The 72089-nt window shown below is 36.0% G+C and overlaps 3 protein-coding genes and 1 pseudogene across 4 annotated transcripts in view; all 4 read left to right on the forward strand.

Annotated features, from left to right (window-relative positions):
• Positions 1–1954: 1954 nt before the first annotated feature.
• On the forward strand, positions 1955–4671 carry LOC115956511 (G-type lectin S-receptor-like serine/threonine-protein kinase B120). The gene is made up of 7 exons (XM_031074864.1): positions 1955–2354; positions 2511–2684; positions 2774–2973; positions 3194–3411; positions 3455–3754; positions 3878–4025; positions 4363–4671. Exons 1-7 carry the CDS (start codon positions 1955–1957, stop codon positions 4669–4671), a joined length of 1749 nt encoding a protein of 582 aa, XP_030930724.1.
• Positions 4672–32051: 27380 nt separating this feature from the next.
• LOC115958581 lies at positions 32052–38364 on the forward strand (annotated as a pseudogene).
• A 10349-nt stretch (positions 38365–48713) lies between these two features.
• LOC115957526 (calcium-binding protein KRP1-like) lies at positions 48714–49577 on the forward strand. The gene has a single exon (XM_031075792.1). The coding sequence runs from the start codon at positions 49052–49054 to the stop codon at positions 49397–49399; it is 348 nt and encodes a 115-aa protein (XP_030931652.1). The 5' UTR covers positions 48714–49051; the 3' UTR covers positions 49400–49577.
• Positions 49578–70783: 21206 nt separating this feature from the next.
• The window catches only part of LOC115954467 (zinc finger protein CONSTANS-LIKE 3), a 1430-nt gene continuing 124 nt past the window's right edge, over positions 70784–72089 (forward strand). The window contains exons 1-2 of one of the 2 annotated variants that reach the window (XM_031072323.1): positions 70784–71526; positions 71686–71877. In XM_031072323.1, coding sequence (XP_030928183.1) covers positions 70957–71526; positions 71686–71793 — 678 coding nt within the window. In that variant the 5' untranslated portion in view covers positions 70784–70956 and the 3' untranslated portion in view covers positions 71794–71877. Of the gene's footprint in view, positions 71527–71685 lie in introns of both variants that reach the window. The other variant, XM_031072322.1, reaches the window with a different exon arrangement.

Below are 72089 nucleotides of genomic sequence, written 5' to 3' on the forward strand. Positions count from 1 at the left end.
GCAAATACAAAGACAACACGCAATGTGTTATCGAAGAGGAAACCGAAGCCCTCGGCGTAAAACCTCTCCGCCGCCCTCCAAGCGGTAAACAATCCACTAGAAAATACAGTTGGGATACATGGACAGCAATAGACCCTCCAAGCCTAATCTACCCAGTGCACCTAAGCCCTCCAAGCTTCTTGCTCCAACGAGGTTGCGCTGAACCTTTTTCTTTTCTAACTTCCCGGATTCCGCTACTAGACCGTAGCATCAGCCAATGAAGATTGGTTCCTTCCTAAATGCTTCCCAAATATCCAACCAGCTCTCTCACAGTATTGATAATGGTGAGAACCAGGTTTGGTATAATGCTTCTCAAGGATTTGACAATGGAGAGGAAGAGAGTTGAGGAATTTGAAGAGATTCTAAGGTATATATTGTGGGTGAATCAATTTTGTTTTTCTTTAGGGTTTCTCTCTCAAAATTCTCTCTGGAAGCTCTCTCACAATCGTGGGTAAAAGGGGTATTTATACTGGAGTGGGAGAGGAATGTGAAACGTCAGGTTTTACAAAATAGGGGTGGCTCGCGGCTTGACCTCGCGGCTTGACTAAGTCGCGAGATCCAGTCGTGAGATAACCGTATAGCCAGTTGTCCTGTTTTGTCCTGTAGTGCTCCAGCTTGCATGACTATTCATCTTCCAGCATGCTTGGCACATGTGCTGCGTCTAGCGGCTTGCAGCCGCGAGTCACCCGCGAGTCCCAGCCGCAAGTCTCTGTTTTCTAGCACACTCTTGAGCAATCTTCACTCTATCTCACTCACTACCCTTACATCAAACCCACCTAAATACAGGGTTACTAAATGCTGAATTACAAGCAAATTTGGCACGGAATAAAGCCAATTAGATGGTTGAATAAATTCAACCTTACAAAAAGAAAATATTTTCCTAACCAAATAATCTTGTGTAGGATAACTTATTTAATTTTTTGCTGAAAAGTTTTAGTGAAACTGCATTATTGGCCTCTAAAATTCACTCTTTCAATGCAATTAATCTCTCAAGTTTCAAATGAGCACTATTGATCACTCAAGTTTTAAAAGTGAGTGGTACTAGTCCATTTATTAACTATAGTTAGTAATGTTACTTATGTGACCAACAAATTAATGACTTGACATATTTTTAATGAAAAAATTTTAAAAATTATTTACACATCACGATTTGAGTTGTCAAACAATTAAACTTCTTCTAATCCCAAAACAACCCGAGTCCCCCCAACCACTATCTTCAGCCGACCTCCATACCAAAACCAAATACCACATTGCTGCAAATACTATCACAAAATCCAAATCTTCTTGAACCGTTTGATTTGTCAAAATTTGTGGAGTCAGAGCCATTGAACTCAAAATTGGAGACCATGATAGGGCAATTGTTCTTGCAAGCCAAGTTGCCTTCATAAGAAATGAGAGAGTCCTAGTCAGACTTGGAAGCCTTTGGAGTCTTAGGGACCATGAGCCTTTGATCTTAACAGGCACACAAGAATTGCCCAAGATGGTGGCCAACACTTTAGGGAGCAATTGTACTTACAAGACAAACTTCAAGGACCAATAGTTTAGTTTTGTCAAAGAAGAATTTAGTAAAATGATTTCTCAATCTAATAATTATCAGAAGAGAAGCTTATATACAACTCGAGTACAACACACAGAAGCAAAAGTTGTGCAACTAACTTAACAAACAAAACAGAAAATCTTACTAACTCAAGCACGTGAGGCACGTGTAAACACTAAAGGAAAATTACAATGAACTAAACTGTAAGTCGTTTTCTGTGCAAAGTAAGGAGAACTGAATTAAACTACTGTCGTTTTTGTACTTCCTTTATTCTATTGATTCTGCAGCTAGAACATCAACTACTGAAGCTTGTTCTGATTGTTCTTGTTCAATGACTGCTTGTTCAAACTGCTTTTTACTTAATTTCTGTTTATCATGATGACCTTGATAAGTTTCAAACCTGTTTCTGCTGATGCTTGGAGCAATGGGAACTCATCCAGTACTGGTTGTTTGAGGGAAACTGCTCTGCAGTGCACTAAGAATATTGATGTTCAGAAAGATGGGTTTTTTAGCATGTCAATAATTGATTGGCCTGATAATCGGCAACATCGGGAGACAGACAATCCTACTGACTGCCAATCGGCTTGCTTGAACAACTGTTCTTGTGTTGCTTATGCTTATTATTACATAAAGCGAGATCCCAAAAATCCCAAAGATCCCAAGCTTCAATGCTTTGTATGGCATGGTGCTCTATTGAACCTGAAACAACGCTCAACCGATGATATAAATGGAATTGATTTCTATCTGAAACTTGCTTCTTCGGATTTGGTCAAGCTAGGTAAGAAATTTGAAGACTTGTTAGTAATTAGTTATTAGTATCGCGGTAGTGTTTTCTTCTTAGCAATTATTTTATCTTCTGTTTTTTAAAGAACTTTGAGGAGATACCTATAGTAATGATGCATACATTATTTATTTCTCTGATTTCCTTTTTCAGATGCAAACTCAAGGAATGAAACCTCAATAGACACAGTAAATAACAATTCAATCTCTAGTACAAATTTCAAATTCGGAGTGTTGCAAATTTTGGTACTGACCTTGTCTACTCCCTTTGCAATGCTTACATTGGGCCTTTTGTTTTATTATGTGAGGAGAAAGCTCAGAAAGAAGGGTGAGTAAAGAATTGCTCGAATAGCTATTTAAGCAATAAAAATTTACATCCTTAATTAACACCGTATAAATTTGTTGTTCACTATTCAGGCGAGGATTTGTTACAGTTAGATGTGGGCATGACCCAAACAACAGAAAATTCTGAGCTTTCTGAAGTAAGTAAGCCTGGAGATGGTAAGAAAAAGGAAGTCAAAATGCCATTGTTCAGTTTAAAAAGTGTTTCTGCTGCAACTGATAATTTCTCAGATGCAAACAAGCTAGGAGAGGGTGGTTTTGGGCCCGTTTATAAGGTATGATTCAATATCCTTAAACGCAATGCTTAGGGGACTGTAAATAAAAAGACTAAACTTTGCCATCTTAGTAAGTGTTAACAAGCACAAAGAGGCCCATGCCAGTTTTGTTTCTGACTATGATATTAAAGCCTACAAAGTATATCTCTTCAGATTTAAGTGAGCTAACGTTCTCCCTAGTAGTAATGGAACTAATTAAGTTTAAGCACAAGCATTTCAGGGAATTTTACAGAAAGGGGATGAGGTGGCTGTGAAAAGGCTTTCAAAAAGATCTGGGCAAGGTTGTGAGGAACTAAAAAATGAGGCAATGCTCATCGCCAAGCTCCAACACAAGAATCTTGTCAGACTTTTGGGCTGCTGTATTGAACGGGATGAAAAGATACTTGTTTATGAGTATATGTCCAACAAAAGCTTGGATTTCTTCCTTTTTGGTTTGTAGTTTCTCCTATTTTGAAGTTTTCATAAAATTGTGTTTTGTGCTTTTGTCCTTTGAACGTGTGCTACTAATTGTGCATTGCAATTTACTCATTTTATGTAAATCAGATCCAGAAAAGAGCAAGATTTTAGATTGGGGAACACGACTCCGAGTCATTGAAGGAGTTTCTCAAGGACTTCTTTATCTTCATCAATATTCCTGGTTCAAGATTATTCATAGAGACCTTAAGGCCAGTAATATTTTGTTGGATAGTGACATGAATCCAAAAATATCAGATTTTGGAATGGCAAGAATATTTGGAGGAAACGACTCTCAAGCAAATACCAATAGGATTGTTGGCACTTAGTAAGTAAAATAAACAAAAAATTCTGAATCATAATAACAAACATGAATGTATTCATGTGCCCATACATTTAAAAAAAAAAAATTTGAAACTACTAATTCTTTTTACTTGATAATGGTTTCTAGTGGCTATATGTCTCCTGAATATGCTCTAGAAGGCCTCTTCTCTATCAAATCAGATGTTTTTAGCTTTGGCATCTTATTGTTAGAGATTGTGAGTGGTCAAAAGAACACTGGTTTTTATCCAACTGACTCTTGCCATCTTCTTGGATATGTAAGTATCCTATTTGCACTTTCACTTGTAAAAACTTCCAATCACTTTTAAATTCTGATTTTTTTGTTGGGATTTGCTGGAAAAAATATTTAATCACTATTAATGGAATGAAAACTATTTCGTAATCCTTAGGGGGGGGGGTATATATGAAGTCCCTTGCTTTCGAGAGGGTATTATACGATTATGTGTAATGGTTACATATGAAAGAGGTTACTTACACGTATCGTTTACATAAATTATAAATTCCTTGTTCTAAACACCTTAGAACCCTGACCAAATAACCTCTGACTTTCGATTGATTATTCTTCTTTCTTTCTCTTTTCCTCCTGATTTTAAGGCATGGGAATTATGGACAAATGAGAGGGGATCGGACTTGGTGGATCCTCTACTTGATGATGTATGTTCTATGCATGTGGCACTCAGATGCATTAACATAGCTCTCCTCTGTGTTCAAGAAAGTGCAGCAGATAGACCTGCCATGTCTGAAGTTGTCACAATGCTAAGCAATGAAAGTGTAGCTCTACCTTGTCCCAAGCAACCAGGTTTCTTGAATGTGGGAACTGTCGTGAAGGAAAACCAAATTAATAGCATGACTGGAATTTGTTCTGTTAATCATGCATCGATTTCAATTGTGCAAGGCCGGTAACATTTCAAACTCCATAACTTTTAAGTTTAAAACACTCAAATTCTTTGCTTATGGAATGATCCATAACTTTTATTTAGAAGTTATGTTTTTCATTTTATGTTCATTTCAAAATCTACTTAATAAAGTTTGTTGTGCTTTGGATCATGCACGCTTTATAAAAGTTCACAATTTGAAGACAATATTAGAATTGGTGCAAGCTGTGATCTTTGACAATGGTGATGAAGAATTGAGAGAAACAATGTGAATGAGAAAATTGTGTATCTTGTATATTGCCAATAGATTACAAGCTGTGTCTTTATATACATCGATCAGAGTAGTAACTAACAGAATTATCCAAACTATAAGCCACCAATACAAAGAGAACACGTGTAAAACAACCTGTAACTGATTAACCAATAAATACTGATATGCGACTTGTAGCTTTGTAACACTAATGCAAAAACGACATGTAGCATTACTGGTCTTCTTCCTGTTCTTCTTAATACCAACTGTTGCAGTCTTAATATCTTCTAATAGACAAGAAGAAAAGCAAAAGTCAAAGAGAAGTAAAATTATTAGTTTACATTATACTGTCAATATAACATTTACATTGTAAACTAAACAAATATGCACAGAGCTCTAATCCAATTTCATAATTAATGTCCAATACTAAATTACTTTCACAAATTCTTTATGCTTCTTTAGCTCCACTGGTAATTGATATTCAAAAGAATAAGATCCACTTGACACATTAGTCAGACGAGACAAAGAAAACGTACCTGAAATGAAATTTGAAGCCTATATCCTAAAAGCTGACTGCATGAACTGTGATGTATACCATACCATGTCATCTTGGGACCATGACTGCTGTTTAAGCTTCCCCGAAATGTCCAACACCATTCTTGAAATTTCAAAAGTTCAGTTTGCAACCCCAACTCTGATTGGCCTAGTTGGATACTCTATTATAGGCTGGTAGCATTGGTGGACTGCAAGCCCTCGCAGAAAAGAATGAGGCAGCTATATATTCTGCAAAGATTACACTTCGCACAAGTATGGAGTTCTCGGATTTAGGAAGGAGATTTATATTAGAAACTGGGCCATTCAAAAGAGCCACAGTTTTTGGCCCATTCAATGCACGTCTTTGAAAAAGCTAGACCAATGGGCAAAAAGATCCACATATCCTGGGCCTTTGACCCTAAACCAATTTCCTGAGGCCCATGAAAGTGCTCTAGGACTAGGAGTAGATAAACTAGATATACCTCTTTTCAAGCAAAGAAAGATCCACGTCTCTGATAAAACAGTGGAACTTCTCACGAAAAGTCTGAAACTAGTACATAGTGTTTTTGATGAGGTGCAACTCGTCAGTCTCAGAAGGCAGATGGAACTCCCCGTTAGCGTCTGGTTCTCTTCAAGAAGGATGGTCACCGGTGTGGTGCCTACCACAACGTCTTCGATGCCAAAGTTAGAGCAATCAAGATGTTTATAGAACTAGCAGTAAGGAGTATCTTTTCAGAATTGTAGTATCGTACCTTATGCTGCGAAATGTGAGAGTTTTATACCTGTGAGCCTGACTGCTAGCCGTTGGAGTGTAAATGCTCTTCTTTCATAACGCCTCAAGCCCAATTATGGGGCTTTTATTAGTCCCCAACAGTCTGCTCTTCTGGTTTCGTAACCGCCCAGGTTATTTACTGGCACCATTGAATGACTTTCCTTTCTTCGTCATTGACGGTTTGTTCGTCATCAGGGGATATCCTCGTCATTACTATGGCCTCGTCACTATAACGTGTTCTCGTCGATCCCATCAGTTTTTGACTAATTTAGTCCAAAACATGAGCTCAAAAAAAAATTTTAATCCAAAAGGACCAAAAAGCACTGAAATACCTTCTTTTTATTCTATTTTTTTTTTTTCTAAGATAGGAACAAATTTTAATTCATGATATTCACTCCATGATTATTGTTATTTATTATTAGGCAAAAATATCATTCGAGTTTTTGGTATTGACAATGTTTGAATTCTAGATCTCTTATTTGAAAATAAGAGGTTTTTCAGTTGAATTAACTTGAATCTACCAACATAAAAGTCTTGAAGCGATCTCTAGCATCTGATAAACAAAACATAATATGATAGTTGGTAGAGTCAATATTTTCTTTGGAGAGAGCCAAACCATTTACTTCTGATTATCTCTCCTCAAATAAAGTACATACTTTGTCCCTTCTATATCATAAAAAGGACATTTATAGATTATAAATCATTGTTAAAAAAATCATAGTTGTTGAACCCAAAGTGAAATTTGACCTAATGTAAGCTTTGAGTCAATAGTTGAATTAGTTACTCGTTGAATAGTGCAAAATATACAAGTTGAATCTCAAAATATTGTAGTAGTTGCATACCATGTTAAAATATTCATATAAAATATTGTAGTAGTTGCATCCCATGTTAGCTTTCCGTCAAGACGTGTAGGATTAAAACTAATTGATATAGACAAAAAGGACATAAAGTCAAGACGTGTAGGAAACTAATTGATATAGACAAAAGGACATAGAGTAAAACATTTGCAGAAGTTTATAGATAAAAAACACAAACTTTTTAAAGTTTAGTGATTAAAAATTAACTTTTAAAAAATTTTGGTACGAAAACAATATTTTTAGTATAATTTTTTTTTTTTTTGAGATAATAGTCTAAAATATATTTAATTGTTGGTCAAAACTCATAACCCATTTTCCAATTGGTCTATCTGCAGACGAAAAGTCTAGGATCCTTCAAAACCCTATACCATGTCAAGCATCCGAATTTGCTTTCTCATGCACAATCAATTGTAAGAGAAATTCGTTCTAGACTACCCTCCACACTCCTCTATTTCCTCAACAGCCAAAAAATGCTTCGTATATAGTTACTTAACAATTGTTACCTTTCACTAGAACTCCCTTGCCCACACACCAATAGTTTTATGTTTGCTCATTACTCAGGCACTTTCTACACAATTTGCATACGTTATTTGTAGACATGGCAAAACATGTCAGAATTTTCTGACCCGGTCCAACCCGAACTCAATTTTTTTTACCCGAAGCAAAAACGGATTGACCCGTGACCGGACCTGACTCGTTAAAAAAAATTCTCTAAAAAAATATTTAAACTACGTCCTGATACTAGGTGCATAAAGCACAAAGCACTAGAACCAAACCAGACCAAACCAGCAGTCAATAAATTACAAGACAAGACAATAGCTTCCGCCTTCACATGCAATTTGACTATTTAAGGGCTTCACAACCAATAAAGCTTCAGCTCCACTGCCTCCACAGACATGACATGAAAGAATGAGACAAGACTTAGACAACACAACACAACCATTAAAAAAAAGGAAAAAAAAAAATCTAATTCAATTGACTAGCTTAGTTGTAGTCCAAAGCCAAAGGCACGATTCACAAACATTGAAGAGTGAAACACTGAAATGTGACCAAAATGAATGAATTGTACAGCAGTATATCAAAATGAATGAATGGAGGATCTAGAGACTAAGCGCACGAATTGTGCTTTTGATGAGTTCACATCAGCACCGTAATGTCCTTTGGCTTTGGTGAGGAGCAAGGGAAATCCCAATTCTTTAATATTAGTATACAATGCATGTGCATGTTATACGTGTTGGTAAATTACTAAATTAGATGTATACATCAGCTAATTGTACTCTATTATAGTTTGTCATTCTTTACTTGTCACCTTCATTTTCTCTTCCTACTTTAAACAAATTGAAGATTATACCAAGATTAGTTTCTAGAAAGCTGGAACAAGAATTGCATCAAATTTGGGTATCAAGTGTTTAGTGGTAATTGGTAACAGTATCACCAATGAGAATCTATCAATCTAATCACAGTTGAGGAACTCATAAACAATTGACAGACTGCATCTATTTAAAAAAAATAAAATAAAATAAAAATTGTTTGAAAAATACGAGTCAACCCGACCCGACCCAACCCAACCCAACCCAAATTGACCCCCAACCCGATTGACCCATTTAAAAATAACTCGTTTTGACCCACAACCGAATTTACCTGACCCGCCTGTTTTTCCATGTCTAGTTATTTGATCAAATGCTAATTGTAACAACATTGAAGCCATAAACAAAATTATAAAATGGTTATTTCCCGTACTCCTTTGGATCAAGGGAGTCAATTCCATAACGTACCAACTGATACCACCGGAATATACCATACCGGCAAGAAAACCGATACATATAACCCCCCCTATTTCGTACCGGAAAAAATACCGACCATACCGGCCAATTCCGGACAATACCGATTGGTACATAATTTTTTTTTTTTTTTTTTTAGTTTTGTAATTTTTGAATTTTTGTTAGAGCAGAATGGTAATTTATTTGCATTAACTTATTAGTATTATTTGTTTTCTTAGTATGCAATGGTAATTTTTAAGCTTTCTATTTTCTATATTGTGTTTTTTTTTTTCCTTTTAATTGATACTAAAGTCTAAAACCATGAATAATTAGTTCTGAATTGAGGAAATGTTTTATGGTAAACTTTTATATTTATTATAATACACACACACACACACACACACACACACACAGATATATATAAATATAAAAAATAGCGGTAAACCCAAAACAGGACACCAGTATTGACCGGTATCTGAAATATATCGTACCGCTGGCCAAACCGGTACAACCTCCGGTACAATATTGACTCCCTTGCTTTGGATTGCTAATTACCGCATATCATTGTTCGAATAACTTGCCAGTAGCCATAGCCAAGAGAGAATTCCTTAAACGCAGGCCCATTTTTCTCTCTTACATGATTCAAGCAATTGTTTTTGGTTGGTATTTTAAAAAAATAAAATAAATTAATAAATAAATAAACTTCATATTGACCTGGTAGGAAGAACCATCTTCGCTACAATACATTTTAACTTGCACTTGGAGCTTGGATTCCATTTTTGCTCTTAAATGATGCAAGAAAAATGTTTGATAACCCATTTACCCAAAGGTGAAATGTTTTCCTAATGGATCTTTAACTGGATTTGCACATTGGGGAGACAGGACAGTATTTTGATACCGTCCTTGTCAAAAATCTAAAGTTCAATTGCGCAGTTTTGCACGTTAAGGAAACTCAGTTTTAAAAGTTAAAAACTTGCATCCAAGTTAGATCAATAAATGAATGAATAATAGTATATTATATAGGGATAGCAATGGGGCGGGACGGGTCTAAAAGATGGGGTCTTCGCCCCCGCCCCGCATAAATTTTCTTACCTCATCCCTGCGAAGCCTTGCCTCACCCTGTCAAATTCTACTTCTTGGTAATTTGCCCACAACTATTACAATTATTTTTAATAAAACATGTTTCGTTAATAAAAATATACTTGAAATTACAAATAAATTTATTCCATCAAATCAAACTAATTTTTAGCAAAAATTGAATAATATTATTAAAGTGTTTAACAAGACAATATTACAAAAAAAAAAAAAAAAAAAAAAAAAAAAAAAAAAAAAACAAAACAAAACAAAACAAAAAAAAAACTCATAATACAAAATCAATGATTCAATAGTATATAAATTTGTTAATAATAAAGACAAAAGAAAATGTTAAAATTGGTACCTCATTTCCAATCTTGTTAGAGAAAATAATAATAATAATAATAATAATAATAATAATAATAATAAATGATAATGCTGAAAAAGTCACCAGTAAGCCACACAGTCCTCGCACACTCGAAACAGCACATGCACAATAAAAAGAGAAGACCTCACAGAGAGCACCGGTGTAGCGCCGGCCAAATACCCTCTGAAAGTCAAGTTAGAACTATTCTCACAACTCTAGAGTGCTAGAGAGGGTAAATTATATATACCTTGGTTTGTGAGGGTATTTGGATTTTTATAGTAATAGAGGGTTAACCTCTTTTCCTTAGAGTAGAAGTCTTTTCCTTATAAGAGTCTTCTTGGGCGTATTTTGCGGGATCCTTTCCATATAGGAATCCCTCTTAGGTATCACAAAACATGGAGAGCAAGACATTTCTTTATATACGCAATCGTGATTGGCAAGCAATCCTTTGCTAAGGTCGTCAGCTTACCCAACGCCTTCAGTCTTAATCCTATCAGCTTCATGATCCCTTCAGTTTCATAATCTCGTTAGCTTTATTATCCTATCAGCCTTAGGGTATGCCTTGCCGGTGCTTCTCCCTACATATCCCTTTTGTCGACAGTCTTCAAATGAATGTTGACGGGTTCAATTGTATCCGTCCACCTATAACTGTCAGCTTATCTTATTGTGAGTAATCTCTATTTTTATCCTTATCAGTTGCCCCCTACTCCATATCCTCGTCACTTTTTATACTGACGGGTTATGGAGTAACGCTTTTGTTGACTGATTATTATTACATTCTTTATGGCAGTGGGAAAATCATTTACGAGGAACTCCTCGAGCCGCCGTGCATTTAATGCTCTGGACAAATGGTGCGTTCTCATTGACTCCGCTTCTGACGAGGGCGTTGCTTCGTCTTCCACGCACTTCTATTCTATATATAAGTGGCGCCACCTCCTCATTTTCTCTATTTCATCCTTGCTGATCTTTGAGAGAGAGAGACCGTCACCCTTAATTTCGTCAACTCATTCTTTACTTCTATCAGCTTGTCCATTGCTACCCTTGAAGCCGTTCTTCTTCAGAACGTCAACTTACCAGTAAGTTCCTGTTTCCTTTTCTTCTTCTTTTTTGCATTTTTGCTTACGGCTGAATAATTCCTTAGTGAGGACGTCAGCTTAGGTACTTAGATTGGATCCGTTACTTGTAGGTAGTCAAATGTCAAGTGACGCGTAGTGTGAGGAGTCGTCAGTCCGCGAAGGAGCGGGCTACGACGAGGCCTTTGGTTCGAGTGATGAGTCAAAGGACTTCTCACCTTCGTCAGAGAGAGAGACGTCGGCCCAATCTCCCGACGGTGATGTCGAGATAGGGATGATGATGACGGTGATGAGGAATCCAGTGGAGGGACCTCAGAGGGTCCCGGGGATAACCGTCCTTTCATCCTTCTTGAGGATTGGGCCATCAACAAGTTTTTACCTATGATGAGTGATAAGGTTTTTAGGGAGTTGCGTGCCCGTTATCAAATTCCAGACCATATCCCGATCCGTCTTCCTAGAGAGAACGAGAGATGTTACTCGGGGAGAACCGCTGACGTTGGCATGTACAATGCCATGTTTGTTGCGGGTCTTAGATTGCCACTGACGGCCTTGCACCGTCAGCTGGCTGATTTTCTGGGCCTGTCCGTCACTCAAATTGCTCCGAATGCCTGGAGAATTTTTATAAGTGGTGAAATACTATAGGGTCGTCTTAGTGGAGGAAACTGTCAGCTTACCTTGGATGAATTCTTTTATTGCTACAGACCCCATCACATTGCATCTTCTAAGGGGACAGACCATTTTAATGCCCAGGAGAAAGGTTTGAGACTTGTATCGAATATGCCAGATTCCAATAGGAACTGGAAAAGTAGGTACTTCTTTGTTGAGGGGACGGATTGGGTATGCCGTCAAGAGGAATGGGCGACGATGCCTCATGGCTACTTTGACAATACTTAGGCTTTTGTCAGGGATTCAGGTTAATCCCGTCAACCATTTTTCTTTTGTTTTGAGGTGACACTTCTAACATTCTTTCCCCTCTCTTTTTTTTTTTTTTTTCCAGCTAATACCCGTCCCCACATAACTGACGAACAGGAGGAGTTCATCCGTTGGGTTCTTGAAACTCCCTTGGAGGAATGAAAGTGTAGGGACTTGATTACCCTTGATACTATTCATTTATACTGCAGGGGTCCAGAGCCGTCGGCTGAAGCCCGCAAATTGGACAATTTCTCTTGCCGACGTGAGTAAATTCTTTATTGCCTCCATCAGTTTACCCCTCCCGTCTGTTATTCTAATTGTTAATTACTTTATGTAGAGATGGAATCTGATAAACAGAGGGTGAGAGCTGTTGCAACCTGTAAAAAGGAGGAAAAGAAGGCAAAGGAGGCAGGGGAGGAAACTTCGTCAACCCCTAAGACCGTCATCAAGGCTGCAAAAAGGAAGCCCGACAGGAGTGACGACCGTCCGTCTAAGAAGGCTGCCGTTACTCCTAGGGACAATGCTCCAAAGGAAAAGTCTCCCCTTAAGCCAAGCCACGGTGCGGGCAAGGGGGTAATGACTTCCTCAGGTCCCATCATCGAGGGCCCTTGTTGCCTCTTGACCCACAAGGACTATGCTGTCAGGGAGGTTGGGTCCTTCATAAAACCAACGGACATAAGGCCTTGCGACTTATTGGGGACGGAGGACTTAGGGGCATCGGCCCTTTTTTATCTCACCAAGGTATGCTTGCTGCCTTTTGGTCAAGTTGGTTTTATTTCGTTTTGATTAACTTTGATTGACGCCCGTGTTCTTTTCTCAAGCCTTGGCACGCGTTAAGGCCCTTCAGGATCGTTGTATTGCCAAGGAGGGGGTCGTCACCCGAGTCCGAAAACATAATACAAATTTGATGAATGAACCGGGGCAATACAAGGATGCTGTCCGCACGCTAAATAGTGAGCTGAAGGAAGTCAGGGAGAAGCTGGAGGAGGCTGACCATCAGAAAGAAAAGCTTCAGCAGAAGGTGACGGTTCTGAGCAAAAGGTTGGAGACGGCTAGGACTAACGCTGTCCGAGATTTTAAAGCGTTGCAATCATTCATTGACTCTTGTGCTGAGTATTATGACAATGGGTTTGATGATTTCCTTAAACAAGTTGCATCAGCATTCCCAGAGCTAGACTTATCTGGAATTACAATGGACGATGAAGGTGACGGCTCCCCTGAGTCCAATCTTCCTCCAAAGGATGACAATGTCGTTGTTCTTACCCAGCTTGCTGCAAATCCTCCTCCTACTCCTACTTCCAACTCTCCAGCTGTGATTGTAGATGTTGAAAATCAAAAAGATGACGAGAACCCCGCTGACGCTCCTGCTACTTAGTTTCTTTATTTGTATTATTTTGCAAACAATCATTTAATGTGTATTTCAATTACTTTTCAAACAATTGTTTAAGTACCTCTTTGGTTTTTTGGGCTTTTATTTGTATACAGTTGCATTTGTTGCGTGGCATGTTATTCCCGTCGTCTTTATATATTTTTTAATTAGTAATTGTGCTAGGCGAAGTCCTGGTAAGTATTCCCGTCTGTTTTGGGAATCTCGTTAGTTTTTTGAACTTGTTTGAAAACTCCGTTGGTATAGACTTCGTGCGACTTATGAGCCCGTCCATCTTATCCTTTTGAGTTTGATAATCTTGTCAGTTTTACGAGCTTTGCCCTTGGTATTTGATTATGTTGCTAACTTTATGACCTTGCTCGTCTTGTAAGGAACGTCATTTTCTCTAGGCCCGTCGGCTTTGTAGTTTTTTCCATGTTGTGTTTAATGGTTCCGTCACTTTTGGTAGCCCGTCAGCTTTACAGCCTCGTCCATCAATTGACTAATTTCACTTACTTTAATGTGACTGTCGGCTTTTTAATTTTTATGGACTTAATGTAAGCCTATTAGTTTTACGATGGTCTCATCCATTTGGTGGACCGTTAGCTTTTTGGCTTCCGTCCATACTGTGGACTTAATGTCCTTCCATTTTTGTATGCCTGTTGGTTTTACGATGGTCTCATCCATCTAGTGAGACCGTCAGCTTTATGCTATGGACTTAATGACCTTTCATTTTTGTAGGTCCGTTGGTTTTATGATGGTCTCATCCATCTAATGAGACCGTCAGCTTTTAGCTTCCATGCTATGGACTTAATGACCTTTCATTTTTGTAGGTCCGTTGGTTTTATGATGGTCTCATCCATTTGGTGAGACCGTCAGCTTTATAGTTTTGTTCACTATAAGGACTTGACGAACTTGTCACTTTTATATTTTCCTCTTTTTGAGGGACCTTAACAGTGTTTTATCCTGGGTGGGTTCGTCCATCTTATGGACTTAGAATTGTCCACTTTTTGTGAACTTTAGGTCGTCCGTTTTATGGACATAGAACCGTCCACTTCGTGTGAACTTAAGGTCGTTCACTCTATGGACTTGGAATCGTCCATTTTGTGTGAACTTAAGGTCGTCCACTTTATAGGCTTAGGACCGTCCGTTTTGTGTGAACTTAAATGTCGCCCACTTCATGGACTTAGAACCGTTCACTTTATGGACTTAAGGTCGTCCACTTTGCGCAAACTATTATCTTGTAGAAAGAAACTTCAGTTAATTCTGAATAAACTCCTCTTATTCATTCATAGAAAAAGCAGCTCTTAAAAAAGAAAGAAGGTCCTGCCCTTTAGGCTTTAAAAAGATATTGTAGCAAAAATTAAAGTAAATGATAGAGTTGAGGAGTATAAAAATTAACTACGGTGACCTGTAAAAAGAAAGGGTTGGTCTTCATGTCGCCATCTCTATTGGTAATACTTCCGCAAGTGCGCGGTGTTCCATGGATGCGGCAGCTTCTGTCCATCTAAAGTCTCCAAATGGTAAGTGCCTTTCCTTTGCCATGACGTGATCTAGTAAGGTCCTTCCCAGTTGGGGCCGAGCTTCCCTTGGGTGGGGTCTTTAGCAGCGTCCATGACTCTTCTTAGGACAAGATCTCCAACTTGGAAGTCTCTGCGTCGAACCCGTAAGTTGTAGTGCTTAGCCATGCGGTCCTGGTACCATGCTAGCTTTTATTCTACCACCGCCCTGACTTCATCTACTAGGTCAAGCTGTAGACGCATGGCCTCATCGTTTTTGCTGTCATCATGGTTATGCACCCTGTAGCTTGTAAGTCCGACCTCGGCTGGTATGACTGCTTCATTCTCGTACGTTAGCCGAAATGGTGTCTCTCCTATGGGCGTCCTCGTCGTCGTCCTGTATGCCCATAGTATGCTTGGCAACTCTTCAGGCCATATACCCTTTGCCCTCTCGAGCCGAGTCTTGATAATATTGAGCAAGGATCAGTTCGTGATTTCAACCTGGCCATTAGCCTGAGGGTGGGCAGGGAGGAGTAATGGTTCTTTATCCCTAACTGTGAACAAAAATCCCGAAAGGAGTTGTTGTCGAATTGCCTCCCGTTATCCGAGACAAAGACTCTACGAATGCCAAACCTGCATATGATGCATCTCCAGAAAAAACTTCGTACGTTCTTCTCTGTAATGGTGGCCAAAGCTTCAGCTTCCACCCACTTTGTAAAGTAGTCAATGCCCAATACCAGGAACTTCAACTGTCATACTACTGTAGGAAATGGTCCCATAATATCTAATCCCCACTAAGCGAACGGCCATAGGGCCATCATCGGGGTCAGCTCTTCGGTTGGTTGTCTAATAATATTGCTGAATCTTTGGCATTTGTCACAGGTCTTAACATAAGCCTCGGCATCCTTTTACATGGTGGGCCAATAGTACCCTGCTCGCACAAGCTTGTGCACTAATGACCTTGACCCCGAATGGTTTCCGCAAATCCCCTCATGTACCTCCCTCATGACGTAGTCTGTCTCTTCCATACCCAAGCGTCTCAGATATGGATGGGAGAAACCTCCTTTGTATAAGACGTCTCTTATCAAGATGAATCTCGCCGCCTGGACCTTCAGCTTTCTTGCAGCCTCCTTTTCGTCTAGCAAGACCCTGTTCTTTAAGTATGAAACTAACGGTGCAGTCCAGTTACTTTCAGAGCCTATCTTCTGTACGTTCCTAGAATCTATTAGTAGAGAAAGCTGAACAAAAAAGAGTACATTACCGGAGATGATCATATGTTCTGTTGAAGCGGCCTTGGCAAGGCAATCGGCTCGCTCATTTTCTCCTCTAGGGATTTGGACGATTTTGGCCTCTAGGTCGTTTACTCTTGCCCTTACTTGATCAAGGTACTTCTTCATCCTCTTGCCCTTGCGCTCATAGTCTTCATTTACTTGGTTAGCAATGACCTGAGAGTCGCAATAAACGACTACACTCGCGGCTCCTGCTGCTTTGGCGAGGTCGAGGCCTGCTACTAACGCTTCGTACTCTGATTCATTATTGGTAGTGTGGAAGTCAAGACGGACCATACATTCAACTGTATCTCCTTCGGGCGACAGTAGTATGATGCCGACCCCTCCAGCTTGTCTATTGGATGATCCATCCGTATATATGCTCAAATGAGGGGACTCTTCTACCCCCTTGTCTTCGTCGTGAGTGAACTCTGCTATGAAGTCTGCGAAGACCTGTCCTTTGATGGCAGTCCATGGGCGATATTGGATATCGAACTCGCTCAACTCTATAGCCCATAGTGCTAGCCGACCCGCAGTTTCAGGATTGCTCATCGCAAGGGTTTGTTGATCAGAACGTTGACTGTATGGGCTTGAAAGTATGGCTTGAGCTTGCGAGCTGCCATTACTAATGCAAAATCGAGTTTCTCCATAGGTGGGTATCTTTCTTCGACACCGCGAAGCGCTCGGCTCGCGTAGTACACAGGCTTTTGCACTCTTTCTTCTTCTCTGACTAAGGCAACGCTGACGGCTGTGGGGGAAACGGCCAAATATAGGAAAAGCTCTTCCCCTGGCTGCGATGGACTTAGCAACAGCGAGGAGGAGAGATAGGCCTTCAACTCCTCGAATGCCTACTGACATTCGGCCGTCCACTCAAATGATCTCTTCAGCGTGCGGAAGAAAGGCAAACATTTATCCGTTGCCCTCAATAAGAACCTATTCAGTGCTGCTATTTTTCCGTTGAGGCTTTGTACTTCCTTCACATTTCTCGGCGGTGCCATCTCTATAATGTCCCGGATCTTGTCCAGGTTGGCCTCGATCCCCCTTTGAGACACCATAAATCCTAGGAATTTTCCTACTGTTACTCCGAAGGCACATTTTCCTAGATTGAGCTTCATGTTGTAAAAACGAAGGGTGTCGAATGTCTCCTTGAGGTCATCCAGGTGATCCTCCTCCCTTCGACTTTTTACTAACATGTCGTCAATGTAGACTTGGACATTCCTCCCAATTTGGTGCGCGAACATTTTCTTCATAAGCCGCTGGTATGCTGCACCCGCATTCTTTAGGCTGAAGGGCATTACTTTATAACAAAAGAGGCCTTGACTGGTTACAAATGAGGTTTTTTTCTGATCGACGTCGTGCATTCGGATTTGGTTGTAACTCGAAAAAGTGTCCATAAAGCTTAATAGCTAGTGCCGAGCCGTGGAGTCTACTAGAACGTCGACCCTTGGAAGGGGATAACTATCTTTGGGGCAGGCCTTGTTAAGATCGGTGAAGTCCACGCACATCCGCCACTTCCCGCTGGCTTTTTTAACCATTACTACGTTCGCTAGCCAATCGAGGTAGTAGACTTCCCTAATGAAACTTGCCTCTTGTAGTTTGCGGACTTCTTCCGCTATGGCCTAATCTCGCTCCGGTGCAAACACCCTTTTCTTCCGTCGAACAGGGGGGAAGGAAGGCGACACATTCAGCCTATGTACCATGACCGAAGGGTCTATCCCCAGCATGTCTTCATGGCTCCAGGCGAATATGTCCTGATTACTCATAAGAAAGGTTATGAGCTCTTGGCGGACTGCAGGATTAGCGAGGGTTCCAATTTTGGTTGTCCGATCAGGATTAGAATTGTCAAGGAGTATCTCTTCAAGTTTCTCTACTGGCTCCGTCACCATCCAATGCTCTTCTATATTCATGGCCTAGACATGATCCTCCATTTCCATCATGGCCAGGTAGCATTCCCGTGCGGCCACTTGACTTCCACGTAGCTCTCCCACACCGGAGTCGGTAGGGAACTTAACCATTAGGTGGTAGGTTGAAGTTACTGCCTTCCACGAATTGAGCGTAGGTCGTCCAAGAATAGCATTGTAGGCAGACGAGCAATCAACCACCAGGAATGTTACGTCCTTGATGATCTGCTGGGGGTAATTGCCTACCATTACGGGTAATGTGACCGCGCCTAAGGGGAATACCCGGCTCCTTCCGAAGCCAACGAGCGGGGTGTTCGTCAGAATTAATCGTTCCTTGTCGATCCTCATCTGCTGGAACGCCGGGTAGTATAGGATATCTGCTGAGCTGCCATTGCCGACCAACACCCGATGCATGTTGTAGTTTCCTACCCGTATGTTGATGACAAGCACATCGTCATGCGGGTGGTGAAGACGTCACGCATCTTCTTCTGAGAACCAGATAATAGGGCCTTCTCTCTGCACTATCTTTGGCACGACTCCCGTCAGTTGAACATTTTGTACCATGTAGGTTTTGTGGGCCTTTTTAGATGACCTAGCGGCAGCTGTTCCTCCCATGATCATCCTTATGTCCCCTATGGGGGGTCTCGGTTGCTCATTATCCTGCTGGGGGTGTTGGTCTTGTAAGGGCGAATCCGTTCTCTCCTTGCTAACGAACTTCTGCAGTTTTCCTTGTCTAATAAGGGCCTCAATCTACTGCTTTAGATCATAGCAATCGGCCGTGCCGTGACCATGGTCACGATGGAAGCGGCAATATTTATCCCTAGACCGTTTGTTGGGATCACCCTTTAGCTTTCCAGGGAACGTCAGAGCCCCCTCGTCCTTGATTTGCGTTAGGACTTAATCTATCGGGGCAGTCAATGGAGTGAAGCTTGTGAATCTTCCCCCCAAGGGCTTAGGGCGTCTTTCATCCCTTCGATCTCCTGTCCTTGCCTTCTTCCGGCCTTGGTCCTGCCGGGTGTCTTCTTGCCTCTCTCTTTTATTGGGTCTTTCTTCTCGAGCCAACAGCGCGTCTTCAGCGTTCATATACTTGGTGGCCCTGTAAAGCACCTCTGATATAGTCTTCGGGTCGTTTTTGTACAGGGAGAACAAAAACTTACCCCTTTTCAACCCATTCGTGAATGATGCTATAAGTATCTTGTCATCAGCTTCGTCGATCAAGAGTGCCTCATTGAAGCGGGATATGTAGGACCTCAACATCTCCTCCTCTCACAGCTTGATGATCATCAAGCAAGCCATAGACTTCCTGTACCTATGTCCTCCGATGAAGTGTGCAGTAAATTGAGTGCTTAGCTCCTTGAAGGTGCTGATGGAGTTAGGCGTCAACCAACTAAACCAAATTCTTGCTGCACCCTTCAGAGTTGTAGGAAATGCCCTACACATGATCGCATCTACTACTCTTTGAAGGTGCATCAAGGTCTTAAAGGTCTCTAGGTGATCTAGAGGGTCCTTGACCCTGTCATAACTATCTATCTGTGGCATGCGGAACTTACTCGACAGGGTGAAAGAGTTGACGGAGGCGGTGAATGGCAAGTCAATTCGGTTAACAAGGTCGTCAAGATCGCTAGACACTCGTCCCTTGAGAGCGTTCATCATAACTTTCATCTGTTCCTTCATTGCCTGCATCTCAGCAATAATAGGTGGCGGAGCCGTATCTTGAGGGAGGGGAGGCTCACGTTTTGTCGCTCCAGTCTGCTTGGGGCGTTACTGGCCTGAGGTCCCTCTTGATTTCTTCTGTCAGCGCTGGTTCCCTCTTGATCTGCTCCTTGGTTGTCTGGTACTGCGTTTTTCTGGCACAGCTGCTCCTCCAAGTCGCGATTTTGTTTGGTGAAGCGTTCCATGGTAGCGGCGAGAGTTTTAACTTGTCTCTCGAGGGCGGTCGTGGGTGCTTCTTCTTCTTGCACGTCGTTAATGGTTGCCATTGAGTGAGTGAGCACCATGCAACTTTTTTTCCGGGAAGCGGTAATATGCCTTACACTCTATTTCCCACAAACGATGCCAACTGATGATGCTGAAAAAATCACCAGTAAGCCACACAATCCTTGCACACTCGAAACAGCACCTGCTCAACAAAAAGAGAAGACCTCACAGAGAACACCAGTGTGGCGCTGGCCAAATACCCTCCGAAAGTCAAGTTAGAACTATTCTCACAACTCTAGAGGGCTAGAGAGGGTAAATTATGCGTACCTTGGTTTGTGAAGGTATTTGGGTTTTTATAGTAGTAAAGGGTTGACCTCTTTTCCTTGGAGTAGAAGCCTTTTCCATATAAAAGTCTTCTTGGATGTATTTTGCAGGATCCTTTCCATATAGGAACCCCTCTTAGGTATCACAAAACGTGGAAAACAAGACATTTCCTTATATACGCAATCATGATTGGCAAGCAATCCTTTGCTAAGGTCGTCAGCTTACCCAGCGCCTTCAGTCTTAATCCTGTCAGCTTCATGATCCCTTCAGTTTCATAATCCCGTTAGCTTTATTATCCCATCAACCTTAGGGTATGCCTTGCCGGTGCTTCTCCCTACATATCCCTTTCGTCGACAGTCTTCAAATGAATGCTGACGGGTTCAATTGTATCCGTCCACCTATAACCGTCAGCTTATCTTATTATGAGTAATCTCTATTTTTATCCTCGTCAATAAAAGAGGCAGAAAGCCTTGTTGGATAGAATAAAATAAACTAATGATATATTTGTTTAAATAGTAAGGTTTTAAGGTATGAAAAATTTACAATTTAACCCTTATTAATGCGAGGCTGGGCAGGGCGAGGATGGGCCAGGGTGGGGTGAGGCAGGTTAGGGCGAAAATGTCTAAACCCATCCCTACCCCACCACCTTTGTGTGGTGGAGAAAACCCGTATGGGGCGAAGTGGGGAGGAGCAGGCCAAAATTGTCATCCTTAATATTATACATTTTTTTCACAATGTCGGTCCCACTATCCCAATGTAATGGTCCTAATCATTCTAATTCTAGTTTTTGCATAAAATGATCACTCAATAATTGAACGAGAGCAGCTTCATGACAATACCAAACTTTTTATCAAAACATCAAGCCTTTCCTAACCAAAAGAAAAGGGGAAGGCTTCTTTCAATTTCCAATCACAATGAGGAACTAAATGCGCGTAAATACCATGCTCTATATACAATAAATAAGTGTAATGATTTGGTACTATTTCTACTGGCAGTTTGACACTAAGGATTTTATCAAGCACAAAATATATAATAACCAAAATCAAGGACGGGAGGTGGAAAATTTGTACCTGTTTTGCACAATACCAAAAACAAGTGTTGGCTTACACCTTATAAACCTAAGGTGTACCTATTTTGCTCCAAGGAAGAGTCTCAATTCAAACATTAGAGCACTAGCATTGGGGATATAAACACCCCCGGTTGCTATTTTACAACCAAGACCTCAAAAAGCATCCTCCATTCCGGTTTGGGTTTCCATAATATTTTGCAACCTATGAATAGTTGGTTCTTATACATAGAACCAACTGTTCACTTGGATGTAAACTAAATAATATTATTTTAATTGAAAAAAAAATCTGATCTTCCCTCTCCTCTCTCTCTCCATTCACGCTACACTCATCTCACTTTTCACTCTCTCCCTCTCTCCCTCTAACCTTTCTTCTCTCTATCTCGATATCTCCTCTCTTCTTTGACTGTCCCTCCCTTCTTCGATTCTCCCTTGTGGCCCTATTCATCTCGATGGGTTTGGTCATTTCTGGGTTTATATCGTATGGGTCTTGGGTTTAGATCGATGTTTCTGTGGTTTCTAGGTTTGAATTGATGCTACCGTTTCCGTTTTGGGTGGTGGTCTAGAAAGCACGGACACGGCTAGAAGGGTGTCGCACCCGAGTCCGACGCGGCGTGACGCAGGACGCGGCATCCGACACGGTTGACCTCGCGTCGGTGCCGCGTCTGAGTTTTTTTTTTTTTTTTTTTTTTTTTGGGATTCGCGCCGACTCGGCTCGATTCGCGCCAATGCGGTTCGATTCGCGCCGAACCGGGCTGATTCGGCCAGAATCGAGCCGTATCGGCCATATCGGGTCGTATCGGTCGGTGAACGATACGGCCGAAATAGGCCGGAAACGTCCAAAACAGGCCGAAATCGGCCTTGAAACTCGTCGTAGCAGCCGAAATTCTGACCTCAGATGTTTTTCTTGCCTTCTTCTTTCTTTGCTTTGTGAATCATGTATATTAATGTGTTTTTTATGAATATTTTAATAGTAAAAATATATAGAAAATCTAAATAAAAATATTTTTAATAATTTTTTAATCGCCGAGTCCCGCCGCACCCATACCCTACTTTTTCAAAAATTGTTGAGTCCCGCACCCGCACCTAAGTCCCGAAACGCACCCGTGCTTCATAGGTGGTGGTTTCTTGGACGTTCTAGGTTTTGAAGATCGGTCTTAGGTCGTGGTTTCTTGCTTGTTTCTAGATTTTAAAGATCGGTCTTGGGTTGTGGTGTTTGATTAGAAGTGATGGCTAGTGATTCGATGGTGGGTATGAATCACGGTGGGTATGGTAATGGTAGTGGGTTTGGGTTTAGGTTTAGGTTTGAATGGATGGCTTTGGTGGTGGGTGGTGTGATTAAGTTGCTCGGCAGTGGTAGAGGTGTGGGTCATATGGTGGCAACGGTGACAGCTCTGCATGAGTGGTGGAGGCGACGTGGGCTTCGACTAGGTTTTCGGGATTCTGCTTGGTTTTGGGGCTGCTTCTTTTTCTGGGTTTCTGGTGGGTTTTGGGGTGGTGCGGTGGTTATGGTGGCAGTGTGGAAGAGAGAAATAGATGGTGGCCAAGGTTTGGGTTTATGATCTGGGTTTGGGTTTAGCTAAATGATATGGGTTTGTGATCTGGATTCACTTTGTTGGTGGATGTAGCTTCAGTTGTGGGTGTTGGTTCGGTGGTGGATGGTGGTTCAATGGTGGCTAGTTTTTCAGTGGTGGGGATGGGTGGTTTAATGGTGTTTTTGGTTGCTGTGGACAGAGGAATAGAGAAGGAAGAGGGAAGAGAGAGAAAGAGTAGTTTTTTATATTATTTAATGTTATAATTTATATTATTTTAATAAGTTGTATCTAAAAATAAAAGTTGTAAAATAAAATGAAAAAATAGATAAAGTAGGTTTTGAGGATGCAAAATAGAACTTGCATTCTCGGATGCGCTCTTAGAGCATCCACAGCAGTGGATCTAAATTTAAATTTTTAGCTCTTTAACTACACAAAAAGTCACTTTATTTATTTTACTTACATACATGCTGCAGCAGTGAATCTATTTTAGCTTTCAACACAATAAAATAATATAAACATCATAATAAAATAATATAATCACTACAATAAAATAATATATCACACTACCCAAAAAAACCTCCACAACACCATCCACAACCACCTCTATCATCAGCCACACCCACCACCACCACCACCACAACCATCGGCCACCAGTCCACAACCAAAAAAAAACCCCACAAATCCACAACCACCTCTACCATTAGCCACACCCACAACCACCACCACCACCTCCACCACCACTGGCCACCAGTCCACAATAGGAAAAAAAAAAAAAAAAAAAAAAAGCCCACAGCCATAAATCATAAATTGGACCCAACCATCACAAATCGAACCCACGCCGATATGACCCACCACCACCACCATCTCCACTGTGACCCCTAAAATCCAGCAACCCAAACGCCGAAACCCACCAAATCGAAATCCAACAACCCAAATGTCGAAACCACACACCGATCTCAACCCCGATACCAACGCACACCGAAGCACAACCACGACCCAACGGCGGAGTGGAGGTGAGGGAAGCCACTTCGATCCACGAGGTCGGAGCACAACCACGACCCAGCGGCCGAAACACAACGTTGAGAGAGTGAGGTTGAGAGAGATACCGGAAGTGAGAGAGTTGAGATTGAGAGAGATGAGATGAGAGTGAATGAGAGAGAGAGCGAGAGGCACGATGAGAGTGAATGAGAGAGAGAGAGAGAGAGAGAGAGAGAGAGAGAGAGAGGCATTTTTTTAATAAAAAGCTAGAATAAAATAATGTTTTTTTTTTTAGCTCTCATGAACAGTGCACATCTATCTACAATGATTCAATTGTTTACCTTATGCTTATCAAGAAGCAATGTTTTAAATTTGTAATAAATTTCATTATATTGTTTTCTCTTCCCCTTTGTCTTTCTCTTTGTCTCTCTTTTTTTAATTGCTCCACTGCCTTTATAAAAGTGGGCAATGCATCTTTAAATCTCTCATGTTATAGATTTCTCTTATCTTAATTTGTTCATTTTTCTAAGCTAGGCTCATGACACTCTTGAGTGAGCAAACGTGTAAGCTCTAAATTGGGAGAAATGGAAAATTATAGCACTAAACCCAAAAAAAAAAAAAAAAGTCTTATTACACGTGTAAAGTGCGTGTGATAAGGTTAGTTTTCTTAATCATTTGAAAAGTTTATTTTTGAAAAGGGGTGGCTTTGGAAGCCTTCTAAGAAACTCGTTTAACCAATAAAAAAATAAAAAAAATTTAAGAACACATTTTTAGAGAGTTTGCTTAAATCAAGCCTCTCATTTTTTGGTGGGATAAGGTTTATGGTGCTAGCTAAAAAGCTAGCAACTTTAAATCTTTATACCAACCACTGCACACTCATGGCATGATGGTTACTCCAAAAGTATAAGTACTTGTGGGTTAGGGGGGCAAAGGTTTGGGTTTAATTTTTCAATAGGAAGTTTCACATACATATACACTTAGATTAGAGTAGAATAGAATTTTTATCTTGGCTAAAAAAAGAAAATATATATATATTTATATATATATATATTTATATATATATATATATATATATTTATACCCATGAGAAATCAACAAGGATAATAAATAAATAAAATTAAAGTATATGCAATAAATGAAATAAAGCATTTATTTAAATAAGGTTCTATATATATATATATATATATATATATCTGTATGTGTGTATGTGTACTTTTATATTACCTTAGATAGATGGATATTCCAACTTCAAGAACAAGGAATTTAAACTGTCACGCCCCGAACCCAAGTAAGAGCTAGGCACGTGACAACAGCCACACACTTATAAAGTTTACATCTTACAAATGTGAAAGGCCTTCATAACAACTAAAGAATTATCCTCAAAGAAAGTTTCATCAATAAATCCAAAAATATCTTCAGTAGTGCAATTCTCAAAGGATCTCCAAAATAATAATCTTCCAACATCATTAAGAAAAAAAACTAAATCTTTGAGACTAAAGTCTGAACAAAAGACAATATTAAACTATTTTATTCCAATGATTCCTAAACTTCACTCATATGCACATTCTAGTGGAAGCCCAATTACATACTACTCTTCTTGATCAGAATCTGAAAGAAGAAAGAGGCAGGTGAGTTGACAACTCAATATATAATCAAAGTTCTAAAAAGCTCTATAAGCAAATAGATCTGTAAAAAATAAGTTGTATATAGATCAAATATTTTAAATCTTACAAATATATCATAGATGAATTAGAAATTAATCAGTTTTTCATATATATCAAAGCTATAATTTATAATATATTCCAAAAGCACATAAGCAGTTTCAAGGAATTTAAACAATTTAAATATTCAACATAATTCATATTCTTAACAATCTTTATAACTATGGTCACACTATATCCCTGTGACCGAGCATCAAATTCAGATGAAACTAGTTTGGTGCTAATGAAAATCTCTCATTAGCTGAGTCCAGAAACACAATAGGCTTGTGATGCCCCAAATAGAACTAGTTTCAGTACGAATGAATAACCCCCATTGGTTGGGTATTAGAGTTAAAACATAGTCAGATTGTCTAAAATCATATATAACAAATCATAGTTCAAACAAAAATATATTTCATTCAAATACATACATATATATATATATATATATGTATATATATATAAATAATCATATATTTAGTAATCAAATATATTTGTGATAATTTTTTATTCTTTACTTAAAATCAATATAGCTAAAACAATTAAAATAAAATTGTAACAATTGTAAACAATTTTCAGTAGTTAAAATATGCAAAATAAAACCAATTAGGATAAAGTTACTTATCTCAATTAGCTCACCACCAAAGAACTTCTCCCTAACACTTCCTCTAAAATCCTTAAATATCACCTAAACAACTTTCAGGCATAATTTACTTAATAATCAAATAATTTAAGAAATACTTATTACAACACCCAACTAGAAGAAAAACTACTAAAAATATGCAATAATGTTCCACTAATATCTCATACCCAAAAATCCTCATATTCTTAATATATCTTCTTTATTTTCTGCCACCATTAATGCCCTAGAGACAAGGCTAAAACTCTTAGTACTATATCATGCTTGAAGAAAAACAAAGACTCCTCAACACTATTACGCTAACACCTTTCCTTCCTCTCTCTTCATTTTTTTTATTTTTTATTTTTTTTCTTGCCACCTGCCATCATTACTATCTCAAAATCTCATGCCACCTGCCACCATTATCAACATCTAACTCCATGTTAGGCACATGACCTTACGGAAAAACAACCATTATTTTATTTTTCTTTTTTTCGTGATGGCATGTCAGAACTCAAAGCCTAGGCGCTATCTACCCTTAACGCACAAAGGTATAGAAAAAGATTAAGGGGGTGTTTGGTTTTCCAGTTTCCATCACCCATAATTCCAAATATGTGAGTTCTATGGTTGAATGGTTTGTTTGGGGATATTTTCAGTTTTTGTTTCCATCACTCAATTCTCTGATTTTTGAGTAATGAGTTATGGAAACTGAAAACACATTTTAGGTATTTTCAAGTTATGGAAACAGAGTTATAATGGCATTTTGGTAAATACACACACATTGAGGGACCCACGGTTAGAGGTCCAGTAGTAACTTTTGACTTCTTTTTTTTTTTTCATTGGGTTCGGCGAGTTTGGGTGGCCTTCTTCCTCTTTTCTTTTTCCTTTCACACTGGTCTTCTTCTTCTTCTTTTCTTTTCCCTTTCACACTGGGTCTGGTTTGGTCTTCTTCATCATTTTTTTTTTTTTTTTTACAATGGGTTTCTAGGTTTGGTTGCATTCCTTTTTCTTTTTCTTTTTTCCATTCCTTTTCACTGGGTTTCTGGGTTCTCTTCTTTTTTCTTTTTTCTTTCTTTCTTTCTTCACTTCTCACAATCTTTTCTCTAACACACAAACACGAACCCACAAACATGTGCATCCACACACAAAAAAACTAGCCGATTTCAAAGACTCCATACTAATCCAAATCCACACAAAAATGACCAAATTATCAATTATTAAGCTATAAATACAAGTGGGTTTTTGTTGAAACTTTGATTTGGGTACCTGAATTTTGGCTGTTGTTGCGGTGAAGGAGATGGGTGTGTGGAGGCTTTGATGAAATGGGGTTTTAGAGATGGGGTTTTGGGTTTGATGGAGAAGGAGGAGGTAGATGAAGAAGAAGAACAAGAATAATCACCTCCTCACGCACGCAGTCACTAATTGGAGCTCACCTAACCTTTCGCCGCCCTGACCTTGGAAAAACCCTTCTCGCGTCGCTACACCAATCGTCGGAGGTTTGGTGAGATGGGTTCGGGTTGAAAGGGACATACTTGGCAGAGAAAAGGTGGGAGTATGTTAGGTTGTTGCGGCAAGCCTCGTCGCGGATGTTTCCGTCAAGTGGGTGGCAAGGTTTGGAGATGGAGATGGGTTTTGGTTGTTGTTGCAGTGGAGAAGGATGAGGAGGTAGATGAAGAAGAAGAACAAGAATAAACAAGGCTGAAGGGGGAAAGGGAAATGAGAAGTGAAGAAAATATGTGGGGTTCTGAGGGTTCTACGGGTAGGCTAACAGAAATCACTAAGTGAGGAGTCAGGCATGGGTCCCACAAAAAGTAGAAAAAATTGAGTGATGAGAAGCTGAAAAAATGTGCCAAATGGGTGGGTATAAGAAATTGGGGTATTTTAAGTGATGAGTGATGAGTAATGAAAATTGAGTGAGGAGTGATGAGTGATGAAAAAAAAAAAAAAAAACCAAACAGCCTTTAAGTTACTGAACATAGAAAAATCTGCAGGTATAGCGTCCAATTTACTGAAAATAATACAAACTTTCTTCGTTTGCATCATTAAAACTCTTGAATAATTAAATATTTTCACTACTAGCCAAAATACTCACATAAAAAAAAATAAAATAAAATAAAATAAAAAATAAAAAAAACTCTAATTTCAAATAAAGTTTAGATTTGACAAGAAATAGATTTTTAGGCTCTTACCTCAATTATGCAGTCAAACCTTCTCTATTTGAGTATTTTGGGTAGCCTCTTCTCTCAAAATATCTATCAGTATACGCTGACTTAAATTAACTTATATATAGCTAGGGTTTCAAACTTATTTTCTAAAAACTCACTTAGTAAAATTGACCCCCACAAACATATTTACTTAAATACCCCTCTTTTTAAATATTTTTCTCTCTTTGCTTTCGGGTATTACATAAAGGCATAGAGCAATATATATGTAAATAAAAGACAAAACAAGTATTTACTGACTGCATCTTTTTTTCTTTTCTTATGTCTTTTCTAAAAAAAGAGGATGAAATGAATGGAAGAATAAAATATAATTAAAATCCCATGACCTTTGCTTATTACTATTTAAATAATACAATTAAAAGTAAATAACACAATAGACAGTAAAAGTATTTAACAAATTTGTTTTAAGTTATCTGACGACAAATGCATAAATCTTTTATCAACATATAAAATATTATAGCTAATTATAAAAATTTTAAAATAAATAATTATACACTTTTAAATATCTTGAAATTTTTATAATTATTAAGGACACATTTTAAGTGGGTGAGAGGTTATTGAACAATGTCTACATTGAAAATATCAAGAAACAACATTTGACAAAGATGTTATTGGCAAAAAAAATTATAATTGAGTTTTAATTGGTGACATATTTTAGCTTTTTCTTAAATTTGGAAATATAGCTTCACTTAAGCTAAAATATGTAAATAATTTTAATCTACTTATTATGAGTCACATTATGAAATTATATTGTAAAACTTGTAATACTTATATTGATTTTTTTTAGGTTCTAAAAGTTTAGAATAATTGGCAAACCGTGAAGATAAACTTATCTAGATATAGATCCTAAAGTCTATAGGAATTACTAGACAATGCTCAAGTTGATATAAGTCAAGATTCAAAAATATACAAGCTACAGGAAGAAGATTTCGTAATCTGCCTGGTTTGACCAATCGAAAGATAGGCTCGACCAATCGAGAGTCGTATTTGCAAAATTTTAATTAAGCCCAAACAGCAATTCAAGCCCAAAAAGGATTAGGGTTTCAAATCTACTTCTTCTAGTATATAAAGGATACCCTAAGCACGTTTTTAATAAGGCATTTCAATGATAAAAAGTGTGCCTCCTTTGTATCTAGGGTTTTATACCCAAAAAGCTCTCTAAAGTCTTCTACTGGTGTTATTCCTTGAAGAATCTTAAGATTCGGTATTGTAGGAGTTGATGCATACAATATCAACGTCTAAGGAGATCCAAAACCTTTGAGTGGAGTCTCAAAGTCACAAGTAGGTGAGCTTGTGTTGGTGTAAAGGCCTAATAGAGAAGGAGTCCGTGGATTCGGAGCTTGCATGTGGTCGTGTCAGTAAGTTCTACAAGTGGTAGCAATAGGATGTTAGTGGTCTAAGTCTTTTTGTAAACTTCGATTCTCTATAATGGATTTGCTTTTTATCTTGAGAATAGCTAAGTTAAATCCTCCCCAGGTTTTTTACCGGTTTGGTTTTCCTGGGTCATCAAATCGTTGTGTTATTTACTTTTCTGCTGCTTTGCAGGATATGATTGTTTTATTTTAACCTGGATCTGAATAATAAACCTAAGTATTCACTTGGTTAATTAATTAGGTTAAACAATCTAGTTTACAAGGATCTAAAAACCTAACAAAGTGCACTCCACAATTTTCAATATTAAATCAGAACATAAGATAGATTATGAAAATAATATATAACTAAAAACTTCTATTCAATTCTTGAAAGCTCTTGGTAGAAGAATTTTAATTGAAGTAATTTTTTTTAGTTTATAAAATTTTGACAGTAGAATTTCTTAGAACAAACATGTTAATAAATTTAATAAACATATTTTGTATCACATAACATACTGAAGAAAAAAATAAATTAAAAAGTTTTAAAATTTTGGAGTTTAATTTGAAATCATATCAAACTATAGAGGAATTATGTAATTTATACTAGTCTTATTAAAAGGTAACCATTTGGCACAAAGATGATATCACTTAGGGATGATAATTTTACAACGCCCAGCCTTGACCCACCCCTTCTCGCTTCATTCCGTGCAGGTTTTCCCGCCTCGCAATAGATGGTGAGGCTGGGATGGGTTTAGACATTTTAGCCCCGCCCTGTCCCGCATTGATAAGATCTATAATTGTAAATTTTGAGATTTCATTTAGATTCTCTCCAAGGTGTTATCTCCCTAACAAGTCATATGATAGCCCATGATAGTGTGTGTCAAGATGACAAGGTTATCATGCTCCCTTTCAGAGATGAAGTAGGGATAGATTCCTTTCGCAATTGGAGTACAGACAAGGTGCATGTACTTGGGGTTCACACAAATGTGCATCACATTAGGCAACTCTACAAAAGCCCACACAACTAATCATTGAAAATGGCCCACAAAATAGTAATGTCAATACTGCTAGTTCAAAAAGAATAGTAGGGTATAAGGTTCCCATGGAATTATGGAAGCATTGAGTTCTCATAGATGAGTGTGTAGGATTTAAATGTGATTCTCATGGATGGCATACAAGAGGCTCATAGTGACAAGTTGTTAGATATATAAAAGCCATAGACAAGGAAGAGCAACTAGAACTTATTTATAGCCCACTAGGAGGCTCAAAGCTCACAAAGAGACAATGACTCACATGTGATGAGAAGATTGTTGGGTGTATACATGTGTGTGGGAGTACTATATTAAGGAAAAATAAATAAAGGAATTAGGGAATTACTATGACATAATTAGGTCTAAGTATTTAGCTTTAAGGTTTTCATTTAATTAGCATCCAATGTGTTATATTAATGAATCAATTAAAAATTTTCCTACGTATTATTTCCCAACTAACGCGCTTATGACAAAGCAAGTTAACATACATTAAGCTGACCCATCCAAGATGAGACATATATTGGACGAAGTCTAGAGAAATTAGAGGGTTGTTTGGCAAGGTGTTTTGAACAACAGTTTTCAGTGTTTAAACAATATTACACGTAATTTTACACATTTTTCACCCACACATATTTTTAAAAAATACAAATAACGTTACTGGAATAACATTACCATACGGGCCTAGCTGAAATATTGGGGGCTGCACTAAGCAAGGAACAATGGCAATATGGTGGCCCACAAAGTGACATGATATGCATAGAATATGGAGGATGTGAGGGCGTCGGTTGTAGTGTTGGTTTGCGTTAAATGGTGGAAAAGATTCCTCAAGACAAAACGGAGGTAAGTAGTGTTGACTACTGCAAGTTGCAGCGCTGACATCTAAAGGTCTCCTTCCTCGAAAAACTCTATTATGTTTCCGGTGTGAGGGAGAAGTAACATGCTAAGGAAACATAATATAACTTTCTTCTCCTTCCTCAATCCAGCATACATCTGCAAAGTGCAATTTGTCCTTGCATAGCTGCCTGATAAATATGAGTAGCAGAATTTCCCCTCTCGTAGTTATTGCTTTGTTCCTGATTGTTTTCTGCATTGGTTTGCAGTCCACCAACAATATTGTCACGAATACCATCCAACCTGGCCGTTCCTGAATACCTCGGAAACCCTTGTATCCACTAATGGAATCTTCGAACTTGGTTTTTTCACTCCAGGAAATTCAACAAAGTATTACTTGGGAGTACGATTCAAGAAAGTTTCTGAGCAGAATGTTGTTTGGGTTGCAAACAGAGAGTACCCATTCCCAAATTCCTCTCCAGCTCTTGCTCTTAATTCAGAAGGAAATCTTGTAATATCCGATGGCAGAATGACATACATGGTGGCCAACACTTCAGCTGGAAACGGTGCCTATGCCATGCTATTGGATACAGGTAATCTGATAGTCACAGACAAGGTCTTGGAGGTTTTTTGGCAAAGCTTTGACTATCCAACTGATACTATTTTTCCCGGAATGATGCTTGAATTAGATTTTGTGGCAACATCATGGAAGAGTACAGAAGACCCAGCTCCTGGCCTTTTCTCCCTACAGCTGAGTTCTTCGGATCAGCTAACTCTAATGGAGGGGTCTAAAGTATACTGGTCTAGTTCAATCTATACTTTTGGGGTTTTATCCCACAGTAATTGGTACGGGTACGGTATTACTTGGCCTATGAATTACACACCTGAAATTTCAAAAATGGTGTTGGATGTGTACGGGCAGCTTAAACTGCAGTCGTGGTCAGAAGATGATCAAAGGTGGCATTCGTTACAGTCATCTAGGTGTGGGGATTATGCTTTATGTGGAGCTTTTAGCATATGCAATGAAACTGCTGAAGTACCATGTGGCTGTTTGACAGGTTTTAGACCTGTTTCTGCCGATTCTTGGAGCAAAGGGAACTCGTCCAGTGGCTGTGTGAGGGAAACTGATCTGCAGTGCACTAAGAATAATGATGTTCAGAATGATGGGTTTCTTCACATGTCTAAAGTTGACTGGCCTGATAATCCGCGGTATTTGGACTTTGGCAGTGCTAACGAGTGCCAATCAGCTTGCTTGAACAACTGTTCTTGTACTGCTTATGCTTATTATTACAAGCGGCGAGATCTCAAGCCTCCATGCTTACTATGGGATGGTTCTCTATTGAATCTAAAACAACTCTCAGCCGATGACATATATGGGATGGATTTCAATCTGAAACTTGCTACTTCGGATTTGGTCAACCAAGGTAAGAAAATTTGAAAACTTGGTATTATTAAGAGTACGTAAATCCTTTTTTTTTTTTTTTGGGCGGTTGTGTTTTCTTCTTAGCACAATTATCTATTTTCTGTTTTAAATAACTTTGAGGAGCAGTAGGGGTTTTAGGATTTTTTTAGGATGATTACTAAGAAATTTGAATTACACAAAATCTAATAAAGAGATAAATTGAATATTTACTACAACTGCGAGTTGAGTCATTAAGGAGAGTAAAATTGTTACAACTACAAAGCCAAAAAAAGTATAATTGTAGTCACCATCAAATAGAACTCACAACCACAATATTTTTCTTAGTACCATTTTTTAACAAAAAATGAAATTAGAAATTATTTTTAATGAATAAGTTAAACAAGCTACAAATTTGAATAATTAGCAATTTTTATCTTTTTGTTTTATAATAGGCTTTTTGTTGAATAATTTGTTCACTTGTTGTTTGGTCTTGTCTTATTTTTCTTTGGTTTTTGTTTGTTATTATTTGGGCTAATATTTATTGTTATTATTTAAACTTTTTTAAAAATTTTATAAAAGGGATTAAGGATTATATTTGGGAGGCGGAATTAATTTTGGAGTAATGCTACTTTTACAACAAATCTTAAGCAAAAAGTTGTTATTGGTGGCTCAAAAAAATAATACCAACATTGGGCCCAAATTAGAATCAATAATAGCTTATCATATTGGATTTGTTGTAAAATTATTTTGAATATGTTGTGAATGTAGTATTACTTTTATTTTTGTTGAGCTCAAATTTTTGTATTCTCACATTAGGGTGTTTAACATTTTTATTAGAGTGGTTACAATAGGTTAGTTTAGCATATAATATTTTTTTAGTAAGTGTATATATACATTGTTGGGTTAAGATAAATTAACCCCAGTTAATTAATTCTATTACTCAAGTTGATTAATTAGGTCAAATTACATGCAAATTATGAAAGCACCAACAAATTACCAGATAAACCAAATGTAGCGGAAATTAAATTGACACGGTGATTTGTTGACAAATAGGGAAAACCTCTCGCAAACCAAAAACCCCAGCGAGTAAATTTAAAGTCACCACTCCTAAGAATTCACTAATCAATAATCAAGTGGTTACAAAAATGAAGAATCTTACCACTACCCTGGCCTATCCTAAAATACCTACTGTTAAACATTCACTTCAATACCCAATTGAACTTGATATTGTAGTAGCCTTCTCCAATCTTGTGACTAACTCTTTTGCACGGATTCCAGTACGTGACTAACTCTTTTGCACGGATTCCAATACATGACTAACTCTAGCAAATTGAATGATTGTTGTTAGTTGTAAAATTCTTCACTTCATCAACAATGAAAATCAGGAAGCACTTGGTTACAAAACCCTAAGGCGTACAAACGCAGTAGTTTCACACAAAGTATATGAGTTCTAAGTCTTTGTTTTCGTGCTTTATGACTTTTAAAATAAGTTTTATATATGACTAGAGTTGTGAAAAAAGAAATCCTAATCAAACAAGTCATCATGGGCCGAATTTTAAATCTGAAAATTTTGAAATCATAGATCTCGATAGATAGAGCTTATGTCGAGTTTCTCTGTTAAACTTCAATACTAGCATCTGTTGAGCTTCTGTCGAGATTTAATAAGATAGTTTTTCTTCACTTGCTTCTTAGATCAATTTTCATGTCTTTAACAATACCACTTGATATGTTTGAACAATATACTCCTTGATATATTAAACCCAACTTAGATTCATTCAATTACAAATAAAGTGCGTTTTGTCAAATGATTAGCTAATTACATAGAAAATACGACCCTAACATACATTTTTTTGCAAGTCAGAGTGGAGCCACTAGTGAAGGAGATATCTATAGTAATGATGCATAGATTATTTATTTCTTTTATTTCCTTTTACAGACACAAACTCAAGGAATCGAACAGCAACAGACGCAGTAAATAACAATTCAATCTCTGGAACGAATAATAAGAAATTGGGTGTATTGCAAATTTTGGTACTGACCATGTCTACTCCGTTAGCAATGCTTACATTGGGCCTTATGTTTTATTATGTGAGGAGAAAGCTTAGAAAGAAGGGTGAGTAAAGAATTGCTTGAAACGCAATTTAAGCAATAAAAATTTACATCCTTAATTAACACCGTATAAATTTGTTGTTCACTATTCAGGGGAGGATTTGTTACAGTTAGATTTGGGCATGACCCAAACAACAGAAAATTCTGAGCTTTCTGAAGTAAATAAGCCTGGAGATGGTAAGAAAAAGGAAGTCAAAATGCCATTGTTCAGTTTAAAAAGTGTTTCTGCTGCAACTGATAATTTCTCAGATGCAAATAAGCTAGGAGAGGGTGGTTTTGGGCCAGTTTATAAGGTATGATTCAATATCCTTAAACGCAATTAATGCTTAGGATAAGGAGTGAACATAAAAGACTAAACTTTACCATGTTTAGAGTGAACAAGCACAACAGGCACATGCCAGTTTTGTTGCTGCTTATGATATTAAAGCCTACTAAGTATATCTTTTCAGATTCAAAGTGGGCTAACGTTCTCCCTGGTGGTAATGGAACTAATTAAGTTTAAGCAAAAGAGTTTCAGGGAATTTTACTGAAAGGGGATGAGGTAGCTGTGAAAAAGGCTTTCAAGAAGATCTGGGCAAGGTTGGGAGGAACTAAAAAATGAGGCAATGCTCATTGCCAAGCTCCAACACAAGAATCTTGTCAGACTTTTGGGCTGTTGCATTGAACGGGATGAAAAGATATTAATTTATGAGTATATGTCCAATAAAAGCTTGGATTTCTTCCTTTTTGGTTTGTAGTTTCTCATATTTTCAAGTTTTCATAAAATTGGGTTTTTTGTTATTGTCCTTTGAATGTGTGCTGCTAATTGTGCATTGCAATTTGCTCATTTTATGTAAATCAGATCCAGAAAAGCGCAAGATTTTAAATTGGGGAACACGGCTTCAAATCATTGAAGGAGTTTCTCAAGGGCTTCTTTATCTTCATCAATATTCCCGGTTCAGGATTATTCATAGAGACCTTAAGGCCAGCAACATTTTATTGGATAGTGACATGAATCCAAAAATATCAGATTTTGGAATGGCGAGAATATTTGGAGGAAACGAGTCTCAAGCAAATACCAATAGGATTGTTGGCACTTAGTAAGTATAATAAATAGAAACTTCTTAATCATAATTACAAATATGAATGTATTCATGCGCACATACTTTTGTTTTTAAATGAAGCTAATAAGTTTTACTCGATAATGGTTTCTAGTGGCTATATGTCCCCTGAATATGCTCTGGAAGGCCTCTTCTCGATCAAATCGGATATTTTTAGTTTTGGCGTCTTACTGTTAGAGATTGTGAGTGGTCAAAAGAACACTGGTTTTTATCTAACCGACTCTCGCCATCTTCTTGCATATGTAAGTATCCTATTTACACTTTCACTTGTAAAAACTTCCAATCACTTTTAAATTCTGATTTTTTTGTTGGGATTTGTTGAAAAAATATTTAATCACTATTGAATGCTCACTAGTATAAATACTAGATCTAGATTAGACCCCTAATTTTTTAAATTATGGCTTAATTGCTTTTAATCTACTAAATTAGATGCGGAATAAGAGTAATCAAATACACAATTAACGAGGACTACTACCTCTTGACAATTAAGTATAAACACAAGGAGTAATGGGAAAAGAGAAGTAAACACAAGATAACACCACGATGTGTTATCGAAGAGGAAAACTGAAGTGCTCGGCATATAAACCTCTCTACGGCCTTCCAAGCCGAATCAATCTACCAGTAAATAAGTTGGAGTACAAGAATTACAATATAAACCCTTTAAGCTTAGACTACCCTCTATACTTAGACCCTCCAAGTCTCAACTACCAACGGGCTTCATTGAGCCTTGTCTACTAACTTTTTGAATCCCGCAATTATCACCAATTGCATCCATCATAGAATGGCATGACCCAATGCTTCCCAAAAGCTCCCAAGCAACTCACAACACTCAAAATGGGTGTGGTTTGTGTTTTGGCTGAGAATTTCTCAAAGAATATGGAACTAGAGAGGGAAGAGAGTGAAGAAAACTATGAGAAATGTGTAGAGGATTGTAGGTTTGCAATCTCTAACTCTTAAATGGATTTTTTGGGTTTTCTCTCTGAAACTTTTATAGTGTGGGTGAAGAAATGAGGAAAACACTTAGAAAACAGCATGTTAGCGTATCTAACAAGCGTTTCATGAAATGCCTCTAACACTTGAGTCTTTTGAACTTCCAACATGTGCTACTCACATGACATTTCGCAGGTTGCACCACTCACAAGCCAGTCACGAGATGCTCTGTCTTCACAGTTCTTCACCAATATTCCACACTGAACCTATTACATTTAATCTCGCAAACATACAGGAAAATTATTAAAGAAATACAATCAAATTTGACACAAAATTAATGCCAACAAAACAGAATTGAAAATTACAACTTTACAACTAACTATTAATGAAATGAAAACTATCTACTAATTCTTTGGGGGGAGAGGGGGAAATGTGCCATACATATTAAGTCCCTTATTTTTGAGAGGGTATTTATGTGTAATAGTTACATGCGAGAGGGGTTACTTACACATGTACGGGTTACATAAAAATCAAATAGAAATTCCTTGTTCTAAATATCTTAGAACCCTGATCAAATTTCCTCTGATTTTAAATTGATTATTGTTTTTTTCCGGATTTTAAGGCATGGGAATTATGGACAAGTGAGAGGGGATCGGACTTGGTGGATCCTCTACTTGATGATGTATCCTCTATGCATGTGGCACTCAGATACATTAACATAGCTCTTCTCTGTGTTCAAGAAAGTGCAGCAGATAGACCTACCATGTCTGAAGTTGTCGCAATGCTAAGCAACGAAAGTGCAGCTCTACCTTATCCCAAGGAACCAGCTTTCTTGAATGTGAGAACTGTCGTGAGAGAAAATCCAATTAATAGCATCACCGAAATATGTTCTGTGAATAATGCATCGGTTTCAATTGTGCAAGGCCGGTAACATTTCAAAGGGTTATATTTCAAATTTAGTTCTTAGTTCCATACTTTTATTCAGACCTTATATTTTTCGTTTTCTGTTCATTTCAAAATCCACCTAATAAAGTCAGTTGTGCACTAGTCTTATATAATAAAAGTTCACAAGCTGAAGACAAGAAGAAAAGGAACAGTAAAAGACCAAGACCAGAAATCAAAGAGAAGAAGAAAAAACGACTACAGTAGCTTAAAGTATTAGTCTCTTATACTACATGTCGTATTCTAATGTATTATCTGCTTGATGTATAATACTCTTGAATATCAAGTAACCAGTGGTTGTACAGATATCCTATTTTACATTGATAGTACAATATAAACCAATGATTTTCTTGAATCTAACTAATTCTGTTCTGTTATTTCCTTCCTCCCTGTTTCGTTCCTATATAAACATAGCTGTAATCCAATTTCATAATCAATGAGAAATACTCAATTGCTTTCACAAATTCTATATGCTTCTTTAGCTCCTCTCGTAATTGATATTCAGAAGATTAAGATCCAACGTACCTGATATGAAATTTGAAGTCTATCCTAAAAGCTCTCTGCATAAACTGTAACGAATACCATGGCATCTTTAGTCATCTTTGTTCGACCATGACTGCCGTTTAAGCTGTCCTGACACGTCCGACACCGTTCTGGAAATTTCAGAAGTTCCCGTTTGCAATTCATACTTCGTTCTACTCAGAAACTTTCTTGTACCTTTGAAGTTTCCATTAGGACAATTGTTGGATTATCTGGCCCAAATAGTCCGCAATGTGTGCAAGGGTTAAATATTAATTTATATGAAAAAGAACCATGCACAATGCTGTAAATTATAAATAAGATAATTATGAATAATGAGGATTACATGTTTGGCCATGACCGGTTGTGTGAGGTTTGACTTGATCAAACATGCAATTGAGACTTTTTTTAGAGATAATAAGTTGTAAATGGGGGCAATGAGGGGAATAAAAGAGCAAATTTTAATGTTCAAACAAACATTGGAGAGTTAATGTTTTGTGTCCTAATTTGTAAGAACTGAAATGAACTTTAGCAACTTTTATGGGTTTTTAAATAACTCACTTGTGCTCTCAAAACAAAAACAAATGACCACACATAAATCTTTTAGGGAAAAAAACCTACAACAACTCAAACACCATTCACTCTTGTCACTCACATTCACTTAATTATACATTCTAGATATTCATTGTTTTTATTAATAAATAGTTCTATTTTAATTTTGCTTCAACAATGGTTTATATTATCACTAATTTCTAACCAACTTTACTCTACTCCCACTTAGAAATAGTCGTGGATAGGATATGGGTAGGGTATACCGATACTCGACCCAATTAATTTGTCCATAGATACCTGATTACCTACTCAATTAATATCCATATCCAATTGTTATCCCGGTTTGTTTACCCATGGATATCCACACCTTATCCAAACCCGATTTCTATAAAATCACCAAGTATGCTAAAAAACCACTAAAATGTCAAAAATATCCAAAAAAAAAATCTCTAAACTGAGCAAAATACCCATGAAACCTCTAAAATGACCAAAATACCCCCAAAATCACCAAATATGTTCAAAAGCCACTTAAAATTACCAAAATACCCCTTAAACCTAAAAAATTACTAAAATACCACTAAAACCTTAAAAATGACCAAAGTACCCACGAAACCTAAAAAATGTCCAAAATACCCCTTGAAACCCAAAAATTACTAAAATACCTCCCTAAATCTGAAAAATAACCAGAATACTCCCGAAACCTAAAATTTCATTGAAATACCCCCGAAACATAAAATTACCAAAATACTCCCTAAACCTAAAAAATGACCGAAATACCTCCAAAACCTAAAAACTAACTGAAATACCCCCAAAACTTAAAAATTACCAAAATACCCCTAAAATTTAAAAAATACTAAAATAGCCCCGAAACCTATAAAATGATCAAAATACCCCCGAAACCTATAAAATGACAAAAATTCCCCTAAAAACTATATGATGATAAAAATACACCCAATTTTTCTTTAGACTATACTTAGAACTTTATTCGAGGGTATTTTCATCAAATTAAAGGTTCTAAGAATATTTCAGTCATTTTGTAGGTTTTGAGGAATTTCGGTAATTTTTTAGTTTTGGGGGTTATTTTGGTCATTTCTTATATTCTAAGGGTATTTTGGTCATTTTTTAGATTACGGTGGCATTTTTTTCATTTTTTAGGTTTTAGAGGTATATTAATAATTATTATATTTTGGGGCTATTTTGGCAATTTTCTAGGTTTCGGAGGTATTTTGGTAATTTTAAGGTTTCAAGGGTATTTTGGTAATTTTTTAAGTTTCAGGGTATTTTGGTCATTTTTAGTTTTGGGGGGTATTTCGATTATTTTTTAAGATTTTGAGGTATTTCAGTCATTTTTTAGGTTTCGATGTTATTTTAGTCATTTTTTAGGTTTAAGTATATTTTTATCATCTTATAGGTTTTAGAGGCATTTTTGTCACTTTATAGGTTTTCGGGGTATTTTGGTCATATTATAGGTTTTGGGGGTATTTCGGTAATTTCATAGGTTTCAGAGATATTTTTGTCATTTTATATGTTTAGGGGGTATTTTGGTAATTTTTAGGTTTTGGGGGTATTTCAGTCATTTTTTAGGTTTTTGGGGTATTTTGACTATTTTTTAGGTTTAAGGGGTATTTTGGTAATTTTAAGTTTTTAATTTGGATCATTTTTTAGGTTTTAGGGATATTTCGGTAATTTTTTAGGCTTAGGGAATATTTTAGTAATTTTTAGGTTCAGAGAGTATTTTGGTCATTTTTAGGTTTCAGTGGTCTTTTAGTCATTTTTTAGGTTTAGGGATTATTTTGAATATTTTTAGATTTAGGGGGTATTTTGGTCATTTTTTTAGGTTTAGTGGGTATTTTGGTAATTTTCAGGTTTCAGGGGTATTTTGATCATTTTTAGGATTTGGAGGTATTTTGGACATTTTTTAGGTTTAGGGTGCATTTTAGTAATTTTAGACGATTTAAGGAGTACTTTGGTCATTTTCAAGTTTTAGGGACATTTTGGTAATTTTGATTATTGGGTAATTGAGTGGGTTTAGGTTTACCCATAATAATTTGATTGAGTTAGATTTAATTAGTTAAATGGGTAATAATGGGTAAAAATTCAAACTCTACCTAAAAATTTTGGTAATATCCAAACCCTATTCAATTATCTTCCACCCATTAAGAACTAGGTATTACTTAGAATATTTAGATCGGGTAGGGCTGGATATCCATTACCCAATGGGTATGGCCATCCCTACTCCCACTCAATCCAAATTATTCATTAGTGATTAGCATGGTTGGATGGATAGATACCATTATGGGTCGTAGCAATGATGAACTGCAAACCTAGGGGGGAAAGGGAAAAAAGAGCAAGGGAAATTCTTCCACTACTCAATTCTAAATGAGGCAACAAGCAAAGATTACACTTTACACAAGTATGGAGTTATCAAATTTAGGAAGGAGAATTAGTTTATTATAGCATATTCATTAATGCTTATATAATAGAAAAAATATCACATTTTAGTCAATCAAGCCCAAAATTCATCCACATTAGTTTATGCAAAATTGTGTAAAAATACATAGTTGCTTTAGTAGCTGTATAAAATTTACACTGACACTATTCGTTTTATATTTAGTTTTTTATTTTTTCTTTACGTATCTCAATGATGAAGAAAGTGAAAAGGTTTTTCTCCAAAGTAGTTTACAAAAAAAAACTCTTTAAACTATTCCTATATCTTTTTATTGTATATGAATTTTTAAAATCTAATCATTGAACTGCATGTTTTTATTATATTTTCCATGCTTGCAAAATTTTAGGAATATCAAAAATCAATAGTTATGTCATCAATTAAAAATTTAAATTTCAAAATTTTGTAGTCTAAAATTATGCATAAAAAATAAGTTTACTAATCAATTAGTAAATAACATCCAATTTAAACGAAATTTGACATGTGTGTTAAGAATATAAAGAAAATGCAATTCAACAGTTGGATCTTCAAAATTTACATCCAATAAAAAGATATAGGAGGAGTTTAAAGTGTTTTTCTCCAAACTAGTTTAAAGAAAAACCTTGTCCCGAAGGAAGAGAGTGTATAATGATTGTTGTGTGTAAAAAAAAAAAAATAATAATAATAATAATAAATTGATATTTTAATGAAATGTAATATAAAATAAATAATCTTTTTAGAGAGAGTTTTAACCTATGACGTTCGCTCTTGATGATAGTTCTTTATAATCAGATCAAGACACCAATCAATTTTTTATGTAGGTGGGGATTGAACATCAAATCTCTTATTCAACCATCAAAGATTAAGAAACTTTATCAACTAATATATGGTATTTTAAAAAATGAGTATGTAAAAAAAGAAATTTATACCAAAATAAATAGAAATTTTTACACATGCAAGAAGCCACCTATCTGGTGTCCTGGGCCATTCAAAACAACCAAAGTTGTAGGCCCATTCAACGCACGTCTTTGGAAGAGCTAGATCATTGGGCAAAAAGATCCACGTATCCTGGGCCTTTGACCCTCTCTTTTCAACCAAAGAAAGATCCAGGTCTCGATAAATAAAAAAATAAAAAATAAAACAGTGGAACTTCTCACTAAAAGTCTAAAATTAGTTAAGTAGTGTTCTAGTCTAATTTAAACTTCAATCCTGAAATATCAAAAACAACATGGAAATAAATTTTTTTTATATAGATATGATAGAATTTTAACTTATGACATCTACTTTTTAATTATTATAATTTATTATTGGGTCAAGACATCAATTGAATTTTTAGTATAAATAAAGTTCGAATCTCAAATCTCTTATTCTAAGATAAGAAATTTTACAAGTTGAACTAATTAAAATCTATCAATATAAAAGTCTTGAAGTGATCTCTAGGATCTGATAAAACATTCTACATTTCAAAATTTTTGCATGGATCAATCATTAGCATTATATAAATTTTGCATGGATCAATCATTAGCATTATATCCTAAGATAGTGAACCAAAACAAAAAAAATCCACAAAACTAAATATGATATGATAATTGGTAGGGTAAATTTTTTCTTTGGAGGGAGGCAAACCATTAACTTCTGATTATCTATCCTCAAATAAAGTATGTGTTTCTCCATTCTACATCATAAAAGGACATTTATTGATTATAAATCATTGTTAAAAAAATCTAGTTATTAAACCCAAAGTAAAATTTGACCCATGTAAGCTTTGACTCACTAGTTCAACCAATAAATCACAATTTGAATAATGTCAAAATATACAGAGTTGAATCTCACAATTTCTTAATTTCTAAAATGAGATAATTAGATATTCATATAAAATATTGTAAGAGTTGGATACCAAGTTAGCTTTCAGCCCTCACTCTAAAAAAAAAAGTTAGCTTTCCGTCAAGATGATTAGGATTAAAACTAACAGATATAGAAAGAAAATATTTGAGTAAAACGTTTACAGAAATTTTTGGACCCAAAAAAAAAAAAACTTTTTAAAGTTTAGGAATTTAAATTGAACTTCTAATAAAGTTATGAATGAAAAAAATATTTTAGCTTAAAACATATTTAATTGATGGTCAGAACTCAGATACCATTTTCTAATTGGCCTGTCTGCGGATGGAAAGTCTAGGATCCTTCAAAACCCCATATCATGTCAAGCATCCGAACTTGCTTTCACATGCACAATCAATTGTAACTAAGAGCAATTTGTTCTAGACCTCCTTTCACACACCTCTGTTTCCTCAAAATGCTTATTATATAGTTACTTAACAATTGTTACCTTTCACTAGAACTCCCCTGCCCACACACCAATAGTTTTATATATGCTCATTAGTCAGGCACTTTCTACACAATTAACATTCGTTATTTGATCAAAGCTAATTGTAACAACGTTGAAGCCATAAACAAAATTATAAAATGTTATTTCACCTACTCCTGTGGATTGCTAACCGCATATCATTGTTTGATTAACTTGCCAGTCGCCATTTTCTCCACAAAATATATATATAGTATATACCATACGCTCTTTTCACAATGTTGGTCCCACTATCCCAATGTAATAGTCCTAATCACTCTAGTTTTTGCATAAATGTTCACTCTCAATAATTGAACCAGTGAAGCTTCATGACAATACCAAACTTTTTATCATAACATCAAGCCTTTCCTAGCCAAAAGGTTTTTCTCAGTTTCCAAATCACAATGAGGAACTAAACGTGCATAGATACCATTCTCTTTATACAAGAATCAAAGCGTGGTGATTTGGTACTATTTCTGTTGGTAGTTTGACACTGAGGATATTATCAAGCACAAAATATACAATAACCAAAATCAAGGATGGTACGTGGCAAATCTGTACCTGTTTTGCACAATACCAAAAACAAGCGTTGGCTTACACCTTATAAACCTAAAATGTACCTCTTTTGCTCCAAGGAAGAGTGCTAATTCAAACCTTAACACCACAAATATAGTACCAAACTCCAAACTATGAAGTATCAATTATTTAGGTACCGCAATGGTTCAATCGTTTACCTTGTGCTTGACAAGGAGCAATGTTTTAAATTTGTAACAAATTTCATTATATTGCTTTATCGTTTTCTTTGTCTCTCTTTTTCCAATTGCTCCACCATGTTCATAAAAGTTGGCAATGCATCTTTAAATCTCTCATATTATAGGTTAACCGCGACAGTACAACAATAAAAACTATAAAAACTTGTATACAAGTTCAGTGCAAGATTGGATCTTGTTGTTGAACAAAGGAGGAGCCAAAAAGAGAAGAAAAAAAAAAAGAAAAAAAAAAAAGAATAGTTGTACAATTTTTCAGTAGTTGATAGCAATGTACTAAACTGTCCATTTTCTCTAGTCGGTCGGTGAAAATAAAGTTCCTCTGTATAAAAAATAAAAAAAAATGTGAACAATTCCACTGTTTTAATAAGTTGTTACTAGTTTTAATTTGAATCCACTGCTAAATTACATTGTCGCCCACCAATAACAACAGCTAACAACCTGTAACTTAAAATTTTGTTGTGAAAATATTGTGACAATATTGTGTATATATATCATTTTTCATTACAAAAATACTAGAACCACAATTAAAGTCACAACTTACCTAAGAAATAAATTATGAATGATGAAATAAAAGTAGTAAATTTACAAATCCACCACTTATAACTCACCGCGTGTACAAATTATAGCAAAATTGTTATTTTAGTTGTAGTCATATTGATGCTTAAATAATATCCCGTTTGAATTGCATCGCAAGTCACAACCATTCATCCCATTAGTCACATCCGACTACGGTCCACTAACTCCAACCATGTTATAATTTTTTACAATGCGGAATTATTTGCTAATGCGCTTTCTTTTCTTTTTTTTCTTTCTTTCCAGAATCACGTGTTTGTTTATACATAATGAAAACATGTGTTTATAACCTTATTACTTTTATCATTCTGAGTTTCTGACCTAAGGTATGAGTAATCATTTAGTCACTTATTGGTTTTTTTTTTTTTTTTTTTTTGGGTAGAATTTATTCATTTACTTCTAATATTCAGCAAAGAAAAAATCTTTTATCGCTTTCCAAAACGGAATCGAAATATTTTGATGTCCACACAAGCTTAATAATATCATTGAAGAACTGACGTTTTTTTTTTTTTTTTTTTTTTTTTTTTTCTCATTAAGAAATGACGGTTAGAGGTAGGAGATTAGAAAGTACAGTACAGAGTTCTTGTAGTTCTGGATAAGAGGTATGGAACAGTTCTATGCGAATGAGAACATTTTATTTCTTTCATAGAGATGGGATTCACAAATATGAGGGGTTTTATATGTATCCAAATATATATATCACAATGAAACCCATTATAGAACTTTTTTTTTTTTTTGGAGAATAACCCGTTATCGAACTTGATATAAATACTATCAAATTTGAAAAAATAAAATAAAAAACATTAAGATTATGAAATTATTCCTAGCTATTTTGTTTCTGCTTATTATTGGACAGACTTTGTAATTCAGTCCATATCAGGGGTCTGCCTAAAGATGGAATTGCACACCCCCCCCCCCCCCCGAAATGCCATTCTATTTGTTTGGCCATACTTGTAAACAATAGACTTTATTTTAAAAATTCTAACCTTTTGCTCAAAAAAAAAAATTTATTGCTTATTAGTGTTATTTGAGTTTTTTTTTTTAAATAGAAAAAATTAAAAATTAAATTTAAAAAAAAAAAAAAAAAAAAAAAAACTACTGTCATGTATATCCTTTCTTAGCAACATTAATTAAAATTTGTTATGTAGAATTTCCTGTATAAAAATTCTTGATGGGAAACATCATGTCCACAATGTGTCGTTTAATTGGGGAAGGAAAGGGATGAAGGAAACTGCACTGAAACTTCCTTTTGTCTGAGAGATAAAACCAAGATGATTGAAAAGTGAGAACTTTACCCCCATTGTAGATCACCATCATATCCTTTAATTTAACTAACAAGACCCCATTGTCGAATCAGTCCTTTTTGAAGATGAAAATATCGATAAATTTATTTTGATTTTTGGCCACAAAAGTAATAGATTACTTAAACCTCGAAAACCTTATCAAAGTCTACGGAAAAGATAGTTGACGAATGAAAACTTATTGAGAAAACAAAGATATCATTGATTTCATCAAAGAAAATACACGAATATAATACTGAATTCAATCTAACACTGAATTCAAAATGATAGAAGAACAAAGAAAATTGGCATTTAATTCATGCCCGTATCATTGTGATTTCAGCATTTTGTAGGACTAGAACAATAAAGCATAGGAACGAAATCATTTTACATTTGGTAATACAAATTCTCTATTCCACTTTTTATGTTTCACTCTATTGCTTTACCAATTATGGTATGCTATGGTTGATTTTTTTTTTTTTTTTTTTTTTTTTTCATTTTGAACTTTGATTATTTTATATAAAAAATCAAATGAATACATAATAAATTATGATAAGTGAAGCACAAAAAGTGGATAGAAGAATTCTATGCAATAAAAAAGGAGTACTAGCTGACAATGAATATAGCATTTGGTTTATGTTACAGATTAACTGATTTAATAGCTGACAAGTTCGTCTTTCTGCTTTCATTTAGACCCATTTCAGCCTTAGTTTCAGGACCTGATTTTAAACAACCATAGGTTGATAAGATGGTATTCTTTGGTGTTCAAATTTTTTGACTTTAGGTCCCTAACTTTAGTCAGTGCGGCAATTATTGAAACAAGCTCGGCTCCATCACACAGGTACACAATTCAAATTAATGTAGAGGTGAGAAGAGACATGCACTGGAAGGACAATGAAGTACATGAAAGGACACCAAGCATACGAATCTATGGCCTAACGCCAACACACCAACAATTGCAATGGTTTTTTCCTGCTTTTGAAATTTCTTGAATCAAATAGCAAAGTTGGCCAAATTGAGGTGTAAATGTATTCATATAAAATAAAACATACTCTTGTTAGCAAGTGTCCCAAGGTCAAAGAATATTTGAATATTTGAATCACTTTTTTGTGTACATAAAATTCAAAATAACTGTGTGTATAATTTAAATTTGTACAAAGTTGGATTCTATTTTTTAAATTGGCAAAATTTAGATACAGTATTTAAGAGGTGTTCCTTAGGTTTCCTTCTCAAAATTTTGTTATGTGGCTTTTTTCTCATGAAACAAATGTATATTTTTTTAATTAAATAGTTATATGACTAAATTTTAAAATGAGGAACCTAAAAAATAGCATCTAAGATACTATATATAAGTTTTATCTTTTTTAAAATAAGTAAAGGAAGACAATCATTGATAGAATACTAAAAATAATCTTATGAATGTCCTTAGAGCACTCCTTAACAAAATCTACAAAGCACAAAATAAAATATTGTTTGGGTTATAAGTTTTAGCAATATCAAGAAGTCATATGGATTTGAGTTGGCCTAGGCAAAAATAACTTTTTTTTTTCCCACACAAACAAGTCATAAATTTGGACCAATCATTTTCTCTCCTTATTTCTTGTAAGTAATTAAATTTGGACCACAGAGGCTCATGCCACCCAAGTAAACTATTCATTTGCACAACCATGAGTGATTTTTAAGTTTCATGGCACCCAATAAGACTGGAAAAAAAAAATAGTAGCTAAGCTATCTCTTTCATAATGCAATGGTTTGTCTTCTAATTAATAACCGTATGCTCAAGGTACATAATGATCAAGAGAATAATAATCACATGTTGAAGCAGTAATTTATGTCTTAATGTCAACAAGGCTAAAAACACAAACACATGTTGCTATATATGCCATGTATATAGAAGTTAGCCACACATATATGCAACTTCCAGGAAGGAGAAGCAAAGCGCTCCATTAGAACCAAAGATAAAGAAAACAGGTTTCTTCCGATGAAGCCTGCAAGAAGCTCCCCAATACAACCATAAACATTTATCCTCCTCATATTATGTACCTTCCTTCATTGGCTTTTAGAACCCTTGCCCTTTTTCCACGAACGCCACCATCTCTTTCCTTTCTTCACTTATATAATACACCTCTCACTCCCTCACTCTCCATCACTCCTATTCACAACCTTGTTACCATTACAACCCATCACTCGAATCCTACTCCTTTTCTTCCTTTTTGTTCACGTACAAATTCACGTACAAGTTCGAGTCTAGCTAAGAATGGCACAATTGGCACTAGACAACTCGGTTGAGTTCGAGGACTACTTCCCATCCATGATTGCGAGGTTGGGTGCAGAAGGGTTTATCGGGGAACTCTGCAGTGGGTTTCGTTTGCTGATGGATTGCGAGAAGGGACTCATCACGTTTGAGAGCTTGAAGAGGAACAGTTTTCTGCTGGGGTTGAATGACATGGGAGATGAAGAGATTGTTTTAATGCTGATGGAAGGTGATCTTGATGGAGATGGAGCTCTGAGTCAAATGGAGTTTTGCATTCTCATGTTTAGGTTGAGCCCAGGTTTGATGGATGGATCTAAAAGGTGCTGGATGGATGATTTCGAAAGTATCTGAAATGTAGGCTTATTATTATTATTTAGTTGTTCTTTTTCAATAGCAATCTCATTCATCCAGGAAAAATAAAAAAACAAAAAAAAAAAAATATTTCTGGGCTTCAATTAATTTTATCAAATGCTTTGTTTTTTCTGGATGAATTCAATGTTTATTTCGAATAAAGAGATTATTTTCATTATATAATGCTGTTATTGAACTCAAATATTTATTTATTTATTGGTAGAACAACTTTTTATTTTCACAAATATCTTATCCACAATTGATCGAATCCTAAAGTACATATTCCATAAATAGAAGAATCGATGGAAGGATTCCATAATATTCTCACAAATCCCGAAATCCCTCATCCACTGTCGATCAAATCCTACCATTATTAAGCTATAAAACCATTGGTAAAAACAAAATTACATCATATCTACAGATCTCTCACCAAATATAATACAACTACTTGTAGGGGTACTTACATATGAACATACTTAAGGTTTCACCATCGTCCAAAGAGCATTGTGATCTAAAACATATTAAGCTCTATTCTTTAATTAAAGTGATATACACTTAATCAAATTATATTGCCTATATATGGATTTGAGAGACTCGTTTTCTGCGCTAGCTAGTCCAAGAGCATTTCAAAGTTAAAAACCTCTTCAATCTAATTGATTCTATCTTCATTTGGCCATTTTCTAGTCTACTTCAATCGGCACCAACCCAAGAAAATTATACATTCTCAGTGTCTTACATGTGAGGGGAAATTGTTATAATGGCAGAAGTTCTTATACTAATTTATTATGGCCGAAATAGAGTCTTCAAATAGCACTAAAAGAGTCTTCAAACAGCACTTTCACTTTAATTTTAAAAATATTATGGGCATGAAAAAAATCTCCAAAACAAATGATAGGAACGTAGAATACTAGAAAAAAAATATATCTAACTACACACAAGATGATACCAAGGATTAAAATTGCTTGGTAATAGTCTCTGTTCACGAATTCACGAATACGTAGTAAAATATGAATTCACTATATCAAAGAGATAGTACAAAGTGTTTATACACTCAAAGAACACTCACAAATAACAAAATCTTTCCAAGACTTTCTCAAATAAATTCAAAGTCTCTTCCCATATGGGAAGACCTTTCACCAAAGCCACCAAACTTTTAATAGATTGTCTATTTATAAGACTTCAAGACCTATTCTTTGATGCAAAAAAGATACATTTCTTGAGAAATAAGAAATGCTTTTCTTTATAGAAAATGAATATCGTTTTGTAGTGGATAAGAAATATAGATTTTTATTTCATACCAAGAAAATCAAAATGAAGTCAAATCTGAAATTTTAAGCAATTTCTAAACAAAGATTGTTAGTATGCACAATGAGGATTAAGCGTTTCATTTAAGTAGCATCCATACAAATTATATTTTTAAGTCTCAATTGGAGTTTCCATTTTTTCCCAACAAAACTTAATGTTATAGTTTTCAAAAGATTCAAGTTGCTACCTTTAATCAGCATTGTTTATGTCCCTCGAAATTAAGTTCAATCATATAACAATTAAAATGAAACAAATTAACAAATATCATGTTGTAAATATTCTGCATTAAGATCACACTTAATTTCTATTGTCTTGTGCTTGCATGAAGGAAAATATCAAGTTTTTGCTGAAATTCAGGTAGTTAAATATCAGAATATTTGAATAGCCAACTCTAGTTGTAACATCAATTTTTTCCCATCCCTTTTATGCCCCATTGGAGGGGGTTTTTGTCAACAAATGGCTCGTCTATGAAGATCAATGTATGTGGCTAACATCATGACCAAAAGCAACATCACTACAAATTTGGTTGCAATCACAGTAGTGTGGCTTTAATTAATTATAGATTAACCTTCCAGAGCAATTAGAAAACCTTAATAAAAGAAAATCATTACTTTTCCAAAATTTATCTAGACGCAGCAAAAAATAAATTAAACTGTCTACAGAGGTTCATTTATTCAAAAATATATATTAAGCTCACAAATATTGAACTCACAATCCTTGCCTAGATAGGTCTCCATTTTTCAAGTCATACTGCAAGAGAAATTACCTCATCCTCTCGTCGTACCTTTTCAAATTCATAATGCTTCAAACTTTGACAAATAGTGCAGGGTGTCTGACAAGCGAGGAACTCTCTAAGTCTTGATCCTTTTTCAATGATTGTTTTGTCAAGTTCTTGGAATTTTTTTTCCATTTAACTTTATTATTAGAAGAATTTTGTTATTTGACAAGTTGGGAAAGAAAGTGGAAAACTAGCATCTCGAGTTTTTAAAACTCAAGTTCCAGACTTCTGACTTGCTGATCTGGTAAAAAATTCCAGGTGGAACTCGAGTTCCAGTGCAGAAGACATCATCTGCAAATCGTCTGCAGCAAGTGTCTTAATTTTAGCACTAAAAAGGCTAGCAAGACATAATTTTCAGTTTGATCACCAAGAAACCAGCACAAAGGAAGCAAAATAAGGAAAACCAACTTCACTAATCCTTGTTCAGTTATGTGACTTAGATTCATACATCTTTTTCCTTTCTGGGGAACCAAACTAATTCTCTGGGAACTTTAATCAAACACCTGGTATACAAAAAAAAAAAAAAAAATCCAACCCCTACTTCATTTACCACCTAGAAAGCTTAAAAAAACCATAAAAGGGCAACTGGGTTTTGATCATAAGGATCATAGTACAAAGCTAGTTAAAGTGAAAAGCTCACCTAAAATGGAGAAACTTTAGCGGCAACTGAGGTTAATAGTTGCAGTTAGCGATGTTTTAAGAGTTCAAATAGTTTTTAATGATTCAAAACAAAGCAAACTTGACCGACTTCAAACTTCAAACTGCACCCATGGAGATCGTGAACTGCACCGTAGATCGACGATCGGGATGTGCTTGATGGAGACTAGGTTTGTGTGTGCTGTGGGTCTTCTTCTTTGCTGTGGATCTTCTTCTTCTTTCTTTCTTTCTGCTGGGTTTCCTTATTTCTTCTTTCTTCTTTTCTGGGTTTGTAGTTCCGTATGCAGCGTACATTGAAATCAAGTGTAAAAGACTCGAGATCTATGTGGCAAAAATTTGTCCAAATCAGCAAGTGGGAGGTGAGTTTTTAAAACTCAAATTTAATATGAAACTCAAGTTTCTAAAACTTGAGAGGCTAGTTTCCAAATACATTTCATACCCGTCCTAACTTACTATATTTTATTTCTTTACTGTGTCCGTCTGCAAATATCCCCCAAGTTCTTGGCATAGTGTAGTGGAGAATGTAGAGTCTCAAAATACGAACTCGCAGTGACATATATTCAACACTTCCAAATGCTTTAAGTCGTCCAGTATACAGATAAAAGTTTCCTTATTGAACACTATTGTGGCCCGAAGACTAAGCACCTTGTTAACAATATAAAGTGTGAGAAAGACTGAATAGTCTGTATATTGATGTATGTGAAATAATGTACAATAAAGAGCCTTATATAGGCTAGGTATGTATGCAGTACAAGTAAAATGAGTAAACTACAAGTATAGTATACTGGGCTAAGTCCAATGGGCTAAACTAGTCTAAGCTATACACTAACATCCCCCCCTCAAACTCGAGGTGGTAAGGAGGAAGTCAACTGGAGTTTGGATATAAGATCTCGAAGACAACCAGGCGGGTGAGTCTTGGTAAAGATATCAGCAGGCTGGTCAGTAGAGGAGATGGAGAACAACTTGAGATTTTCTTTTTTGAGATGCTGGTGAGTGATGTGGTAGTCGATCTTAATATGCTTACCCGAGTGGAACGACGAAGTTCAGGACCAACAGGAAACTCAGGAAAGGGTGGTGCCACAAGATCCAAGACAGGCAGGTCATATGCCGGAGACAGAACCGGAGATGAGTCGTCTGGAGAGGTAGCCGATGTTAAAGAATCCTCCACAAGTTCAGGATAGAAAGGGAGGAAAAGATCAGTAAAAATGGGAGACTCTGAGAAAGAAGATGCAGGAAACTGCTGAAGACTCGTGAAAGGACGATGTTCCCAAAACTCAACATGACGGGAGACACGAAGGCGATGAGAAATAGGATCATAGCAGCGAAACCCCTTTTGAGACACACCATAACCAAGGAAACAACAGAGACGAGTACGAGGTTGGAGCTTTGTTCGTTCATGAGGAGGAAGAGAGACAAAACAAGCACAACCAAAAACCCGAAGAGAGGAGTAGTCAAGAGTTTGACCATAGAAAAGTTCAAATGGTGATTTGTTGTGTGTAGTTGGTGAAGGAATACGATTAATGGTGTGCACAGCAGTGAGTGCGGCCTCACCCCAAAAGCGCTCAGGAAGAGAGGTAGAAATGAGAAGGGTGCGGACAACATCAAGAATGTGACGATATTTTCATTCTACACGACCATTTTGTTGAGAGGTGTAAGGACAAGACTGCTGAGGAAGAGTACCATGACTGTCTAAAAAGGATAGGAAAGATTTATCATTATATTCTTGAGCATTCTCTGATCGAAAGACTTTAACGGTGCGATTGAACTGTGTTTCAATCATTTTATAAAATGTTTGGTAAATAGACACAAGTTCAAACCTATGGTGAAGCAGATAAATCCAAGTATATCGAGAAAAAACATCTACAAATATGACAAAATATTTAGATCCCCCCTCAGTGGGAATAGGTGCAAAACCCCAAATATTAGAATGTATAAGATCAAAAGGGGCAAAAGAAAAGGAGTCACTTTTATTAAAGGGCAATTTTGTTTGTTTGCCAAAATGAAAAGAAGTACAATCAAATTTTTGAAACTGAACTGAACCTAAATGACCTTGAGAAGCTAACAACTAAAGACGAGATAAGGATGGATGACCAAGACGAGCATGCCATAGATCAGGTGAGGAGGTGGCAATAGTAACAGCTGCATAAATAACTTATGAAGGAATCTTCAAGTCATGAACTTCAAACATGCGACCAACCTTACGGCCTGTCCCAAGCACTTGACGCGTCTAGGGATCCTGCACATCCACACCATGATTAGTAAATAGAAGATCAACGCCTAATTCGCAAAGTTGACTAACAGAAAACAAATTGAGAGATAACTTTGGAATATGAAAAGTGTCACTAAGGGATAAACAAGAAGAAGAGATTGTTCCTTTATGACTAACAGGCATAGGAGTTCCATCAACAATGTAAATGGTGATTGGATGTTCTAAGGGTGCCTTATCAGAAAATTTGGATTCATCAGGAGTCATATGGTTACAACATGCAGTATCAAAAAACCAAGGTTGTTTACCTGAGGTGACAGAAAGGGCAGTGGAAGTGTGGGATAAAACCTGTTGAACAACTACTTCAATATCAACCGTAATAAGTGAGGAAGTCAAAGATGGACCTGTAGGAACCGATGGATCTGAAGGACATACAGTAGCTGCCTGAGGAAGAGAAGTTTTATTCTACTCTTGCACAAATTTCTGTAGTTTGCAACAAACAGAGATATCATGGCCTTTGGCACGGCAAAACTTGTAGTGAGTACTTCTGGAAGACTGAGAGGTGGGACGCTCGGAGTTTATTCGTGGCGGAGCGTGGCGGTACGTGGAACGCATGCTCGTGAGGCAGAAACTTCAGGCGGCGCGTGGAGGCGCGTGTGAGGTGTTTTCTGGCCGTTCTTGGTTGGGTTTTGCTCGGGATTGTCTGTTCTGTCACTCTGTGCCTTTGTTTTGACAGTTGGATGAGCAGAACAATGAGATCCGAGAGTTACTGGGACTGTGGGCATGACGGCGGTGACTCGCTTCTGACAGTGTCTACTGGATGAAGGCGAGGGCAGCAGAAGAACGCCGGAGATGTCCATAGGAACCAGAAAGTCAGAGGAATGGCTCTGATACCATGTTAACAATATAAAGTGTGAGAAAGACTAAATAGTCTGTATATTGATGTATGTGAAATTATGTACAATAGAGAGCCTTATATAGGATAGGTATGTATGTAGTACAAGTAAAAGGAGTAAACTACAACTACAATATACTGGGCTAAGCCCAATGGGCTAAACTAGTCTAAACTATACACTAACACACCTTAAGCTTTGGCACATACTTAACAATAGCATTAGCATAATCTAGGTTGAAATTGCATGTAAGTTTAAGTTCTGAGAAGTTCTTGCAATTTGTGCCAATCGCTTTCATCAGTTTCATGGGACTCTTGAAGTCAGGAACAGTTAAAGACTCAAGCCCTTTCCAATATTTGAAAGCCTTTCGCATTCCACTTACTGGTAATCGACTCCAAATTGGTAAAGCAAGTCGTTTTAGATTACGATTCCTACCAAGAAAAAGGTCTCAATGTAAGTCCACCAATTTAGCATGCAAGTAAATTAAGGAAAGAAACATGGTACGTACCTTTTAGCTGCATAGACCAAGTGCTCATCTTCTACATATTCAAAGAAGTTAAAAATCAAGCAAGTCACATTTCCCTGACTGAGATTTGAAGTTGTCTTCAAGATGTTCATTAGCCTATTGTTGTTTGATACGCTATAAGACCAAGCATCTGATTGTAGGGGAGCATGCAAGAGTCAGAAATCTGAATACATAAGTCAAGCTTCTTCCATAGAATGGGATCACAACAAGCCGAGCGCCATGAGCTGCATACTTGAGAAACAACAGAAATTAAATCCATAACATTAAGACTCATGAATATCTTAACAAGGATATCATAGTCCATGTTATTCCAGCGATGAACACTTGAGCTTTTGTTCCTCATTTGCTCAAAACAAATTTTCCCTTCAACACAAAATCAGAAAACATTGTGAGAAGCAATTCATGTTCTCAGATTTAAGCAAGAAAGCGTGAAGCAAACAAAGGGAACACATTAAAAAAAAAAAAAAAAAATGAATCTCATATTATAAATTTCTATCCCATGAAACTCAAAACTCAAGTGTTTAATTTTTTGTAAGAATGAAATAATTAAGAGTGAACTTTAATCATTTTTTTTTTTTAAATACAACATAAGTTATATTAGCAGAAACAATAGTTCAATTGGTACCTTTCACTATTTCCAACGGAAATATCTACAATTGAGATCCCTCAATGCCTAATTATTGATGTATAAAAATAAAAAGTATAAGTAAACTTCTACCCAAGATTCAAGTGCACTAATTAATTCTATGATGGTGTTGTTGGCTTAATTCTTAAATAGAAGATTAAATCTTAAAAAAAATAAAAATTAAAAAAAAAAAAACTATAGAATAGAAAATTGTAGGATTACATTATGTGAAGGTTAATACACCTATATGAATGATACCAAAAGTGACCTTTTTGCATTTAAACCATGCCCCTAAGTCTAGAAATGTTTTACTATGCTACACGCATCAAATAATTAGCAAGCTTATATTGAGTTGATTGGGAATATATCTTTTACAAAGCCTATCTCCCATCCCGAGAATTGTCAAATATAATTGTGGAGGAAATCCTTAACAATGTATCTTTGAGATCACCACACTATTTACATGTATGTAGTAAAACTATTCTACAATAAGCGTGTGGTAACTGTATTCCCAGTAAGAGATTTAAGGTCTTTCTCCCAAGTTTCTATTATCTTTTGCATAAATAAATATTTTTAATACATTATACGTCACAAAATCCAGGTATTACTTGAAGAATAAAGGATCAGTATCCTATGCTATAGTCATTACATACAAAAATATCAAATTCAATTGTAGCAAACAATTACAACAACAAATTTGGATAGTCCGCAATTGGAGGACATGAAAATGAGTGGATTTGTCTATTATTGATTCCCAAAACATATCCCATTAATTCTTTGTAGATTTTAAATTCTCTTCTTGCTCCTGATGCAACATAAAAAAATAAATAAAAACTGAGATCTATTTCATGTATTAATGGCATTTCTAAGAAAGCGGAAAAACAAGGACAATATTAATACAAATGTCACGTTTAAGCAATTTTTTTAAAACTTTTGAAAATTTAGCTTAATTAAGAACATGCGAACCTTCGTGAAGGTTCTATAAATTTATAATAAAAAAAATTATTTCAATTATGATAACTCTCTTTCATTTTGGATTACCGTACATATTAAGAAATTCGTTAAGTGCTTACGGAATTTTAGAATCCCATATTAAGAAATTCGTTAAGTGCTTACAAAAGTTTAGAATCTCCTTAACGAAAAACGAGCTACTATAAAAGCTACAGCTTGTCGTACATGTTGAAGTTGAATCATTTGAACAAAAATTGAGTCCAATGCTTCTGGTACTGGACCCATTAGGAAGTGGACATTTGACAAGATTTTAACAAATGTTGGCACTCCAAATTTCAAACAGATCCAATGCACATAAGCATTAGACCCAAACTATTTCGTAAAGTTTTTGGTTTTATAATATGTTATTGCTTCTTTTAAAGAGTCGTGCTAACATTAGCACATTAATGTATTATTCATAGAATTACAGGAAGTGTATCAAACTGCTTGAATAAATGAATTTTTGCTTCTTTCTTCTTCTTCTTTTTTTTTTTTAAAGTATGTTTTTTTTGTTTTTCCTCATGAATTTGAGTTTCTTGACTAAAACATTTTATGTTTCTAATATATATATATATATATATATATATATATCCATTCTTCAAGCTAAACGGGCAACCTAAAATTCTAGAGCTTTTTGTTTTAATTGTTTGTTTACTTGTATTTAACTTGCTTGTTGATTCACAGTGAAAAAATTCATCCAGAAATAATTACTAGAAACACATCAGGGGATTTTTTAAAAAAAATAATAACTTTAAATTAAAAATCAAGTTTCACAATGTATTATTTTCCCAAAGAACACCTTTCAGGCGCTGCAATAAACAGAAGATTTTGAACTAACATAAATGAATATATAGCACTATAAATCGATTACTCTATAAAAATGAAAGTCCAAGCCCTTTTATGCAATCTAAGAATCTAAAAATATGGTTTTTATCAGATTTTGATCATTATAAGCTTTTTTTTTTTTTCTCCTATCCAATCGCAGTAGATTTTTTACTTTTTAAGCTTATATATACTCTCCAAATCACAAAAACAAAACTACTCAAAAAAAGATATATAATTTTTTTTTTTTTGAGAATCAAATTAAGATATAAAATAAATCACTTGATAGTAGTTTTTCTTTTTTGCATGTTGACAAATGTAAGCTATTTTACATTGTTATTGACCTCCTCTTCTTCTTCTTTTTTATGATAACATGCAGGAGAATAAAATTTTTCTCTTTAGTAGAAAAATTCTAACACACATAAGAAAATGAAGGAAGCAAGATATGAAAAAAGATAGATGTACTTGTGAAGAAATAGGCTCACCTTAAGCGAAGGTATTGTTTGGATCTTTTCTTTCTCTCGTAGATTTTGAGACATGAAAGAAACAAGATAAGTTTTTTCATATATAGAGATGCATGGCTTGAAATTACTAAGTTCTCCTTTCCATTTGTAACGCATGGAAACAACTCAGATTCTCAAAGTCTAAGAAAAGACTTCAATGCAAAGCAGTGAGACCAACATAGTCACATGAAATACAACCAATAAGAATGAGACACGTGATATTAAAGGTTCCTTTTGTCATTTAAGGTAATTGGAGTAGAGTGCTCTAATGCACAAACCTGCTTTTATAAGTTAAACGAAATTAATAATTTTCTTAAGCAAAAAAAAAAAAAAAAAAAAAAAGAAATTAATAATTTTCATGTTGCAATGATGTGTCACAAAGCAATTAGTAATTGCTGATGTGTCAATTGACACCTGACTAAACTGGTTCTTGGCAGGCTACTTGATTAAAATTTAATTATTACTATTTCACCAAATATATGGTGAATGATTTAAGGGGGTGTTTGGTACGCCATTTCAAACAACAATTTTCAATTTTTAAACAATATTACACTTCTTTTCACACATTTTTTTACTCACACATATTTTCACACATGCTTTCAAATAACAAAACACATATTTATAAGTACATATACCAAACAGCCCCAAAATTTCCTCACCCACCAAACCCACGAAAATAACAAGTTCATTACTTTCTTACTTTGTCTTCTTTTTTTTCTTTACTTAGAATTATTATTTTTTGAATTTTGTTAGTAAACTTTTTTTTTCTTTTTGAACATATATATATATATATATAGTATTTGAGCTAGAACTTGTATATGCGTGTGAAATTCTCTTTTAGAAACTTGAATCTCTACTCTTATTCTCACAAAAATTTTATACTTACAAAGTATGCAGTGGTGTGAAATTTTTTTAATTATTACAGACTTTTAAGTATAATTAATGTTTCAAACACTAAAAAAATTACAATTAATTTGACAAACTATATAACTTTTCTTTTTCTTTTTCTCTTTTGGATATTATTGCCACCTTTCAATAGCTTTGATTTGCTTATTGTCTCGGTGTCCAAGTGTTCAAGATGCACTTAAATCTTATTCAAGACTTAATTGTTTCAACTTAAATCATTACTTATTTTTACCTTTGTTTATGTTTATATTTTTGAAATTTCTAGCTTATTCATCTATGTATGATACAACTATATTTTTATTCAACATATTTTTAAATAACTAAACTAATGAAAAAATTCATACAAATATACTCTAATAAGAAATAAGACATCAGGCAAAAGCTATAATTGATATATTTTCTTCTCCATGCACCATGTTTGATCATTCCCACCTTTGCAGTGCCCTAATCTCAGAGTGTAGGTACCTGTTCGAGCCTTTTGAGGTTGCACACCTCTCCATCACACCTACTGAGAAGGGAATTAATATGCAAATCTTTTGGCAAAGGAAGGAAACATCTCTAGTGATAGTTTTGTTTTGTATTCTACTCCTTTTATGTATTTTGTTACAACTATTTTCAGATGTTTGGGATGTTTCATATCCTTGATTTTGTAATATTTAATTTTTCTTAAAGCATATCCTCTTTACCACCAAAAAAGAAAAGAAAAAAATTGGAATTATAAGTACAATATTTTAATATTAAAATTTTAATTAGAAAATTCCACTCTAATAGTAGGATTAAATTCGGTGGATAATAGCTTTTGGATCAAATCACCAAACCAATACTAGTTAAGGATTTTAAATTTACCATATTAGTTTACTTTTAATAATATATTTTACTTCTTTATTTTTTATGTTAAGTTAACCTCCTACTAATCTCAATAAATTGATCTGAATTGCCTCTCTCTCTCTCTCTCTCTCTCTCTCAATGGGGTATGAAAAATTATCGCTTCTATGGTGCTTTAACATTTTCCATTTTTTTTTCCTATAGTAATATTTACAAATATTTAATTTAAACTTATGTTGATCCCTTATAGATTTAGCGTTTTTGGATTACCGAAATAAAAAATAAAAATAAAAAAATAGATGGGTTTAAGTTATACCTTATATTATTTCACAAGAGTTATACATTTTTTAAACTATTGATTTCAATTAAATCTAACGGTTCAAAATAACTAGTGGCCAAGTCATTAAAATGCTTTATTCTCACTTATCCTAAAAGGCAATGTCTATTATTTTAGTCTTTTTAACTAAATCAAGTCATAATTTCAGTTCAAAAAATAATTTGTACTTAAAAAACATTTTAATATCCTAAAATTATTCATCTCTCTCTTCATAACTCTTAGATACCACATACAAAATAGTTTTTTTTTTATCTTGTTTTAATCATACACATGAATAGTTGTACATAGTTTCTCTCTTAAGTCTCCATATCGTGGACATGTTAGAGCTCACCTCCTCCTCTGTCCTTTCCACCACCCTTGCCACCAACTAGGTCGCATAGGCCATAAACCCAAGAATAAATCTAATATTACAATTATTTTCACAACTTTGTCACGTGATGACTTATGAGTTGTAGAATTGTAGACTGACAAGGACCCATCATTTTTTTCAACACTTCAACTTGCCATGCAAGTGAGTTGTGGCCGAAGTTGTGAAAAATATTCTAGTAGTAAACTTACTCTAAACCCATGGTTGGGTCCAGTGTAAAAGAAACCCTTCAAATATATCGTCGTGAGGCCCATGACCCACAACATTAGCTCCACGGTAGAGGTGGTCGTGGCCTTAGTATCAACAACGGCCTCGAAGGTCACCGCTGGGATGACAACATCAACATGGTGCTCAGCAAGAGCTTTCCACTAGATGGTTTGTTTTCAGAATTTGAAAATGGTAGTTGAGCAAGAGGAATCAATTAGGCAATGGTTTCTAAACCCGACGTTGCTTTGTGAGCCTCATTTAGGTGCGGTTTGGATCTGCGTTTCCTGCATTGCGTTTTGCGTTTACACTTTTTTCTATTTCTTTTTTGATAGCCGATTTTGTTGACTTTTCAGCGTGAACAGTGCATCCGTGTACTGTTTACGGACCCACAAACTTTACTTTTCAGCAACATTTTCATTAAAAATGGGTCTCACGGCACTATTCACACATTTAAAAATTATTTTGCTACAGTGTTTTCAGTTTTCAGTTTCAGCAAAATAAGTTCTATCCAAATAGACCCTTAGTGTTAGTCTACCATCACTGTCTTGGCCTGAATCATACTGAGATGAGAATTTATGATGTTCTTTTAGAATTACCCTTAAGAGTTAAGACCATAACTGAAAAGAGAGGGTCTAATGGGAATGGAACTGACTACATTTTCACCTTCACAGTTTAAAGGTGAGGGCTAAGGCAGTGGTTTGTCCATAGAAAATGCCTTAATTTTAAGGGTGAGAAGCAACTAGAGAGAATCAAAGACAGGTTCACGAGTCATATTACAATGTTATATTGGTAAGTTTGTTTCTCTTTAGATGTTTCTCACAATTTGGGTGGTGGGTGTTGCTTTGGAAGAGACCTGAAAGAACAGAAATAATTGATTGGTTTGTTCTTTTTGGGCTATGTAGGCTATCATATACAAAGAGAAGATAGTGGCTTCACTAGGAGAGAAATTGGTTTTACTAATGTATCAAGTAACATCATAATTCGATCCTCAAAGCAAAATCCTTGGTTCCTTCACTGTAGCACTTTGTTCTTGTTTACAAATCATAGTCATTTCTCATAGGATGATTGCCTTATTTTTCATCACATACTAAAACATGTTCAGTACTTGCCATAGAAGTGTAAATTTTGCAACCAATCATAAAGCGCCACATGCTGTTTAGTGGGTTCTACTGACATTATTTAGAGACCAATGAAAATATTCCAAATGTTTCTAAATAAAAATTGCAAATAATACTTAAGGGTCAATCACACGTCAACACGTGTTGATATTTTAATTTTAAATGACATAAGCAGTCAAATTAAATACTGTAATGTGTTATTTTGAATTAAAACACTTTGGCTAATTATTTAATGTCATAAGTCCTTTGGAGGACAAGACATAAGTCTCTTCATTTAAATTATGTGTCACTGCTCATAACCAATCAAGTGTGATCATTCCTTTCCAACACGCCTATAAATAAAGACCCTCTCAATCTTATGGAAGGAATTCAGAAACATTTAAAGGTTTCGAAACTCCGCCAGAATTAAGCTCTAAAGCCTCCAAGAACTTCACCTTCAAAAACGAAGAACATTCGAAGCAAAAGCATTCAAGTCATCCTTCTAGATCTCACAACTAGGGGTGTGCATGGGTCGGGTTGGGTCGAGTTAAGGGGATTTTTTGACCCAACCCACCATAGTGGGTCAAAAAAATTCAACCTAACCCAACCCATCACATAAGTCCAACCCATCCCACATGGGTCGGGTTGAGTCCGGTTGGACAAATTTATTATTATTATTATTAAATTGAGTAGAAAAAAATATAAATATAAATATATTTTAAAAAAACCCAAAAATTAGTATCAATATAACTCCTTAAAGGCAAATAACACTAATGACTAAACAACAATAGTAATTTACTAGGATTTGTGTGAACTAATTGGCTTTTATATAGGATAGGAAGAGCTAGTTATTTTCAAAATTTTATTAATTATATAATATATTTTAAATATATATATTAAATATATGGGTGGGTTGGGTTGGGTTTGGCGGGTTTGGAATTTTATGACCAAAACCCAACCCGACTTGCTATAAAAAAAATAATAATAAAAAAATTGTAACCCAACCCAACCCACCAAACCCTGAAAATCGACCCAACCCGACGGGTTGGATTAGGTCGGGTCGGTTTTGGCAGGTGGGCTGCACATCCCTACTCACAACTCATTGGAATCAAGCTCAAAAGCCTCTATAAACACCAAGAGTCTATAAATTAGTAAAACTCGATGGATCTAAACCTCCAAAACCCCAAAGAACTTTCACAACAAATCTTTAAAAACGAAGAACATTCATCCAAATCATTCATCCAAGTTTCAAAGTTCTACAAGAATCAAACTCCAAAGCATCTAGAAACTTCAAAAACTTTGATCCATCGAAGTTTCATCGAATTCAAGCTCTAAAGCCCCGAAGAACTTCCGTCACAATTTTTGAAGATCAAGAAAATTCAAAGAACCACGAAGAATAAAAAAAAAAAAAAAAAAAAAAAAAAAAAAAAAAACAAGAAATCTCTAACAAGCACACAGCCAGAAATTTATTGCAATTTCATTCAAAACATCTTTCAATCCACTTTCCAATCCAAATAGAGGACATCTTGTAGTCAAGACAAAACTGCATCAAAAAAAATACTTGAATTGAAGACTTTTTTAAGGAAATCGAATTAGAGGATTATTCTATTGTATTATAATATAAATATAAAAAAAATTATATCTACAACCTCATTAATACAAATTTACCCTTTAGATTTTGTGTTACAATCTTTCAAGATTTCTCACTACCTTTTTCATTCAATCTCAATTCATTGACGCTTCACAAGCTCTGTGCTACTGCCTACTGAATCCTTTAATTTTTGTTTTTTACTGTTCACCTCTTTCATATAGCAATGTGATAACTACTATGATGCTGACAGCTGACCTTTAACTTGCTTTCAGTGTTCTAAATGTACTTTTTTATCATGCACACATCAATTTTGTACAATGATAAAGAACGAGGGAGGCCATCTTCTCTCGGATCTCCCATGCTTTTACACTACATTTTTTGAAAAAATGAACTTGGCATTGGATCACGCACCATTAATTACAACGAACTTTAAGATTATCCAATTCAAAATGCCAACAGTTCTACCCAGTTAACACCAGACTCAGGTGAAATATTTGAAATCTAAATGTAGAACATGCATGAAAAGTAAAAATGTGCTCTTCAGAGATGATACCAAAATATTGCAACATCTTCGCAGTATATTAAAGGGTGAACCCAAGTCCAAATAAAATATAATAAAATTGCACCTGTCCCACCACAACTTAAAAGAAAAGTGCTGTAAAAATGTTGTAAGATTTTTTTTCTTCGTCTCTAAATTTTCAACAATGAAAATTTGGCAAAATTTTGAGTTTTGTTACTTGGAAAAATATTTTGGAAATAATGTAGTGATTATCCTAGCTGCCTAGATTAATCCAACATATTTTGTGATTTTCCAATCTTTTCTTTTCTCAAGAAATCAAATCCCAATTTTTTTTCTTCTTCTCACTGATCACCTTGCTGTTCTCCTTTTCTGCATTTCAAGTTGGCTTCTATTTACTCTCCCCTTCCTTTTTTTCTTTAACTTCCTGTTACAATCTTGCAGTACTTTTCTATGGTTGTTGGTTTTCTCTATTTTGTAATGGCTTAATGAAAAACTCTCTTTAGTCTCCATGGTGCTTTTTTTTTTTTTTTTGTCTTTTTTTTAGTTTTTGAATTTCTCTCTCTGAACTGATATTGATATAAATAAATGTAAATCTACACGTTTATCTTATCCAAAAAAAAAAAAACTACACGTTTATGGTTGAGAAGCAATTTTCTACTTTTCCCTCGTACACTTATCAAATCAGCCCATGTGAACTACAATTTCTTCATATAATTAATTAGTTTTTAACTTTTCCTTTTGCACTGTTTTTAACTTCAGTAAATAGTAGGCCGAAGTTTGTTTTTATTTTGCCAGTAGATTTGTCTTTAATTCAACCCATGTGCATTTTGCTTTTGTAGTAAAATACACATTTAATTTGTACAAATATTATCTTACTTCTTTTTTAATAATAGATTAGTTACTAAAGATAAATATATAAATTTAGAATAATTTACTGTGGGGGTAACGGACCGGGGAGCCCATACCAATATATACGTTGGGTCAAGGGCCCAATCCAATGAAGAACCCCTCCTCAGCCATACCTGGCCGAGGACAAAGGGAACGGCCTATTACTGAGAGTAGCATTCCGGGTCACTCCATGGAATAGGAAAAGTACTAAAGCAGAAAAGGACAACAGAAAGAATAGAAATATATAAAGGAAAAGCTATCATTATTGCCTTCAGTGCCTTGTACCTGACATAGTCATGTTTTTCTACCTTTACGACCACTCCCAACAACTTGGAGGAAGGGCTGATGGGACAAGTATGAGCACTAAGAACCCAGATCAAGAGGAAGGAAACTAATATAAGAGGGGGTGAAGGGAGGCAGTAAGAGGGGGGCAAAAACCCCTATCACTCAAGAGAGAAAGAGCTCCTCAGACTGTGCCAAGGACCAACCTTCTTTGATAAACTCAGTTCATCTTTGTCTGACTGTCATGAACACCATATTAACTATTATTCATGCACTGAGGCCTAACTCTTCGATCCACTCTCTACAAATTTATTATACAGGGCTCACAGGTCCAAGATCCCATACATCTTGGGCTTGGGCTGCAAAAATGTGACCCTACATTTACTTAGTACTAATATTAATTTATTGAATTATCAATTATCCAATAAATATATTTTACTAACAATATTTGTTACAGTTGAATTTGCAGGAAAAATTTTTTTTTTTTAAGAATTGGAATTGATAAAACTCTATTTAAGATCTACCATGTCACAAGAAATATTAAGTGATTATCAATATTATCAATAAATAAATAAAAAAGGAAATATTAACGAAACTCGAATACAAAAACTTAATTAGTAATTTTGCATTTCAAAAATAATAAAAATATTTTTTAAATATATATATATAATAAAAAATAACCCATTTAAAATTATGGTCTTATGCCCCAAAATGTAGGAATGGCAAAATTTGTCTGACCCGCAGGTACCTGACCCGCGAAGCAAATGGGGCGGGTGTGGGTTTTAAAAACCCCACCCACAGTGGGTTCGGGGCAAGTTCGAGTATTAGAAAAACCCACCCAAACCCGACCTACACACACACACACATATTAAATAATTTTTTTTTTTTTTTTTAAAAAAAAACCCTAACTATAAATATCTAACTTTCTAATTCTAACCCTAATCACTCTCTCGCACTCTCACTATCACTCTCTCAGCCGCCCTCCCTCTCCCTCTCCCTCTCCCTCACTCCCACTCTCACCCTCACTCTCTCAATAGCCGAACCCTCCTTCGCATCACCAGTCCCTCACCCTCACCACTCCATCCTCGCCACTCCCTTCTCCACTTCTCCTCCCCCTCTGTCACCATGGTATTTCTAACCAAACTTGATCTTTCTTTTTTTTTTTTTCCTTTCTCAAGGCCTTAAAGCTTTAGAATTTTTTTTTTTTTTTTATAAATAGATTGGGCCACGGTTTAGGGACTTCCAATTGGGCCCTAAAAGGGCATGGCAGGGCGAGGCGAGTATGGGGACAAAAAAAAACCCATTTAGTTAATAGGCAGGTTCAGGAAACCAGGGGCAGGTGACGGGGTGAGGTGGGGTGGGGATAAAGAAACCCACCCTGAACTTAACCCATTGTCATTCCTACCAAAATGCATTGACCTAGCCCTACACCTACACAGCACGAAGCTTGGCCAAACAAACCCATGAGAAACCCACCACGAGTCACTATGCTAAGCTCATGAGAAACCCATGGCCACCAAAGTCATCTAACAAATCAACCTTTGCCATCCTAAGCACACTTAACTATGGTTAAGCTACACACAACTCTAAATAATTGAGCCATACACAACCTAAATAGAAGCCCTGATCAATTCCTGGCCAAATGGTTTCCTCTCTCCCATTTGTAGGTCTCAATTCATACCTCCAACAAGTGCCCAAACAAACCCCTCTCGCCAATCCCCAAACCCCATGCCCATTTTAGACCATCAAAGAGTAGAGAGTAATAAGAGCTTAGTGAGAGATGATTAGATATTTAGGAAAGTAAGAGATGATTTAGATTTAATTCATCTTTCTATTGTTTTCTAATTATTTTATTTTTTATTTATATAATTTTTTAGATTTTAAAGAATTGTTTTTCTTTTCACTCCTTCTCTTCACTCACAACCACATATTAAAATAATTTTTTTTTTACAACCTATGAACAGTATGTGCAACCTTACTATTCATAGGTTGCAAATTTTTTTAAGTTTACAAACCCGGATGTAGTGAGTTTTTGGTGACTTAAGTTGTAAAATAGCAATTGAGAGGTGTTTACACTTTACACCCTAATGGCAGTGCTCTTAGAGCAACCACATCAGTGGTTGCAAAATCTTGCAAAATACAAAAAGTAGCTTATTTTACACATTTTGACCAAAAAAACACTCACATCAGTAGATGTAAAATTGTGCATAAATGTACAAGTGCTACAGTAACCGTGCATATATACACTATAGCTCTTCTATACATTATTTTAATATTATTTCTCTCCCCTCACATTCTCTCTTCCCCTGACTCTCTCTCTTCAACTCATAATCTCTGCAACTAATAACCCCCACCACCAACCACATAGACCCAGCACCACCACCCACATCACTGCAACTCAACACTACCAAACACCACCACCGCAACCCGACACCGCCAACCACCACCACCACAACTTGGACACACCACAAAATTAAACAAACCCACACACGATCATACCACAAAATGAATCAAAAATCAAACACACCCACACCCACACACGGACACACCAACAGAGACAGAGAGCATTTTTGTGAACCTGTGGTTATAGGTCGACTAGAACAGTGCTTGTGGTGCTTTAATTGTGGATTGTTGCTTGTGGATCATTGATCGGTGTTCATGGATCAGTGGATCATGGATTGGAGAGGCGATTTCATCACCATTGTCATCGTCGCCGCTGCATGTGGATTGGTGATGTGGATCGGTGCTAGCAGTGTAGATAGGTGCTTGTGGGTCGACGGAGATCAGTGGTGCTTGTGGGTTTTGATGGTTGTGGTGCTTGAGATGGAGTGTTGATCTAACCATGAGAGAAAGAAGAAGAAAGAAGAGGAAGAAAAAGAAATAGGAAACGGTAGAGAGATAAGGAAAAAGAAAGAAGAAGAAAAAAGAGGGAAAAAAAAAAACAGCAAAGATAAAATTATATTAAAAAAAGAATATAAAAATATTATTTATATAAAATATAGTATATAATAGATGGACTGATGTGGGTGTTTTGTAAAAGTGATGGTGTAAAATAAATAAATAAAATAGATTTTTTTTTGTAAAATATACGAAATCTTTTAAAAGTACTGATGTGGTTGCTTTTACATCAAAATCTTGGATGGTATTTATCACATCTAGGCACGAAGCAGGATAAAAATGTGCAACTTACATTTATACTCTTTTGACTTACATTTATACTCTTTTGTTTTTAAGGTACAGCTGCTATGATGCTCTCAATAGTCAATTCAAGTGCCTTCTTGACAAAAGTTTGTTACAATTCTGTACTAATCATACAGCTATTGAAATACAAGTTGTTATAAGATGTTATCAGTTTTTATTTAGACTTATTTTATGCATCATTTTTTTTAATTACTATTAATAACTTATCATTTAAGCTTTATTATAAAAATATTATGCCATAACTTTATTATAATTATATGCAATTCCTTTAAAATTTTCTTCTTTCTCCTCATGTATGTTAAAATACTTAGGGCCTATTTGATAAGAGATTTCTAGTAACGTTATTTAAGTATTATGGAAATACATATGGGTGAAAAAGTATCGTAAAAATACATTTTGTGATGTTTAAACAACGAAAACTGTTGTTTAAACAACAATACAAAAATGGCTCTTAGTATTCTTAAATATATATATATATATATATATATATATACATATGCAGTTTTTAATTTTATTTATTTTGTTTTTTATATGGAGAAAAATGGAATCAGAAATTTATTAACCACGAGATAAAGCAGACTTCTCCGAAGCCACAGCCTCACTTCCAAGCTACATGTGGGGCTCATAAGCAGCCACCACACATCAGTATTCTCTCTGCTTTGGAGAATTGGACTTTGACACTCCAAAAAAAAAAAAAAAAACAGAGCACGCACCAACGGACCAAACCCTACCCTACCCCGCCTGTCTCTGACAAGTCTTGATGCACCGAACCTCATATCATCCTCCTCCACCACACAAAAAAAAATAAAAAAAATTCAATTCAAAATTTGCTTTGCTTTTCTACCACACAACTCCACGTCCTCAATCAAAGATTTCCTAACACCAATTCGCATCCCCACGTAGGACAACCCACGTGAAGAAATTGCCACATCACCCTATCCCAATCATAGCTTCTTCTATTCCATACTACCTTTTTTTTTTTTTAATTACTTTTTATCATTTCACCTTGTTATGGTTGCAGTTGCACCACATCTCACCAGACCTACTGCCTTTCCCGGCCCATACATTTTTTTCGGGACCTATATATTATTATATGTATATTCCCAATGTTTTTTAGGGTAATAGAAATAATACTATCCGCTAATTCAATCGGACAAAAAAATAATTTAAAAATAATAAAATAAAGAAAGAAAGAAAGAGATATATCTACACCGAAAAAGGCGCGTGGATAAACGTAGAGGGTGGGACCCCTATTGATTTTTCACGATGCGTATAAAATCACAATCAGAGCCCAGGTGAGCGTCACGTGGCTTGTGACCCAGTTGTGGATGGGAAACGTCCACGTAGGATATATCAGAATCTCAAACCCCAACAGTAAGGCTGACACGTCATCGCGTAATCCCAGGGAAAAAAAATATCTCGTAGAGAGAGAGAGAGAGAGAGAGAGAGAGGCGACGAGACTAGGCGATCTATCTATCTAACTAACCAAAAAATAAATAAAATAAAAAGAGTACAGTAAAGTCTTTTCAACACGCAAAGCTCTTGCTACCATGACTGCGCGACACGTGTCATTAATTCACCTCGCATTTTGTGGTGGTCTTTGGAATTGCACGGTACTCAGTACCCCCAAATAGCTATCATCCACTACGCATCGTCTCACAGTTCCCGAATTGAACTCCCCAATAGTTCGTTGCCATGACAGTTTTATAATGACGTGTCTGTTTACTATTGGGTGTCAGATTACAGATATTAATTCTTTTTGCGCAGGGAATTAGAGTTGAGTCGCTTTGAAGAAGCAACTACTTGGAGGGGGGGAACTGGTACAGATATTTAGTTGCTCGCTACAATAGTGAAATGACTAAAGTACCCCTCGATCTTAACCCAATTTAGTGGAGAATATCTCGTAATTAATCCCTAGAAACAAGGGCAGTTTCCATAAATCTCTACAACTTGCACTTTCCCTTCTTTCTTTTTCTATTATTTGTTGCTCTTCTACGAGAGACAGAGAGAGAGAGAGAAAGAGAGAAAAAAATGGCGAAGGGTTGCGAGCTGTGCGGGAAAGCGGCGAGGATGTACTGTGAGTCAGACGAGGCGAGCTTATGCTGGGACTGCGATGAGAAAGTTCACGGTGCCAACTTTCTTGTGGCGAGGCACGAGAGGACCTTGCTTTGCCAAGTCTGTCGGTCTTTGACTCCATGGAAATCCTCTGGCCCTAAGCTCTGTCCTACAGTTTCTGTGTGTGAAGCCTGCGTTAACAACAACAACAACAACAGCAACGAATGCCAGCGTGGCCAGGTCGCTGAGAGTCAAGAAAGTATCAACGATCATGATGAGGATGACGATGATGATGATTCTGAATCTGATGATGAGGATGGAGATTATAGTTCTGATGAGGATGAGGATGAGGAATATGAGGTGGAGGAGGAGGAAGAGGAGGGAGAGAATCAGGTGGTTCCGTGGTCCTGTGCTTTATCGCCGCCACAACCACCGCCGCCGCCGAGTTCCACGAGTAGCGAGGAGGAGGAGGAGAAAGAGGAGTTGTCGAGTACGGCTTTTTCGACATTGAAGCGAGCGCGTGTGAATGCAGATCTCGATTCTGATGTATGTGTTTTTTCTTTTTTCTTTTCTCTAATTTGTGTTTCTGTTATTTTTAGAATTTGGTTAGTTACATTTCGCAACGAAACCGTTAGGAAATTTTTATTTTAGGATCGATTTTAATTTTAATTCTTTTTCTGTTGCGTTTCTATTATCATTTCCTAGAATTTCTCGGCAACCAAACAGATATTTGTTAGGTTTTACTTGGGAGTCCAAAAATTCAAGGCTGTGATTGGTTTGTACAGGATGAGATCGGGTGCTCTACATCTCTAAGGGCCACTGGAGCTTTAGCCAATGAGGAAGCGAGCTCTTTGGGCTCATTGAGGGCACGGAAGCAGCGAAAAATAACCACCGAAGCGAACCAATCAAAAAAAGGTCAAGAAGAGCCAAGATCGACGGCGATCATAAACTCGCTCAAGAGACTCCAAAACGACATTGCCATTGACGGTCAAGATGCCGCCGCTACTGTCCTCAAGCTGAGCAGAGATCAGAGCCGTTAATTTTGGAATTTTATTTTATTTTTGTTTACTAACTCTTTTTTTCATTTTTTTTTTTTACCACAAGTTTTA

This window comes from Quercus lobata, chromosome 8 (genome assembly GCF_001633185.2).
Source record: "Quercus lobata isolate SW786 chromosome 8, ValleyOak3.0 Primary Assembly, whole genome shotgun sequence".
Taxonomy (NCBI): Eukaryota; Viridiplantae; Streptophyta; class Magnoliopsida; order Fagales; family Fagaceae; genus Quercus; species Quercus lobata.

Coding starts and splice junctions, on each gene's coding strand:
- LOC115956511 (XM_031074864.1), top strand. CDS start 1,955: ATGACCTTGATAAGTTTCAAACCTGTTTCTGCTGATGCTTGGAGCAAT. Junction 3,412..3,454: donor TTCTTCCTTTTTGGTTTGTA/GTTTCTCCTATT, acceptor GTGTTTTGTGCT/TTTGTCCTTTGAACGTGTGC. Junction 3,755..3,877: donor AATAGGATTGTTGGCACTTA/GTAAGTAAAATA, acceptor AATGGTTTCTAG/TGGCTATATGTCTCCTGAAT.
- LOC115957526 (XM_031075792.1), top strand. CDS start 49,052: ATGGCACAATTGGCACTAGACAACTCGGTTGAGTTCGAGGACTACTTC.